The 72,089-nt window shown below is 36.1% G+C and overlaps 3 protein-coding genes across 3 annotated transcripts in view; 2 read left to right on the plus strand and 1 right to left on the minus strand.

Moving 5' to 3' along the window:
- Positions 1-5,198: 5,198 nt before the first annotated feature.
- Positions 5,199-42,814, plus strand: LOC142354225 (uncharacterized). The gene is made up of 6 exons (XM_075406477.1): positions 5,199-5,315; positions 31,521-31,698; positions 34,882-35,202; positions 36,325-36,580; positions 39,915-40,144; positions 42,429-42,814. Exons 2-6 carry the CDS (start codon positions 31,548-31,550, stop codon positions 42,812-42,814), a joined length of 1,344 nt encoding a protein of 447 aa, XP_075262592.1. The 5' UTR covers positions 5,199-5,315; positions 31,521-31,547.
- Positions 42,815-44,200: 1,386 nt separating this feature from the next.
- On the plus strand, positions 44,201-53,049 carry LOC142354297 (SITS-binding protein-like). Its single transcript, XM_075406560.1, has 3 exons — positions 44,201-44,693; positions 48,737-49,047; positions 52,874-53,049. Exons 1-3 carry the CDS (start codon positions 44,326-44,328, stop codon positions 53,014-53,016), a joined length of 822 nt encoding a protein of 273 aa, XP_075262675.1. The 5' UTR covers positions 44,201-44,325; the 3' UTR covers positions 53,017-53,049.
- Positions 53,050-60,613: 7,564 nt separating this feature from the next.
- The window catches only part of LOC142354009 (chymotrypsin-like protease CTRL-1), a 20,668-nt gene continuing 9,192 nt past the window's right edge, over positions 60,614-72,089 (minus strand). The window contains exons 3-4 of the mRNA XM_075406260.1: positions 64,579-64,856; positions 60,614-61,031 (exon numbers count right to left, since the gene is read on the minus strand). Of these exons, the coding sequence (XP_075262375.1) occupies positions 60,795-61,031; positions 64,579-64,856 (515 nt within the window). The 3' untranslated portion in view covers positions 60,614-60,794. The remainder of the gene's footprint in view (positions 61,032-64,578; positions 64,857-72,089) is intronic.

A 72,089-nucleotide genomic window follows, 5' to 3' on the forward strand; every position in this document is an offset into this window, starting at 1 on the left:
ATGCACCAAATGAGTTGAATAAAAAGTTATCGCAAAAATTGCCTTTCCAAACAGGGCAAACCACATTCGGTAGAAATTTGTTGTAGCAAAACAAAACCCGTGCAATTGTAGCAATTCAATAAACGGTTTCGAGAAACTGTCAGCGAGAAGCTCAATCCCTATAATTAATTAGAAAAATAATTCTAAAAACTATGCAAATATTGCTACTGCACACAAGCTTCATCTCAATGTAAGAATTGTTTTACATGGATACTTTTAAAAGCGTAGAGACGAATATTTTTCATGGGTTAAAAACAAATTGGTTGCGCACGAAATATTGAAAGGTTTTTTTTAAATGATAATCTCACTTGGCTTATATACGGTTTAACCTTAACCTAAGAGGAGAAAATGCAAAGTTTTTTATACTGGTGTTTTATAGTATATTTTTCTTTCGATATACAATTTTCGTCTTTAACCTGCATTCTCACCTTTGCCATATTTTTTGCGTTTCATTGTCTACGTTAGCTGTGAGAATTAGTATGTTTGGGATGTTTAGATTTTCATATTTTAGGAAACAGCCAATTATTGTGGCACTTTTGCATCATGATTTTAACAATGTGTTGAACAATTTTGAGATTTGCTTTTGTTGCCCAGGGAATTAATATTTCTATACAACGTGGCATGACCATTTTTTGATGCTTACTAAGATTCGTTGGAAAGTGTGTTGTACTAATAAATATTCTCAACACACTTCAAAAACTACTAACCTTCCTTTTTACCTACTGTTCTACAACTCTCACCCGTTGCAGTTGATAAAACTTAGCCACTCAAACACCTGAAAAATAATGGCACGGCGAAGAATTTCGGAAACGTACTCGACAAAACCTAATAACTCGATTTTTCTCCAGCCAAAAAAAAACATTTAAAGAACCGGACTCATTGCGTTAATGGCAGGCAGAAATGTTTACTCACAGTTAATCCAGAATGCGCCACGACCAAGATCACTTCTGAAAGAAGAAATAAAAAGATTTCATAACTCTCATAAAGTTCTTAAAACACCTCACTTCATAGAAACGTACTCCAATTCTTTTGCCTTAAAAAGCAAACGACGCAGCTATAACGCTAAGTTATAGAAAACGCAACACTCTGAGCCACGTTTTGGCAAAAAAGTGACTGGAAAAAATTTAATTGAACGTGCCGACAGCAAGTATAAAGTACAGAGTTGTGGATAAATTTCACACTGAATAGAAGTGACAGAACTATTTTGTAAACATACCCGGCAGATTGCCGGAAAATAGCCGCCGTTGATTCCCATAACTCTATTGGGATTGAAAGAAAGGAAAATATCAACAAAAATAAGTCTGAACAAATACGTCTGAAAGTTTCAGATTCAAATTTGTAGCCATAGTCAAAAACAAGAGAAATGAGGCTTCGAGATACAAGACAAACAGCAATAATTATTATTTTTCAAACTCCAAGTTTAACTGCGGGTTAGGAATTTATACACCTTGCCTTTTTTGATAAAATTCAGCTTCGGCCGATCTATCTAATGCGGAGAAATACAAATATGGTACCATTCAAAATCTTTGTAAAAATCTAACTTATTTCTGACGATTTGTATTTTTTCTTTGCGGTTTAAAAATTTCAAACTTTTTTCGATACTCAAGGATGATTTGTGGTTTGAAATTTTCAAAACTTTTCACATTACTTACTCTTGAACTTTCAGCGTACCTTTAAGTGACAATTGGGAAATCTTTTCGAAATTGATTTTTCCTCAGGAACTAAAGTTCTTTCAGAAAAGTTAAAACCTGTTCAATGGAAAAAACCGGGAAATTAACAAACTTTTAGTTTCAAAATGCAAAAAAATTAAGCGGATTATTTGGAGTTCAAGAGGTGGGGTCAAGCGCACCGAGAAACGGGTTGAACGAGGGACACCAAGTTGGCATGGAGGTTTGAAGGGGTTGATGTGGGGGGTTAAAAGGGGTTAAAAGAAGGTTAAAACGGGGTTAATCTTCAAGAGCCGCCTTCCACGCAATGAGATCTCTACAGAACAGTTTAATTGAAATGCATAAATAGAGTCCAGTAAGCTGAGAGGCTCTACGAACCCCTTATGCCATCCGAGAGTTACCTTTTTTATTCAGCTGTTGGGCACGAATAGTTAAAAGGGAAGGTGTAAAATTGCATTAAAGAAGACCGCATGGCTGAAATGAAGCGCCAGAGCAATTAAAAATCAGGTTTTAGCGAATTGTCATTACTTCCATGAAAAGTTTGCGGGAAAAGAGCCACCAGTAAATCCAAGATTTCCTATTGATAGCAAAAGAAGAACAGAACAAAGTTGATTCTTTTTCGATAAATGTCAATTGTGGGCACTTTATTAATTGGTTGCGAATATTCGCTGCTGACCCATTCTTTTTAGGAAATAGGTACAAGGGCTAATTCGATGCCAATAAGCGTTTTACATGCTAACTAAAAGTAATTAGAACAAGGTTCTACTGCATTTCAAGTCACAGTTTGGAATAGCGCTGCAGTCAGAGCGAGCCAAGAAAGAAATAAACACAGAGAAGTCAGATCAAAAGATTTCAGTTTAAACGAAAAAACGCGACAAAATAAAGTTCAAAAAACAAGTTTTTATTAACAGAATTTTGAAATGTCATTCAATAATTGGTGGAAAGAATTGTGAAATGCTGACAGGACTTTCAGTGGAAAGAAATAGTAGCACCCAGGTTGAAAAAAGTTAGTTGCAGAAATTTCGGGAAAATTGACAATTTCTTATTTTGTCGTGGAAACATCGGTGTTAAAGTTTTGACAACTAAAGTTTGCTACTAGCAACGATAGAAAACAAAACATGTGTCTAAAGAATATAACAGTCGAGCAAAAACCATCAAACTTTAGAAAAACTCCAAAACGATAAAACTTTAACTTAGCAAAAAACCGTTCGGAGAAAAATTTAACGAATTGTTCTGTTTATTTTTGTCTTCAAAATTATTGTTCTATGATGCTAAAACTTAGTGAGGACTTTAGGTACTACAAGAACAAGCTATTTTTTTACTCCAGAAGCAAAACAATTGACAGAATTAGAAGAAATGAAAAGAAAATAGAAAATTTGTTTCTAATTTATTTTATTCAAGTGAAATCTGTTTTTTAAAACAAAATTTTATTTCTTTTATCTGCAAAACAACTAGCTTGCATGGTTTAGGAAAGATGAATACACTTTTAGGAGGGACAATGAAGAAAAAGGGAACAATCTTAAAAAATTAACAAAAAGTTACAGAAATAGAAGAAGTTGCTGCTAATGTTATTTAAACCCGTTTTTTCAAGTATGTTATTTTGGTGCTGAAGTTATTTAGACATAGTTCTTACAAAATATTAATTGGTCACCAAATTTAGAAAGAATTTTTTGAATCAAGTATTTACTAATTTTACAAAAAGATTTTAGAGCACCAATACAACCCATATTCTCTTGATTGTAAAAAAAATGAGTACAGCAATTTCTTCATTGCTTATAAATTTTTCAAAAAGATTTTTTTATTTTCTTTTTGAGATACTGACCTTCAAAAAAAATTTAGGTAAAGAGATCTAAAAATGAGATCCTGTTTTTTTGTGGTTCCTCGATTCTAAAAGCAGAGCAATCAATTTGGGTGTCTAAAATTTGTGGTGGAATATCTTCAATCCTTGAATTCCGTTTCTTTAAGTTTCTTTTTATCAGACTTAGAATTCAATCTGCTAGCCCATGATTTCTGGGCAACCCAGGCCGAGGTCCCGGACCGAATGTCGACATGTCCAGACCCAGATGAACGCACGACGGGGGTGTCGTGCGTTCAAATTTACATAGTCTGGAAACAAGGAAAAACGCACGAAGGTCTGGACATGAAAGCATGAAAGGTCTGATGAACGCACGAAAGTCTGGACATGAACGCACGAAAGGTCTGATGAACGCACGAAAGTCTGGACATGAACGCACGAAAGGTCTGATGAACGCACGAAAGTCTGGACATGAACGCACGAATGTTTTTGCTTGACTGGACGTGTTTATCAAAACAATTTCTCAATTGATAACGGTAGATGTGCATTTTTTTGGAACACTTGCTGTGCCAAGCACACAGCTGGTACCAGCGAAACCCCCCCCCCCCCCCCCCTCGTTATGATTATACCACAGATTTCTCATAATCGAAAACACTGCATGACGTCAAAACTTGAAATGGTCACACCGGAACAATTTCAATTAATTTATTTACATTAATTATGTTTGAAATGAAATGCAATTTTACATTAAATAGTCAAAATGTCCTCCCGGTCTAGGTGCATACTCATGAAACGAGTTTAAAAGTCTATTGGTGGGGGGGGGGCAATATTGACTATAATTACACAGTCTAGCAAATTACCAATATTATGTTTCAGTATTTAAACTTGTGCCATTTTTGTTATACTTATTTGCTCAAGGTGGTTCACTTACTAGTTTGAAACAAACGTGTCAAAACAGGTAAACAATTGATCAATTAGAACCGCATTAAATATTAAGTGATTACAAATTTATCTTTACTTAGTAGTACAAATTTAATGAACTCTTATGTTACAATGATGTCAAAAGATTTCAACCAACTGAAATTATATTTCAAAAAATATCCGAATAAATTGCCAATTGTTATTTTAGGAAACTGTTTCTTCCTTAAGTGTAAAAATTGAGGTTTAAGGACGTTCCAAAACTGTTCAACTTTGTTTTTTCGGGGGCGTTTTATCCCTATAACCAAAGATTCATTCAACTTTCAGGAGGTGTTTTCAACTTTTCTTATCATCATTATTTTACTGAAATCTCAACTTATCTTTTTGCAGAGATTGTACAGTTTTAATTTAAGAGCTCTTTTCAAGCTTTTAGAAATAGCTTTTAGCGATCTTGCAAGTTGCGTAATATCAATATGCAGATATAGGGGGGGGGGGGGGGGGGGGGGGGGGGGTGTTATGTTATTATAATAGAGACTTTACATAAGGCTACCAGAGAGCTTGTGAATAAGGGAATATGGGGGAGAGAAGGGATTTTCCCCCGATTAGAAGGCTTATATAACCTACAAGAGTCCTTCAAAATGTTTGTATCTTTGTCGTATCTAATTTTCATAAAAGGGGGCTAATTTTTTTTTTTTTTTTTGGGGGGGGGGGGGGGTATAATGATAAAGCCAGGCCAGAAAAAAATGTGACGTAATTGAAGAAGAAGAAGAAACAGTTTGCAATTTTCAGTTCTGATTGAGTCCCTGGTTATAATAACAGCAACTATTGTTATTTACGAATTACAAGATGCTCAACAATTCAGAGAAGAGGCGGGCTCTGCAACTGTTACGCTTGATGTGAGTATGAAAAAATAATAGTCAAAAAAATTTTGGATCCTTTCCGCCTGTACCCCCCCCCCCCCAATTTTTTGGCAAAACGAAAAGTAAGAATAGATCAACATAGGGTAATTAAGAACATTGGTAATTCTTACGGAGTCAGGAAAAATAACCAATGCCAATATACCCATTGTGACAATATACCCAAATATAACCAATAATTTGTCCGAATGTTGAGACTAGCAGAATAGGTTGTAATTTTGCTCACAAAAAAATGCCAATTTGCTACTATTAATCAGAAAAATATCCCTGACACATAAAGTGAAATAGGTTTTTCTTCAACTTTTCCTGGATAAATCTTGCATTCTTTGATTTTTAATCTGATTATTTGGATGGAAAACAATTAGAAATTGTTGTAAATCAAGACATATTATACATTTATAAACATAGCCGAGAGAAAAATTCAGGTTTCAAAGTCAATTTTCATTTGATTTGGAATCATTTATTAACAAATAGGTATAATCATATATGCAAATATTTTTCGGGAAAACGATTTTGAAGAACGTGGAATTTTGGCAATATTATGAAAGATATGCGGTGACTGGCGTTGATGAATTTTGGTGTTTCTAATTTCCAAGAAAAGATCTTACATCTTCTAATTTGGAATTCTAAGCATATTTGTTGATCTCTACATAGCGTTGATCTCTTAAAGTTTTACGCTTTACAGTATGATTAAGCGTTGATATTATAGAATTTTAACAATAAAACATTTGCGTTGATCTTCATTATATAGCGTTCAATTAGCGTTGATCTTTCAAAAAGTCAGTACTTGATCAATTTGGATTAAAAGAATTTTTGATGTGCCATGGACAATTGTTGGGTTTAACTAAATTGAAACTCGAGTTTATTTTACGAAATTTTTAATCCCTTTTTTTTAAGTTTGTGTGATCAGTGCGAATTATGATTTAGCGAGATAATATTTGCTTACTTAACGCATCTTTCCAACCGTATAATTGATAAAAATTTCAAAATAATGAAATGGCAAAATTGAACATTTTTCTAAAATGGAATGATTTTTTTCTACTGGTTTTAGAGCTGTAAAACTAATTTTTTAAATGATAGATTTTGTTTCATTGATCCGAAGTCTTTTAAATAATAGAAAACAGTTCCAAGAAATTGTGTTCAGCAGATAGCACAAAAGATTAGAATCAGCCAGAACATTCGGTCTATTTTTGATAAATGGAGTCGAACTATATAATAAATAAACTATACTAGACTAATTTCTATGTTTAAAACATTATCTGCAAAACAAGCTTTGAACTTAAATAAAATGTACGCCAAAATTATGTAAGATCTAGTCTTAGAAACGCGAAAATATGCAAGTTCTACGCTTAAAATCAAGTTATACGCAACTTTTTTCTGTTCAAATTATGTCTTTTGAAATTTTTAGTTTTTCTGTGTTGACATATTGAACCAGTTTGCCAGGCAAATGTTTTTGCGAACGCATGAAATTGGGGACAATTTTTCCGCCTTTTCCCAATATTTGGTTCTTCAATATAACTTATGTCATCTGCATTCGGCGTTTTTTGAGGTTCGAATTGTTGCACGATTGATGACTAAATTTCTCAAATAAAAACATGAGTAGACAAAAGTTTTTTTTCGAAAGAAATTAAACTTTTGATTTATAAAAGTTTTTTCATGTTTTTAGTGATTTTTCATACTCAAATATTTGTTATTTTGACTAAGAAAAATAAAGGATCATTAACACTGTCCGTGTTTGTATCCCCGATACAAAGAAACATTACACCGCAGAGGTATGCCCAAATCGTCACGGGCAGACAGGCCCGATGCGTGTATTTCGTGTTCGTTTTCTCTATGTTAATACAATGAAAATGGAATAATTTTGCGGAAAATAGCTAATTTAGCAGAAAACGGCAAATTGGATGGGAAATTGTCAATCTGTGTTAGCAAAAGTGTCCTTATCCTAGCCGCGAAATACAAGTACAAACTCTATAACCTATTTTTTGCACGGCTTGTATCACACATCTGCTCAATTAATGTATCGATTTTTCGCACGCAATGTAGCTCGATTTCGCATATAATCCGCAATTAGGCCTAACTTAATTACTAATTATTTAATTAAGCCTAACTTATTATTACTGGTAGTACTTTATTACTACTTTATTACTACTTATAGTACTTTATTACTACTTATTAGTACTATTTATTACTATTAATAAAATCGGCCCGTCCAACATTGATATACAAAGCTTTTGATGTGCAAAAGATTATTCGGAAAATAATCAGTTTTTGTGGTTGCATGTATTTAAAGCATTTTAAAGCTTTGAAAGCTTCTATTAAATCTTTTTAAAAGTGCTTATTGTATGCTCAAAATGCGCACGAATAATAGATACCTAAATTGAGCGGAAACGTGCTACAAGACTTGTAACCTATTTTTTGATCCGAATGTTCTTTTATTTCGCAAAATTGGCGAAAACCCTTTTGCAAAAAGTAAGATACAAAGGATGTCTCCTAATTTCGTTCATTGTTTGTATCTAATTTTCAAGCCGATTATTCTAAGGCGGAATTTTTGGGGTATACCTCTGCGGTGTAATGGTAATACGACAAAAATTGTGAGGAAAAGTGAATAATTTTTATATTAACAAACATTAGTAGCGCATTAACATAGTCACGCATGGAGCTTAAAAAGATGACAGCGATAACCAGCTTTTAGACAACAATTTCTCTTCTTCACTCAGCAAGTATTTGTCCATTTTCATATTTATGACTAAAACAAATTTTACTGTCCACCAATCAATTAAAAATACTTGAAAATTAATAAATGTAGATTACTTTTTGTTAGATTCCAACAAAGATTCCATTAAAAATGGGTTAAGTTAAATCTACGTTTTTCTACATCAAAATTTTCCTACATCGTTTTTCTTAATGGGTTAAGTTAAATCTACGTTTTTCTAAATCATGCTTTATAAGTTTACTTAAACTCATTTGGTGTTTCTGTGTCTCAGAAAAGGCGCCTTCTGATTGGCTAACAGATTTCGGACTTCCGTGATTGATTGTTAGTCTTCTTCTGTGGGGGAAGCTTTTCTTGGTTTTTTATAGTCCACAAGAAGAGTTTGGAAACTTATATTCGTAAACTTTTGTTCGTGAAACACAATATTTTCTTTTAATGAGATGATGATTTTCTAATATCAGTAGTAGTGAAAATGCCTGGTTTGTAACGGGGGGGGGGGACTTGTCCCCCCCTGTTACAATACAGGCATGGTCTTTTTTAGGTATCCTCTTAGAATTTCTCTGACTTAGAGTGGAATAAAACTTAGCTGTTTCATTTAGTTCTTCGAACAGTTTCATGCTTTGACTTGAAATTTGTTTTCCCCTTTCTAACCGGGAAAGTTGGTTGGTGTTTGTATAAACAATTTCTGCTTTCTTGTCTCAGCTTATCAAAGATAAAAGTACAAGTGAATTTAATTAACTTCAAGGCGTTAGTCCAAACTTTAGCTTCTAATCAATAACCGTTAGGAATAAAGGAAATACGGGCTAATTTTGCCCGGCATATTATCAGCACACATACAAAACTTTTATTCCATAAATTTTACCAGTTCTGTTCACTAAATTACCAACATGCAAAAAAGTTAAAGCAAGTTTTTGATTGCTTTTAATTGGAGTCAGTACTAGATTCATATAAAATTGCACGCCGTGCACGCTTGTGAGGAACAACTGGGGTTTCCTCGTCGCTCTCTTCAGCTTCAAATAAAATGAATTCGTTATGACTGGGTGTGCGTGGTTCCTCGCTCACTTCACAGCTATTTACTTCCAACTCACTTTCATTGTACGTGCGTTGAAGGAAACCCCAATCTGTCTCCTTGAAACTGTTGTCTGACCTATCACCCAGCGTGCTTGAATTCAAACTTTGTATTTCCGGGCGTTCGTCGCCGTTACCAAGAGTAGTTTCTGCCCCTTCAGAATTGTTGGTGTTGTCCATATTTACGTCCCAGTTATCCAGAATTTCACGCATGAAAATGTCGTCTACAATTGTGTAGTGGCCAAAAGGTAAGCTTGTTATACCGTCGTCAAAAATAAAGCGTTTATCATCGTAGGCGGACAAACAAATTTTGATCGTGCGTACTGTAAAAATGTCATGTTTTTCTGACGCTATGCGGTAGTTCGGTGCACGTTCAGTTGATTGTTGCACCAGGACTTTTTTGAAAGACTGGTGATTGAATAAGCGTTGTGTGGATAGGGATATGCCCTTCATGCTCTTTTTCTGGGTATCTAAATGAGAAAAACAAACATTTTCGCCGTTTTTTACTGGAATTTTCTATGCCCTTTGGTTTTATATTAAAGAATTTTGAGTTGTTTGCTTGGATTAAACATATCTAGAAGTCTCAGAATTTTAAAGAACATAATTGCAAAGTTTTTTTTTGGATAAGTAAAACAACTGGAAAAACATACCTGCTGTGATTATGGAGTACATCTTGGATTTGATTCCAACAAATTCTGTCATTACTGATCCTGCCAGTTCATCTTTGAATTTGAGGACTTTCTTTTTATTGGTCGGGTTGTAGAGGCTTGATTCCTTTGGGTAGTTCGAAAAATCGAATTCTTTAGAGAGAGTGGGATTGTTTTTTAGGTCAGCGTAGAGGTCTTCTGTCATAATTGCATACGTCAGGGAGTCTGTATCACTGTACAAAAGTTTGCAAGCAAAGTTTTCTTTCATTATTTTATAATGAAACCTAAACATAAACATTTTGGAGAGATCCAGTATTGTGGCTCCAATGATCAACGGCTTTGACCAAGTGAACTCAGTGCGACGAAGAGTTACTGCAGCCAGGTTCGGGTTAAAGATTTTGAACGACTTAAAGTTAAACTTTGAACTTTGTTCTAGCAGCCCTTTCTCAGATCTTACTAGCATGACGTTGGTACGTTTTCTCGGATTTTCACACATTTTCCCGTACACACTATTTATCATTAATTTGAAGAAATTCTCGTCAAATTTGTTTGTAGCCTGCTCTCTCTTTCTGCTATGTAACTCTATATAGGGAGCTAACCAAAATCCTTGCAAGAATCTGAGCACTCGGTGAATTTTAGTCACTTTCAGACCGAGCTCCGAGTACAGCTGTAAAGTCAAATAGTGTAAGGTATAGTGGGGCTTGGCAAACATAGTTTGTTCTCCAAGTGGTGTCTTCGTTCACCAGTGGGGGTCCATAGAATAAGTGGAAAGCAGCCGTGTAGCAATACAGAAAGCAGTTTGGATCTTCGTAGTTCCTGATGTTCAGTAGCGATTGCTCTGATTGGTACTTCACTGGCAAAGCAATGTAGGAGCCAGCACGAATTGGGAGAACCTTGACAATTTTATCTCGAATGACAGAAGCTTTTCGAAGCGCCATCCGCTTCCATTTGTTGTTATTGTCGAGATACTGTTTATTATTTGTTCAACTTTATTCCAGAACATTTCATCTGTCAGATTCTCCCCTGGGTAGACGATGGTCATTTCTGAGTTTATGAAAAAATCGAAGTGTTCTGGTTCTTCTTGCTCAGATACGTCTTTCAACATTTTAATTTTTGCTGCAAATTGAATTTTTTTTCGGTCCCGCTTCAGTCTCACTTCTGACGATCTGTTGAATCTCATGTTTTTGATTCATGAGATATTCAAGCATGTCGTTTTCGTTGCCTGACGTGTGCAATTGAATCGACCGTAAGTTTCCACTTATTGATGACATCACGGGTAGGTCACCACTGTATCCATTGTTTCTCCACTGGGGCATTCCGTGATTTAGTTTCATATGATCTTCGAACACTGATTTCAGTAAGAAAGTTTTGCTGCAATAAACACAATGATGAATGGTTTCGGATCCATGCAGCTGCTTTGTGTGGTGGATCATTCCGACTAGCGATGGTGATTCGAAGTTGCACTCATTGCACTGAAGTGGCTTGTTCTGGGTTTTGATGTTGTGTATTGCCTTTCGATGTCTCCTTAAGCTGCGCAAACTTGAAAAAGTTTTCTGGCAGATATCACACTGGCAGCTCATTTCCGCAAATAGCTTTAAGCAAACAGTAGGCAAAGTTTGAGTTTGATCAACTTTTTGATAGCAAACAAATTTTGAAAATGAGTGTTTCGTATCCAAAAGAATGATTGAATAAAACCACTACGCCCAATCCTAACGTTGTTCTAGCTTGAGAAGAACTTACGTAGACTTCAGTCACACCCTCTTTTCTATAAACATTTTGTTCTTATCAGTTCTTTAAATTTAACCTTAACATTTGGCTATAATCTGTGTTCCTTTAGTTTTCGGAAACCTCTAGGACCTCACTCGAAGTTTTTACGATTGATTCGGTACCCAAAGGGAATGGAGCTCAGACACAACCTACTTAAAATCAATTTGAGTTGAATGGTCACCACTCCTTATTCCTAATTCAATTGTTAAACAATCTTTTGATCAGAAGTACCGCCAGTTTATGTTTTACGAGATCAAGCTCTGGGGTGCCAAGGTGCGGCCTACCGCTCGATTGATGTTCCACAGGATCAAAGCCAGCGGTAACAACTGGTTTTCTGTATCGAGTCTGGTTGGAACCCTTTTCGCTAGGAAATTTTATTTTTGTTTGGGGTTTGGTTATATGTGTTAAATATTGGTAGTAAATGTTTATTAGTAGCTGACAACCGGAAGACCACCTACCCTCATTTTCCAAATTTCCCATTTAAGTCACACTTTTCAGTCTCTTTAGTCTATTAACTCTCTTTAAAATTCTAATCGCAATTCCAAATTCTAAGTTAAAAATGGATTCTGAACAAAAATCTTTCTCGTGCCCCTATATCTTCCCCTACAGAAAACATATCATTAAAGAAATAACGGTCATATTCAATGAATCCACCCTCCACAAAAAAAATTATACAGGAATTCTTCTGAAAAATATTGAGGGGCTGGTAATGTTGCTCGACATTGGTGGAAATGAGCACTTCCGCCTGGTTGATCTTATAAAGTACCAAATATTCGTTACCCCTGAAGAAAAGAGGGACACAAGACTGGAAAAACTATTCCATCTTGTGTCAGCACCAATCCACCGCGAGTACTTCTTCGGTACTCGCTAAGTTCAATCCCCTCCCCTTATTTTAGTTTAGTTTTTTTTATTCTTCATTAAAAATGCTTCGCTTTCTTTTAACTTCGAAAAAAATGTGAGCTTTCTCTTACACTCTGATTAGAATATACACTAGAGATATATGGTGCTCAAGATTTAGGACCTCATTGAAAGAGGGGAAAACCCCCTTTTTAAGCTTTCTTTTTTGTTTTTACTTTTCTTACAGAGGAGTACAATGCGGTAGCCTATAGAGGAGAATTTGGGGGTCCAAAAATCTTTAAAAACATTAACAAAATACGTTAAAAACGGGTCGAAAACGGCGGCTGCGCCTTGTTTTCGAGGTCGCTGATTCCAAAAATCGTGTTTTCAGCTCTGTAGGACCTCGGCTTCACCTATTTCTTAAGGTTTCGGGTTTGTATCAACACTTATGCGTTTTTTTGAAATTGTCAAAAATTTAGTTTTGAGTGTTCATTTTCTGGCTCGTAACCCCGTAGGGTGGGTAGGTTGCAGATATAGGGTTGTTTTTTGATGGAATTTTTTCATTTTTGAAAAATTTTGAAAAATTTTCTGATTTTTTAAAAGTTGTTTTCTGTTGAACTGATGTTTTTTCAAAATGAAATGAAAAACATTGATTCCACTGGGTCATTATTCAGACGTTAATTGTTGCACTGCGTCTGTGGAACAACCTGGGGAACAAATTGTTCCTCAAAAAGGAAAATAACTTCGGAAATTTTGATTTGTTTACTGTGCAAAATTATCGAAATTTTTTTCATTTTATAAATTTTGTTCACATTTTGTTTAAAGAAATGTTGAATGTATTTCAACAATAGAGCAACAGTATATGCAGTATGTTTTACAGACACCCGCTCACTCAAGAGAAGATTTTCTGTTAAATTTTTTCTGAATTTTGCAAAGATTTTGTCATTTTCTCAACTGAGCACCTACTATGGTTTTGTGGTAAATGTTAAATTTGTTCGATTTCTTTGATCTTTCTCTTTTTTAATGTTTCCCATAAAAATTTACCAAGTGCTAGTCCCAGTAGTATCACCCTGTTGCTTTCCAAAACATTTATTGTAGTGTTTGTTCTCAAGAGTTAGCTGCAAAAAAAATTCAAAAGAATGTACAATTTCATTCGTTTTTATATTAGGTTAGAGAGTTAGTAAGATTGAATAAATTGAACATTATAGCAGTTTTTTCCCTTCAGTATAGTTTCATTCTGTTTATCAAGTTTTTCTCTAGATCCGATTTCTTCAATCTTTGTTAGAATTACTGACAAGTTTTCGTTTTTTGGGTGCGAGACATCGGCATGCGGGTGGAGTCACTTGACTGTCCGAGCAGTTGAGATCATCTACTGATCGAAACACTGGTGTAGTAGGTGTCTCTGGTGGGAAATTCAGATAGTTTTCACTGTCATTAAATTCACAGTCAGGGCTCTCAATATTGGGAATTTTCCAGAGAGCCTCGATTCTTTCGAGATCTCTCCAATATCCTTCTTGATTTTCGTATAAAGGTATTTCTTTCAAGTCGTAGTCGTAGAAGATCTTCCGAACATTTGCTTCAAGAACAGAGGTGTCAAATATAAACTCTCTGGTGTAATTTGTTACAAAATCCAATGTGTACTGGGAGCCTTTTAGTAATGCTTTTTCGAAACGAAATGACTGGATGAAATCTAACATAACTACCGGAAGAGACATGTGATTTGATGTAACCCAGGTATCGTTTGTCCATCCTTGTTCAATAATAACGATTGTTTCTTTCCTGTATGTTTCGTAAGCTATTGTTCTTTTCTCTAAGCTTTTCTCGCTTTTCAGAATAATAACTACTGGAGACATTTTGTTTCTTATTTCAAGAACTGCAACGAAAATTTAACTGTTGAAAACGACAAAGTGCTCAAGGAATATAAATAAGGAATATGTTCACTTTTCAACACTTGCGTATTGTGGTTGAGAACTATATGTCGTAAAGTTTTATTTGTTTATACAAAGTTTTGCACTAAGTGAAATTCAGAACAGGCGTAAACCCAGACTGATAAGCGTTTGCTTTTGGCAAACAACTTAACATAGTGTATTTTATTATCTTAAAGTTTTGACATGGACCCCAGAGATAAGGTGTATTCTGTTCAATATGTTGGATAAAATGCATAAGGTTTTTATGGTATTTGGTCTTGGTATTATCACTCCGGGATCAAAGTTCAATTTCTAACATTTGCTTTTATTTTATTGTAATTGGGTGTCTTGAAAGCTATGTACTGTAGTCTATAGTTAAAAGACGCTAGAGTTTCTTTGCAATAATGCTTTTATATTAATATGATTTAGGTTTTGAGGAATTATTATCGACCAATCACATTATTATAGTGCTCAAAGTCTAGCAGCTCTGTGAGTATGTGTTTTGTAGTACTTCAATTTTATTTCCTTTTCCAACCATTCATTTGATTTTATTCCTTTCTAATAAACAGTATATCACCTGAGTGCATTAAAATGGAAAAATCTGAAACCCTCAAGAAAGACATAGAATTCTGCGATCAGTTTATTGATATCTCAGAAACTGCAAAAAGAATTGTAAGGGTCTCAACTAAAACCTATGAAACTTCTGGTACCTATGCTGCAATAAAGCTGTTCAGAAGGAACAACCAAAGTGATGATGATTACAAATTCTCCCAAAGAGTAAACCTTTCTCTTTCAGAATTTGATAGACTAGTCGAACATATCCACAGAATCAGAGATCTGATCGATTCAAAGGACACAGAGGTTCCTTTAACAGTACAAACTGAGCCTCCAAAAGTTACATCGAAGGCAATTAAAAGAAAAGAAGGCGAGAACGATAAATTTTCACAACATATTCGTTCAACCAACGATACGAATTCGGAAGACGAGAGTCAACCCCTATCGAAAGTCAAGAAAAATCTAGCACACAAAAAGAACTTAGCCTACAAGATAGAAAAATACAATGGCTGAAGCAATGTACGAACGTTCTCCAGATTATTTTCGACAATTTCAAAAATCATTTCGCTTTCTTCTTTTCTTTTGTAAACCAAACTTGGACAAAGATAAAATTGCTAATTTTGCGTTTGCATACCACCGAAAAAGTTCATTTTGTCACAACTCTTCTGTTCATTACCATGTTCTAATTTCATCTGAAAATCTATCAAGCTTAGAAGGAACAGACAGCTCAAAAGCTTATGCAATACCTTGTTTATTTACCTGCTTTAAATGTCTCATTTATGATTTGGACGGGTTCGTTGTTCACGGGCCAATTTTGGAAAAACTTATTGACGCAGTTGACTACTGTCTACAACAACAGAATCTGCACAGAAACTTCTTTTCTATGAAGAAACTACCCAGCATTTGCCATGCTGTAAAGCAAAATGTTCAAACTCAAACTGACTTTGTACCACTTTTGACTAATCAACGCTTTGTGGAGATATATTACAATGAACACTACGCTGAATTTTCAAAAATTATTGATATTATACTTAGTGGCTATGGTTCGCTTAATTTTGACAGTGAAACGTTGTTTGTAAAATTTGTATTTGAACAAAAATACAAAAATTAAATTTTCTTTGAGATCGTTTTTTTAACTGAAAACAGAGGAGTAAAAAAATGAATTATAGCATATGCTTTGAAAATCGTAGTAGGTCATCATCATTCATGTACATTGTGTAAGGGTATTTATTGCTAAAAATAACATGAGCAATATAAATACAAAACAGACCACATAGTTTTGAGTTAGTTTTTTGAATTGGCATCAATGTACACAGTTGAATTACTTCTCCATAGAAACTGTTTAGCCGTCTGTAAACTGCAAAGTAGAATTCCAGCGAATTTCCCAATGGATCAGCAAAATAAATTTTGTCGTTTTTTTTACAGATGAGTAGCCAATGAGTTCCTATAGTTCTAGCTTTCGATGCATTGACCAAAATAAAAGAGTCTGCAAATAGCTTAGGAAAACTATCAGCTGGGAATACTCCGCAAAACAGAAATTTTAAATGAACACATTTGTTGATCAATTTGGCAATTTTAACATTATCAATATTATCCATTAGTCACTGGGTATGTAATAAGAGTGTTTTTTGTGACTTTTCTCTCAGATGACACGTAAAATGTTGAACTTCGTTCTCCCAAAAACAAAATTTCAATGTTATCTGTCAGTGCTCTCGAAAACGTTAGCTCAACTGAAATTGAACAGTTTGTCAATTCAGGGTGAATAAAATCATGTGATGCTTCCTGTGTTGAAGTTAGGTCAAAGGCCATAATAAAATGGTTGGGATAATCTGATAGAGATATACCAGGACCACCCTTTTCAAGAAAATCCAAAGCCTCAAGCGTATTAAAAAAAAGCCTTTGATTAGAGGCGGTTGAAATGGGCGTGCCAACTATTGGAAGTCCGTTACGATAAATAACAATTTGACTCAAATCAAACTTCTGATAATGAAAAGGTGTTGTTCGATTTGTTCCAAGGTACGCGCGGTTTGTTGTCATTGCGATAATCATTCTTCGAATTGGTTCCTTTGAGAAGACATCTTCTTGTCTCCAACTTTGAAAACCAGTTGTAGCTAAAAATGTTCTTGGTAAAACCTCTGTATAGCGATACACTGCAGGTGTTTTTAGTAGAGTCTTCTCAATTGCCGTCAAAACATGATCCGATACTGTCATTTTTCTAACATACAGATTTGCTTCAATTATTTTTACTTTGTAATGTTTGTTTGACTCGGAAATAACAGCAAAATCATTTGTTGATCTTCTGAATGAAATTCTTAGAGTAATACCACTAAGCAGGTGTTTATCACACGTTAGAATGTCACTTGATGGTTTTCCAATAAAATAGTTTTCATTGGAGTTGGCTACGAGGGCTTTTCTTGCTGTAACATCCTCGGCGCGACCGTCGGTGCCATCAATTTTAGCTGGCTCATCCTCGTAATAATATCCTTGACAAACTAGCCATGTGTTTTTTGCAGTTTTTCCTGACGAAAATTCTGTTTCAATGAATGCTTTGTGTGCATAATTTCCGTTTGTGTTGGAAATTTTAACACCGTTAGCAGATACAGTGCATTCCGAAAATAAAGAATGCAGTGCGTTGTTGCTTAAGTATGGCGAGTCTGTATTTGTAGCATCAGTTCCTGTCCTTAAATCACCGTCATTGTTTCGGGAGATTTTGCATTTAATTTCAAGGAGAAGTTTTTGCAAATCTATGAAATTGTTCCTGTCTCCCATAACTTCAAACTCAAGCATTGGACCATCCGGGGAATAGGAAGGTCCAACTTTTTGAGTAAAAGCATTATCAAAAGTAACTAGCAGAGGTTGTTTTTCAAATAAATCAAGTGTGGTGTGTGTTGCCTCTGCGGGCAGTAAATTAGTAAACATTTTGAACTTTAGAGAAGAATTGAGACGACTTCTCGACAGGGGTTGTTTTCTGTGAATGGTCTTTGAACGGCTTTTTGTCTGTTTTTTTCTTGATGTTCTTCTTTTTGACCAATGATCCTCCAACTTGTTTTCTTACAGTCTTTTGCACAGTCGATTTTATTGCTTGTTTTGGAGACTTTTTCTTTGTAACAACCTCTACCAACTAAGGAGCTGCTTGAACAATTAATTCACGTCCAATCTTTTTGGCTACAGGCCAAAGAAACTTTCTTGCAATCGGTAATGCGGCTCTGCCAATACCTGCTGCTAAAGCCCCAAAACCACTTCCTCGTTGGCGATAGTGTCCTGAAAAGTATGGTGATACCGATTGTTGATGATAGTAGGCTTCCATTTAATCGAATTTTTTAAAATTTAATGTCAAAATAACTTTTCCCGTTCCAGCGAATGGAACTAATTGTCCGGTTTCTGTCCGCAATTGAATTTCAATTGACTGAAAATTTTTTGATAATAACTTTTTGTATTCCAAGTTGCTGAAGACAATTCTGTGTGTTGGCTCTATTTCACAGGGGCTACCGTTTTTCAGGCGTTGTTTTGAATCAATGACTCGAATAAGAGGAGCTTTAGTATCACCTACGTATTAATACTCAATTATGTTAACATAAATAAAAATCAGTTGCTTCCCTGCAGACAAATCAAAAGGATAATCACCAACAAACGTTTTTTCTTCGTCTTCTGTCATGGTCAGATTTTCAAAAGTGTCCAACATCTTGTATCCAATATGATAACCAGACCCATCATGAATACCGTTGAAACCTAGGATGCTTGGAATTTCGTTATCCGGAAAAGTAATTCCTTCGTTTTTATCAAAAAAGAGAAACAAAACTCCATTGATTTTGTTAAATTGAAAGTCAAAATGAGGCAATCCGGTAGCTGTTTTTAAGGATCTCAAAAGATGATCACGGTTTTCATAGGAACCAGTTCCAATGATAGCTCGTTCTCCTCCGTATGGTCTGGAGACAGCATCAAATGGAATATTTTTCTCATAAAACTTGAGGCCTTCAGAGGAAAAAATCTTTAAATCACTCTTGTTCACTTGATTTATTTTTGCAGGGAAGATAATTTCACTTAGAGCAACTCGCCAATCCCCTTCCAAATTAATTTCTTCATTGAAATAGTTTTTGAAAGAAGACAAGGTGTTTTGAGGAAAAATATTCATAGAGGCTGATGAAACTAAGTGAACGGTAAATTCATTCATGTTTTGTTATTTCACTACTGTTGTCTCTAACTTTGACCAACTCTAATTCATAAAATTTTCCTTTTACTGGCTCCTGGGATGCGTCAATGAGACTATAAGTAGGGGGATTTGTTGTAGGTATATCGTAAATCTCAAAAACGTCGTTGGTAAATGTTTGCTTGTATCCTTTTCTAAAAGGAAGATCCGCTTTTGATATTCGCACAAAGTCACCAACGTAAAACTTTGGTCGGCGAACTAGTTTTGATGAATCATTAAAAATTAATGATATCAAGTAAGGAACGTCTTTTTTTGTTACTTTATTCGGCGCCAATTTCGTTACTCTGTTGACTCTAGAGTTAATGGTTTGTACAAAGCTCTGCAATTGATTAATATACGAATATGTCCATTTGTCTTCTAAATACTTGTATATTAAATTCTTGAGCGAACGTATATTTCTTTCCGCAAATGCTGATTTTTTCTCGCTGAAAGTTTTATAAACTTCAATATCATTTTTCCGACAAAGAGTGCTGAATGAGCCCTTAAATTCTGTACCAGCATCTACCCACACTTTTTTAGGTTGCTTGTTCTTTATCATTTTCTTAAACGCATCTGCTGTAGTTGTGGCGTACTTCGATTTTAAGGGTTCAACTCGTAGATAACGTGAGAGACAGTCCACCGCAACCAACAAATATTTTACATCTTTGTTCTCTTTTGCTAATTTATCCACATAAGCCAAGTCTAGCGACCAAATCTCGTTTATGTCATAAGCAATAACTTTCAGTGTTGGAAATCTTTTTCTATATTTCTTATGCTTTGTGTGGGCATTTTTACCCTCTAGAAACAATTTCACTTTACTTGGTTTCAACTTTGTGCTTTTTTGTAGATTTTTTAAGCTTCCGTATGCTGTGGGGCCTTTCGTATATTTTAGCTCAAGCAATTTTTTCTCATTCGTCGAAAGACTCCCAGTCCTTCTCCTCTTGCTGAGTTCTGTCTTCCTTTGAGGTTTCGAAACCACTTCCGGCTTCTGAGGATTCCTCTGTAAGTAATTGGCTGGTTTCTTTGTGCTTGATTCTTTTTGGCGCAAAAGTTTTCTTTTTCTCTTTTTGTTTGGTAACTCTCTGAGTTCTTTTCCGGATCGCAATTTTAGCATTACTGTTGATCACCAAGTCTTCTTTTATGTTTAAAGCCTCTAAAATCTTGAAATAATCTGGATTATTTATTTTTTTAGTTGGTTGCTGCAAATCATAGAGAAAAATAGGGACATTTATTCCTGTCTCGGCTCCGTCAACAATGAAATTTTCTTTTTCGTCTATAACAACTTTTTTTGATTCTTTAATGAGGTTAATTATTTTTTCCGTCCTGGTAAGTTTTGCTGGCGCTAGCATGTTGAGATTTTAAAGAATTTTGTCTGCATGTACTTTTGACAACTCAGTAGGATCAGTTGTTTCCCTTGTATCCAAAATTTCTTGGTTCTCTTTGTCAGTGTTCTCATTTGGTCGCATGCGGTTCAAAAACGAAAATTGAGCACCTCTATGCTGAACTCTGGGATCATTTAGAATTTGTGAGGAATATGGTTGCTCCTTCATAAACTGATTTTTGGGAATCAAAATAAACTCTTCAGCAGTTGACATTGCTTAACTCAAATGGATGAAACAAAATTTAATAATGAGTTGAATGAGTTCGAAACCGGCTTTTGTTAGTACTAGTGCTCGCCGTTTATCCATTGATGACTTTTTCTTGAGAACACCTTCAAATATGTGTCTGTAATTTTCTAAGTCTCTTACTTTCACTCTAACATGGCCCAGTAAAACATTGTGAAGACATTCACACAAAACCAGTATAGCATCACTATCACAACTACGCAAATATTTCCTTAACTGTTTTGGCTGCAAAAGCACCATTTGCTTCAGTATAGATAATTTTTTCTCTTTCACTGTTTAGTGGAGTTGTTTCTGCTTTATCAGATGGAAGATAGAAAATTGATGGACCTGGCTCCGTAATATTTGAACAGTATCGTAAACAATCAGAAGTTTTTGGATCAAGATCGATAAGCAAATGCCCAAACGGTTCTTTCGTTGCCAATTGATAGCAGTATTTTAAAAATTTAACGAGGTTCAATTGTTTACCTAAAAATTCGACTTGTTGAATATCACGGGCTGATTTGAACAAAATGATGTGTGTCGTGTTCAAGTCTATTGTACGAGACCACTTGCTCTGTTGGTAAAGGTTGTGCTTGATATAAATAACATTAATGTTTTTGTGACGCCCTGCAGTGGCCAATTTAACAAATTCTTTGTCATTGTAAATTTCTTCGCACGAGTCGTCTATTATCAGAAGACAGTTTGCAAGACTATTCAAAAATTATAAATTGGCGTACTTTTTAAACGTAACAGCAATTGTTTTCTCCATTTTGATGTATATTTGTTGCATTTCTCGGTATAAAAAAATAATGTTGTTAAATTTTTGGGTAAAATGTGTTTCCAATCAACATTTTGAAAATTAACTCTGTTTTGCCACAACCTGAAGGCCCTACAACGGCCATGAAGACCCTATCTTGCGTAGATATAATTTTATTCATAGTCTTGGATTTGGTAAAATGTATCCAACTAAACTTGACAATATTGATATCCAAACTGAAGTTTCTTCACAATTTGGTTTTAAAATGGTTAATTTAACAATACAAAGTGATATCAGCAGTAAAATAACAAACATTTGAACAAAAAATACAACTTCTGACCGTGGCAACGTTGTTTGATTACAAAATTTCCATGAAGATTTGCTGCTACTTTCTTTTTCAAAGAAACTTTCTTCAACAACAGCGTCAACTTGATCAACTGTTACCTCCTCCATCTCGAGACAAAAATAATTTTTTTTAAAAAATGTATTGAGAAAAAGTCACTCTACATAAAACAATTCATAGCAATTGAACTCAGTTAGAAAGTCTTTCATATGAACCATAAAGCACTCCGGGAGTCTCTCAGTTTTGTCATAATGAACAATTTTGTGTACTCTTTCTTCCCTCACCAAGTGTTGAATCTCCTTCGGCAGTGAAGGATCGTTCTTGTCTACTTCTTCACCAACCGGGTGTTTCGACATCAGTAAGAGTCTCGGAGGACAGACTCTGGGTTGAGTTTTTGACATTTTGCTTTCTCCACTGAAGAAAAGGTTCAATATAATATACTAAATGAGTAAATGAGCGAATTTCGTCCTCAGTCAGCAACAATTTAACTTTTCTCTGTAAAAACTGGTTTCCGGTTTTTATGGTTTCGTCTTTGGAAATTGAAAGACTCAGATTCCCGTCCCCCGTAATCAAGGCGCAAATTGTTGAACTCGGTGACAAGGGTGCTTCCACTTTCGTCAATTCCTCTCTCATTTGTTAACCAGTTGAAATAGAAAATGGCTTTTTCTTTTGCACAATGTTTGTTGAAAATGTTTTTGCCCTTTGAATGATTTTGACAGTTTTGGGTAAAATAGTTCACAGATATTGAAGGACACGCGAGTGAATTCAGATCAATAATAGAGCACTCAAGCAAATCTGACAAAAATTTTACTTTTTCCTCTCCCTTAGCGTAGAATATTGAACCCGGATTCCTCAAACGAACGCTTTGAATTATTTGTGTGAGATAAATATAGGGATAGTTTCCTGTTTCCCACTCAATGCCGTGCAAATTTCTAGTCAACCAACTGAAAGATTGCTTTTGTTGAGTTGTTAACTCACTATAACTTGTTGGAGGTAAAAATGACACGCAGTCGAGATAGTCCTCGGTGCAAACACCAAGTTCTTTAACAATAAATTTTTCTTTTCTGTGACGGAACCCTTCAACGTCTAACACAACTGTTTTGCTGCTCAGCATTCCAATAAATGAAAAATTGACGGATGAAAAATCTTTATATATAGGCAAAACAATATTCCCGACAAATGACCACTAAAACAGTTGCTGCTTTTCCACGGAAGCATATAAGAGTATCCAGGTCCTTGTTTGTATCTTTCGTATATAAAACCCCCAGCGTCGTGCAAAACTGCATGTAACCGAAGGACTTTAAAACTTTTAAGTTGATGATCTAAAGACGAGTTGTCAATTCCAATAAGACCACCGTACGGTCTAAGTTTAAGCGCAATATCGTGATCAAAATTTTCTTGATCGTTAAAGAACTCACATGCTGATAAAAAGTAATTTAGGCGAATTGAGTTTTGTGGGAATTTTTGCGCTACTGTTAAATAGTTTTTGTGAATAATGGGTATATCTTTGCTAGCAACAGTTGGGTGGTTAAAATGCATTTAACAAAAAAATTTGAGTCAACTGATTAGAAAATGAGAAACTCAAAAACTGTTTAGAGTTTGAAACTGTTTGATGTAGGTTTGTTTTTGTTTCTTTTTTGGTACCTTGTATTGGTTATTAACTTCAATGTTTCTAGTTTTGCCAGTTTTCGTTTTTTTTTATTGAACGAGTAATGTTAATTCATAAGAGAAAGCTCATTTGTTTCATAGTTATTACCTTATTTCTACATTTTATTATGGATTACTTTCTCGACCCCGTCTTCAATGTTCCGGATGTACCAGGTTAGTTACATTATAAATTTATATCAAAAAATTTTATCTTAAATTTGATTTCTCTAAATTTTTGCTGAGACAAGAAAGTAGAAATTGTTTATACAAACACCAACCAACTTTCCCGGTTAGAAAGGGGAAAACAAATTTCAAGTCAAAGCTTGAAACTGTTCGAAGAACTAAATGAAACAGCTAAGTTTTATTCCACTCTAAGTCAGAGAAATTCTAAGAGGATACCTAAAAAAGACCATGCCTGTATTGTAACGGGGGGGGGGACAGGTCCCCCCCCCCCGTTACAAACCAGGCATTTTCACTACTACTAATATCGTTGGCGATATTGTCATTGAGAATTAATATTGAGCTTGTCAGCTTAGTTCATTCAGTTTTTATTTCTCTCAAATTGAACAGTTCTTTTAGTACAGGTAGAAGTTCACGTTTTAATGTTACTTGAACGGAAAATGGCACCATAGTTTGAGGTAGAATATACCTTTTTCACACCCTTACGCGGATACTTTTTTAGTAGTTTAGGAGTACTTAATATGAGTGCGTTAGAGATGTAGACTTTGATTTAGTGTCGGAAATTGGTACTTTTCTGTCTTTGATGACAGGCAGCGATTTCTTCCTGGTGTAGAATTTTTTTCTTATATTCTCCTTTATTTGAGAAACCCTTATTCAAACTGCTGCTGTTTTGCACACTCGTTTTCTGTATTAATATGATGAAGTTCTTTTAAATGTTTTAAATTTCAAAGCTTGTTTATAAAAGTTATTATAAATAAATATGTCCCGAAAATACTGAAACAAAACGTTCAACACATTGGGCATAATGAATTCTACTCTTATTTGAAGAATATACATCTTCAATTAATACAGACAATCATTATCCAAGTCTAGATAATTGCATCTCTTCCCGCAAATTCCCCAAAAACCATAAAAAATCCAGCCAGAACAGTTGTGGTACCGGTGACAATGTCGATGCCTCTTGGGGGAGTCGTTTGGTTCTCGGTTGGGGGGCGTCGACTTGCCTTCTTTCTAAGCTTTCTGATCTGTTCTTTGACGTTCTCAAAACCCTAGTCCTCAAAATTACCTTAATTCCATTGTTGCCACGTGCCCTTTTTTGGTTTCAAATTCTTGTGTTATGAATCAATATCTTTTAGTTTACAACGAGTATGACAATTTTGCGGTAAATATTTAGCGCCAATGAAAGAAGATTATCGATGTCGGTAACATTCTCGGGGCCTGCCTAACCTAACCTGATTGGATCGGTTTCGGGAAAACATGTGCTAATCTCAAAGCTGGGCGGGTAAGAAGACCTGGAGCGGTTTTTACTTCACAAGATCTAGCAGTATGGTCGGGGCCGGTGAACGTCCTTGTCACGCGTCCTAAGGGCCAGATTCCTCTCGGAGTCCACTTTTCCAGTACCCATAAAACATCGTTGACTTCAGGCTTTGATTCTGGGTTGGTCCACTTCCTTCAGGTGTTCAGGGTAGGCAAGTCTTCTCGGACCAGCCTCTTCCATATTGCTTCCAGTCGTTGTCTGATCTGCGTCCAACTTTTCGTCTTCAGTGAAGGGTTCTCGTTGAATACACAGACTGGTATGTTAGGGAATGCTCGACCAATAAGGAAATGATTTGGCGTTAGGGGATCTTCGTCTTCGTTATCGCTTCTGACGTGCGTCAAGGGGTGTGCATTAACTAAGCATTCTGCTTCTGCGACAATGGTTGTGAAGACGTCCCAAGTCAATCTGGCAGAACCCAAATTCAAAAGAAGAGCTCGTTTTACTATCTGTACGAGCCTTTCCCACACGCCTCCAAAGTGAGGAGCAGAAGGGGATTGAGGCGCCATTCAACTGACTGGGTCCGGAAGTTGTTCTTGATAAAGTCATGGTCCAACTGCAGATTTTGTTTTCTGATTTGTTTTCTGGCTCCCAGGAAGTTGCTTCCGTTATCACTGAGTAAGAGCCGTGGTTGTCCACGTCGAGCAATGAATCTGCAAATGGCTGTCATACAAGCTGATGTTGTTAGATCTTCTGTCACTTCCAAGTGTGCTGCTCGAGTCACTAAGCAGTTTAAAAGACAGATATAGGCCTTCTCTTCTTTGCCCCTTTGAATAACGGTGACGGGCCCAATATAATCAAGTCCTACATTCGTGAAGGTAACGGGTGATTCGTTTTCTGGAAATCGGGCATCAGGCAGATCTGCCATAGGTGGCTGAAGACCTTGTCCTTTAAAGCGTCGACATTCAAAGCACTTGTATGAAATGCTGCGTAAGGAGTCTCTTAGGCCAAAAACATAGTAACTTTGCTGTACAAAGTTTTTGACATACTCAGTTCCAAAGTGCATGCAGATTTCATGGCACTTCTCCAAGAATAGTCGGGTAATTGATTCCTTTGCGTTAACAACAATTGGATGCTTTGTGTTATATCCCAATGTACTTCTCTTTGTCCTGCCACCAACTCTTAAAATATTATCCTTCAGAAAGGGTGAGAGCGGCAGAAGTTTGCCTCTGGATGACAAATTCTTGTTTTTGTTCAAAAAAGCAATTGAGGGACCAAACGAATTCTGCTGTGATACTTTGATAAGGTGGTTCCTGGCATTTTTGATGTCGTTGATGTTGAGTGCTCTTTTGGATTTAGTTCGCAAGATTTCGATGAACCGAAACACTTGAGCTGTTGTTTTTAACAACTTCGTCCAATTTGCGAATTTTTTGGCTAAGACCACTGGTTGAATTGTTTGTCGCACCATTGTGGTGTTTGCCTTCTCGGTGTTGAGAAAAGTGCTCCAGTTTTCTTTTGTTTCGAACAAAAATGCTGGTGGGCTTAGCCAATGCCCTTTAATGTCAGCAGGAAGAATAACTCGAGAAACGTGATCGGCTGGATTGCTTTTCCCACTGATATGTCTCCAGCTGCTGGTTTGCGATTGACTTTGAATTTCGTTTACTCGGTTGCCCACAAAAACTTTGAGTTTTTGATCCAAGCCAGGACAGCCATGCTGTCACACCAAAATGTGGTGTCCTTGAACTCTATAGTATGGTGTTTCTTGATGAAGTGAGCTACACGGGTTCCAAGGACGGCGGCTTGAAGCTCGAGTTTTGGGATACTTAGCTGCTTGATTGGAGCAACTTTGGCTTTGCTCATCAGGAAACAACAAGATACGCCGTGTTCAGAGATAATTCGGGCATAAGCAACGATACCATTGTCTAGTTGAGAAGCATCCGTAAAAACGTGTAGTTCAAAGGTTTTGCTGGTCGCTACATCTAGTGTGGGACAGCAAGGGACTTCGATTGGGGGAGAGCACATGTAATTGTCTATCCAAGTTTGAATTGATTTACGCTTCTCCTGTGGCAGGTGGTGATCCCATGCTAGACCCTCTTTCCATGTCTCTTGTAGTATAATCTTCAGAGTGATGATTACGGGCGCTATAATCCCTAGTGGGTCAAAAAGGCATGCAATTAGAGAGAGTAGTTTTCGAACAGTGTAATTATCTGCGTTGGTATCGAACTTTGGTGGTTTCTGATGGAAAATTTTGTCAGTTGATTTATTCCATTGAACACCAAGTACGCGGTGACAGTCCTTGCTGTTTTCATCAACATCGTTGACATTGTCTATTGCTGTTTGCTCATTGGAGACAAATTTTGTCAAGTTAAAGTCGGCTCTCATGAGGGTTTTCTTCAGCGACACTGCGGCTTCTTGTGCAATCTCCACCGTTTTGAAGGAATGTACGAAATCGTCCATGTAAAAAATCAGATTTTCAATCATTTGGTACGGCGCAAAATCTGCTGCCGTTTTTTGGAGGACCGTTTCAGAAATCTCATTGAAGGTTGGTCTTTCTCAATTATACCTACTTGCATAAACACTGCCTCAATATCGGCGCTGATTGCAACTGGATTTTCTCTGAAGCAAAGCAGGAGACCAACCATATCGTTGTTCAGGTCGGGGCCTGTCAAAAGGTTACTGTTCAGAGAATTCCTTTTAAAAACGGATGCAGCATTTGAAACTCGCCGTACCTTTCCAGGCTTATTGGGGTTGGTGACTGGGTGATGTGGTAAGTACCATACGCGGCTAGGGGCGATGCTAGAGAAAATAACTGGTTTGACATACCCCTTCTCGATGTCTGTATCAAGTGTCTTCTGATACATCTCTTTAAGGAGCTGATCTTTGCTTAGTTTCTTTTCGAGGCTTTGAATTTGTGACTTGGCTACAGGGTAGTTGTTCTCCAATATTACTTTTTCTTTCCAGAAGAGACCAATTTCGTACCTCTCGCCTTTGTGCCGCACTGTATCATTCAGTATTTCAGGTGCTCTGGTGTCATCTTTTGATAGAGGCGTTTCATTTTCATTTTCCGTTCCCGATGAATCTATCTTCCAGAAGCTGGTTATATAATCTGCAAGAGGATCTTCTTCATTTGTTGTGAGCGTCATTTCTCTGTCGAATGATTTATAGCTAAGAGAAAGGAAGTTGGTTCTTTGTTGTTCCTCTTGGCCGAATTTGATTGGACCAGTTATAGTCCCGCCTAACAGATTTCTAATTGCAAATGGCTTGTTTTTGGGTCCCTGTAAAAACTCTCTTTCCAGGATGTACTGTGTTGCGTCAATTCCAAGTAATACTTGGATGCGATTGTTTTCCAGTTGGGAAAACTGATGTGTTGCAAATGGGGATGTTTGCTGCAAACATCATTCAGTTCTGAAACGGGAGCATCATCAAAATGCCAATTCTTATTTGAATAAACGTAATTCAAGCGAAACAGTGGTTTGTTACTGTTAAAGGGTCCAGAGTCAAGTTGTACGAGTTTGGTTTCCATTGAAGAATCACCAAAGGCTGTCGAAACGATCAGAGTTGATTCTAGGCTGGTTCGTGCTGCATTGAGTTTGGTTAGCATGGGATCGAAAACATAAGATATCGTGCTGCAGCTGTCAAGTAATGCATAACATTCGCAGGTTTCGTTGGGACCGTAAAGTTTAATGGTTACCATAGGAAGCTGATTTCTAATTTTTCGAGGGAAAACAGGCGTGTAGATTGGTGATTTTGTTTCGTTGCTGATCTCATCAAAGGACTCGCATAGTGGTAATTGGTGTTGAGTAGCGTTTGTTTTTTGCTGTAAGACATAATTGTTGTCATGTAGCATTGAGTGGTGTTTCCGTGAACAATGTCTGCAAGAGACTTTAGATGGACACGTTTTTGCGTTATGAGTTGAGCTAAGACAATTGTAGCAAAGAGAATTCTTTTTGATTTCCGCATTACGTTCAGACGGTGACATTTGCTGAAATTTTGGACACTTCCCTATGTAATGTTATCCTTTATCAACCGGACAAATTGTACTTCTGTTTTGCTGAGACTGTTGTTTCTTTGGATTGAATGGTTTGTGAACAAAACTCCTGTTGTTGCTTTCCAATGTTTTAACTCTATTAGCGTTGTTGTGATGATGTTCGTTTGCGTTCTTATTGTTATTGTTCGGGTTGTGGTTGTGGTGGTTCTTATTATGGCCGGATTGACTAAATTTTTTGTTTCCGTTTCTTTCTTTGTGCCTGAAATTAGATTTATGGTTAAATTTATCTCTATTGCGGTCGTTCTTGTGATTTCCGTCGTTCGTGTCGTTGCTGGAAAAGCCGTTGTCTTGTAGATGTTCACAGGCTCTAGCCTGTTTATCCATCCATATCGAGAGGTCTTCCAATCCGTGAAATGAACTTCCATTGTCGACTAGGTGTTCACTCCATTTCATTTTCAATGATCATGGTAGCTTATCCCGGGCAATCCGCACTAAATAGATAGAGTTCAAGTCTGCGTAAAAACCATGTGCATTAACTGTCCGGACTAGTTTTCTCAGGAAAGAAGCGTAGCTTATCAGTGTTGAGTGGTCGTTTTCTTGTGGTCTGTGCCACAGTTCAAGTTCTTTGGTGAGGGCGGCAACAACGTATTGAGGATTTCCAAAGCGTCTTTCAAGTTCCCATAAGGCATCATGATAGAATCCGGGGTTACAGAGATATCCCGAAATGGCTTCTCTTGCTGGTCCAACGACCAATGTTTGCAGGTAGCTCATTCTTTCGTTGTCAGTGATGTCACGGTTTTGATGAATAGCTGAGGAAAACATGCAGGACCATTCATTCCACTTCAGTGGGTCTCCGTCAAATTTTTGTATTCGTATGTCTGGCAGCTTGAGTGAGCGATAGTTTTTTCGAAAGAACGGCTGATGATGATAGCTGTCGGAATATTGGGGATCCGCGGTTTGCTGATTAGGATTATTTCCATTGTGAAATGGTTATTGGAGATCATTTACACTTTCCAAAGAAAATTGTTGAGGGTTTGTACAGATATTAGTTTGAACATATTGTTCTCGTGTCGATGGCAGTTGCTGATGGAGGCCTGCTGGATGTAGCGTCTGCTGAGCAAAATTACTGCTCTGGCAGTAATTTTGTTTGATTGAAGCCTTTTGTTGATTTTGATCAAAAATTTCAGGCAGATTATTTGCGACACCAAGTGAGTTGAGCGATTCCTCTTCCTTCCAGTTTATGAGATGCTGACTGCTGTGACTCGGTTGCTGTGGCCAAATGACAATATCGATGCTTCTTGGGGGAGTCGTTTGGTTCTCGGTTGGGGGCGTCGACTTGCCTTCTTTCTAAGCTTTCTGATCTGTTCTTTGACGTTTCTCAAAACATTAGTCCTCAAAATTACCTTAATTCCATTGTTGCTACGTGCCCTTTTTTGGTTTCAAATTCTGGTGTTATGAATCAATATCTTTTAGTGTACAACGATTATGACAATTTTGCGGTAAATATTTAGCGCCAATGAAAGAAGATTATCGATGTCGATAACAACCGGAGAGATTTATGATTTGCTCTTAATTCCGTCACAAACTTGGGGATTTGAAAGTTATTCAGTTTTATCTAACAGAAAACGAAGAAACTTAGTCTCTCAGAAAACCTGACGGGAAATTGAGAAAAAAAATATTAGTGGTGAGTACAAACCCACAAATTGGGCATAATTGACCGATTTGTGCTCGTGGATTTCACCACAATCTTATTGCATTAGTTCTGTGGAACACACTTATGTTCGCCAATTTGACTGGGGTTGAAATATATCGAGGGGATTGAGTCGGTCGTATTCATAAACGCGTTTTGGTGAAAACACTGACTTTTTAGTGTAATTGTTCTTTTCAAAGGCAAATTTAATTAGATTTGAAGATTTGAGTAATTAGATTTCGCGATTTGCGTAAATCAGAATTAATCACCCTTGATTATGTAAATTAATATAAATTATGGTAGAGGGATATTTGTGCATTTAATAGTCTATTAAACATTTAAATGAAATATAAAAAGAATTAGAATTAAAGAATGTAACATTGTTCCTTTTTGCTTGTAAAATCAAACGACAAACTTCTGTCAACCTAGGGATTTTTCTATTGTCAGTCTTGCCAACGAAATGGCTCTAAAGGCTCTTTGTGGACAACAGTGACGGATAAGTGTAAGTGTAGCTCATGTTTCCGTAATTGAAATCCACTGGTATGAAATAAGGGAGAATTTGAACTAAATTAGGGGTCTGTTTCGACGAGTATTGAATACTCTTCCTGTTTTCCCTGTGAGGAATTTTTTGTCCAGGAAACTAGGACAAGTTGGATTGTATTGCCATATTTCTGGCATCGCAATCCAGCAGGCCTTCTCTTACAATCTCCGGTAAAAATCCTTGTAAAATTCTCTCGGCTTCCTATTGTGTTCACAGATTATTTTAGGTAAAACGCGCTCTCTAATAAGGTTCGCGGGTTTCGATGACTTGGGTGGGCAGACTTTAAAAGGGGTCAAGTTCGTGAACTCGAAACAATATGCCCCCCCCCTCTGTTCTCAACCGTTTGCTGGTACTTACATTATCATGAACCAGAACCTCCGAGTACGTATTGGAATTTTTCTGTGTATCAAGACAAAATACCCAATGAGATAAAATACCGGAAGTTACCCAACAAATTACCCTATATTGAAAATTATCAACCCTCGTTCTGATTTTTTTCCAGACGCTTCAAGTTTCCATTTCGAGTCTGATGAAATCGGGCGGATCAGAAAGTGGTTCATCTAATTTGGAATTGAGAGTGGGGGAGGGGACTCCGAATGAGGGAACAAACAACTGTTGGCAAACGAGACGAGGAATCGAACACGTATGCATGTCTTGGGACAGTTACGCAAGATTACTAAGTAAGGCGTGATTATTACATAAGACGTGAGAATGACATAATCTTAGTTTGATCAAGGAGAAGCTATTAATGAAATTACATAAGTAACGTGCCATATGTAGAGCTCGATTAAGGCCAAAAATTGTGAGAAACCAACTGAAAAAATAATCTTAGTACAGTAAGAGAATTTTTCGGATCAGTGTTAAAATCTTTACGAATGGGTTAACAGATCTCTGTCAGTTTTTGAATTTCGAAATCTCTGTTTTTGAATTTTGTATTTTCCAGTAATTACACGACTTTGTCAAATCAACTTCGAAAAATCAGCTTGGATCTAATTAGCACAGACTAAAGATTTCGCTAAGCACTTCACACAAAGGAACTTATAGCTAGTTGTTTTTACAGGAACAGGAACCCATTATTGCCGCTAGGTGAACCATTAATCGTTTTCAGTATATCTTCTTACATAAAGAACTTAGGGCTGTATAGAAATCAATAACATCACGGTAGATCTTTGTAGCCCACAACATTAGCTAAATGCCGTTTTTTCAAAAAAGAATTGAATATTGATTTTCAACCAAATAATCAAGTTGGTTTCAAAATACAAAATTTTGAATAAAAAAAACAAATCGGTTTCCACGAAGAAATTTGTGCGTGCAGGCATTATTCGAACTCGCCGTGTCCAAAAAAATGTCGGTTGAGAACAAAAGAACCACTTATACTTTGTTGTTTGGATCTCCAAAAAGAGCGCTTTATCAGGTAATTAAAAGTTATCTAATTAATCGTTGAGATACGTTAAGCTTAACGGCTTAAAATCAGTTTTTCAGAACCTATAAAATGGAGTCAACAGGAATCAATTAAAAGACCTCTCTTTTTCCTGTTGTTAAAAACGATTTCCCCCATTATAACAAGCACAGTTGCTGTTTGCTGACGATTCAATCGTTAATGCAGATAAAAATTTGTCCGAAAAGAACTTTGTTGACGACATAAATGCATCTTTGACTTGGCCTAAAACATACAAATTAACCAATAAAATCCGCGAATGCATCTTCGTAAAATATGACAAAACTGATGTTTATTTACAAATTGAGGACAACGTCATTCCGAGCACAAGCTCATGTAACAAATTAAAAAAAAATAGTTAATTAACTGATAGAAAACGGTTTTAAAGATCTTCCCTTGTCGGTGATTACAAAAATAAACAAATTTTGGGTATCGTATATTCATTAAGAAACTTTTTCTTAAGAAACAACTATTTTGTTTATATTGCACGCGCCAATATAACAATTGAAAACGCTTCTATTGTTTAGGGAAGAGCAAGCAAAGCAGATCTTGACAACGTTTACAACTTACGAAGCAGAATTATTCGTTTAATTTGTTATAGAAAATTTACTTAAAATCTTTTTGTGTAGAATGATTTTTGTGTACGGGATAGTTTTCTATGCCCTTTGAAGGGAACTTCTACAGCTTAGAAACCCGGAAACCCGTTAGCTTTTTTTGAAATGCGCCCTATAACCATAGCCCAAAATGATGTAATTTTAACGCGACAGCAAGCAAGGGATGTAATTTACAACGCGTCATCAGTCATTAATAGAATTAATTTTGGACAAAATTATATTTTTTAAATATATTGCTTGATCAAGGAAACTTGCCGCGCGTATTCACACGAGAACAAACAAGTAGTTGGCAGAATTTTTGGCGTGAATAAGAAAGTTATAGACAAAATTAGATGGGTGGGGCAAAAAACGAAAAAGATCCAAAGACCTCTCTTGTTTCACCACTTAAGAAATCGGCAAGTAGGATCAGCGATGTTGCCTAATTTTGCCTAAATATGTTCAAACAAAATCACTGGCCGTTCAAAAACAAAAACATAGCAGGACAACTCCTGACGTACAATTCATGTCCAATTCAAAGAATTTTCATTAACTAAACAAAAAACTAGACCTAGAAAGGACTATGAATGAATTGGGAAAACCATTTAGAAAAAAAAATCCGATCCAAAAAATTCGAAAGAACAGAAAAAATCAAAGCGAAATTGCCGCATGTGAACAAAAAACCACTAGCGAGAAAGCGAATTTTTGTTCAAACACCGTTTTCTCACTCTGCTTTAAATTTAGAGCGAAAAAATTTCACGCCGCAGAACCACTCGCTTTTTCGCTCCACTTCCTGTTTCGGCGTGACCAATCTCACTACTCCAATTTGACTTCAAAAATCATGAAAATGTGTGAACAGATCTTAAAAAGAAGACAGCGCCTCAATACAATTCAAATTCTTTGAACTGTAATAAAAAGGAGTCTTAACGGAGAAAGTTTGTTGACAACATCCGGGAAAATCGAGATCACATGAACAATTTTTTCAGGATTTCAAGATATATAGCAATTTCAAACTTCCCGATCCGTTAAAAGTATTAATTTTTGCATATTTGGAAAGCTAACTACATTTCAGAAGAAATGAATTTGGCATTTGGCATGGCACGTAAAGTATGATACGAAAGATCAGACGCAAAGAAAAAGTTTATGGAGACGTTTCAATTTATTGATGTATAATCGATATAGTGTTTCTTTCTTGCTTAAGTCAAGACGCAGTCGTCTGATGTCACATAGAGAATCGGATCTTTTCCGTTAGTGCCCTCCCCCCAGTACGTTATGCATCCACCAGTTACAGAGCACTTGTCATCACATAGTAAATCATTATGTAGAAATGTGGCACCTGCGTCTGGGGGGTGCAAATATTGTGCGCCCACTAAGCTGGGGGGGGGCACAAACGGAAAAGATCCAAAAAATCATTGAAAAGAACGCAGGTTCTCTTAGATTATGTGTCACTAGATAAATCCGCATCGTACATCATTTTTCGTGCAAAAACACCCGAAATCTTCAGGTTTTGTAAGTTTTCATGCAGTTTACATGATTTTCGCTTGAAATCACGCCATTTGAAATCACGCGAATTTTTTGTCAAATTTGAGGCAAATTTTTTGTCAAATTTTGCACGAAAAGTCATGCGCTTTGAATGGCTGAAAAGTCATGCGCAGGCCAAACTCATGTTTTTCGGTGAAAATTTCAGTGATGATAAATAATTTAAACGTATCCCCACACAAGTATGTTTTAGAGTGTGGTGCAATACAAAAAACAGAAATACTTTAGCAAGTACGCCGGTCATTAACGGAAACAAAATTTGCGCTTTTCCGCAAATTAAATTAGTCTTGTTTCAGTTGAGTACACAAACCCTCACGAAGATCTTCAATGTTACAAATTTAACTGGGACTTCAGCAGTGAAAATGCGCACATTAAAGACTGCTTCCTCAAAAAATCGTTCAATCATTTCGTGTCAAGTTTGTTCACAAACCCTGGACAACACTGGGCTATTTCTGATGTAATTTTTAACGAAACAATGCCGGCGAGTGGGTATGAAGTTGAACAAGGCTATGATGGGAGCTACGAAGTTCAATTCACCTCAAATCTAAATGAAAGAGTTTTATTTGTGAGTACAGATGGAGCATTTGTAGTGACCACTAGCATACAAAGTCCAGTGGGTAAGTTGAAAATTGGCCTAAAAATTAGTTTAAATTGTCAGAAAAAAGAGTTCCAATAGTTTAGTTTCGCTTCTGTTTGTCGGCCCCGCACGCCCCACCCCAGCTTACCCAGACTGAGGTGTGCGCTCCAAAATGTCCTGATAAGATCCGATCGTACCAGACCGAAAGTGCTTCTGATCAAACTCAACCGCGCTCGAGAGTTTCTGTGCACTAAAAAAACTGATCAGACCCAGTTGCGCTCGAACCGTTTATGATCATTCCTAGATGTGCTTGAAACAGTTATGATCAGAATCAAGTGCCCTCGAATCCGCCTCTGATTTACACTCAAGAGCGCTCGCGCGCTCAAAATTGTCCTGTAATTTAGAGCGCAAAATGGTCAAGCGTTCACTCGAAATGGTCTGATCAGGACAATTTCGAGCGCACACCTCAGCCTTAGCAGTGAGTGCCAGATTTTTGTATAAGGATTTACTATGCATTGACTGGTGATCTATAACTGGGAGATATAACTTTCTGGGGGGAGGGGCACAAACAGAAAAGATCATTTTTTTTATTTCGAGCTAAAGAATCAATTTGGTTTTTTGAGGCTCTGTATTATAACATATCCAGCAATGGAATTTTTGCATTACTTTTTGTTGTGGAGTTTTAAATTTTGCTCGAAACGTTTATTTTACGTATCAGAGCATATGTCTACATTACACAGCAGGCGCATACCCAAAATGACTTTGGCTGAATTTGCCCTCGCAGAATTCCATTACCAGTTTTCCTTCAAAAAAGCTGAGCCTCATGAGACGTTTTTTCGGCTATTTTTGACGTTTTTTTCAATTGTCAATCTAAAATCAGACTTGGATTTAGACTTGCCAAGTCTAAAATCAGACTTGGATTTAGACTGCCAAGTGTAAAAAGTGACATGATCATGGTTCTGAATCAGTAATGAAATAAGACTTGGATTTAGACTTGCCCAGTACTGAAATTGACTTGGCGTTAGGTCCGGGCATATTAACACAGCAAAGCGAAGGTCTTCGGACTTCAGGAGTAGGGTGGAATTATTATCTTCTTTGATTTTTGATTTGTTTCGGAAATAGTTGCGTACACGTGTATCCGTTAGGGTTCTGTATGTTTCAGCAATAACCTCTGACAACGATCGGTTTTGTTTCGACTACAATCGAGCAAAAGACAAGCACTCTTATTCGATCGCCAACTTAGCCGAATTTCGTTACTCAGTCTGTACTTCAACCAACCCCCACCTGACTGTGAAATTGACCAAAGAACATTATTTGAAAACAGAGGTCGGTCAAGCGAGTTCTGATTTGAACGTTAATTCTTATCTCAGTGCAACCGTTGACACTTTATTTTGGAAGTTTCACCCCTTCTCTGAAACGTGAGTCCAAATGAATTTCAATTTGATGATGTACATATTTTTTTGTATCCGTTAACTGCGTAAAAATATGTGATGTTTTTGAATAGCTGATTGAACCCTGGGTACCCTGGTCGAGACCGGATGTTAATCTTGCAAGATATTGCAAGATTCTTGCAAAAGGATATTAATCTTGCAAGATCTTGCAAGACGGATCCCGGGTCGAGGTTTGGCGGTGAACTTTCGTAAGAAATGCGGTGAAATGCGGTGAAAAAAAATTTTTCACCGCGTATTTTTTACATCTTATTGCGGTGAATCGCGGTGAATTATTTATTTTCACCGCGTTCTCAGTATTGTTACAAAAAAGAATCGTCCCCACACGCGTTCGAACAATGCCACAAAAGTCGATGCGGTGAACTTTTGTAAGAAATGAGGTGAAATTTCCGTGCGGTGAATTTTTGTAAGAAATGCGGTGAAATGCGGTGAAATATTTATTTTCACCGCATTCACCGCAATCACCGCATTTCTTACAAAAATTCACCGCATTCACCGCATTTCTTACAAAAATTTACCCAAAAACCTCGACCCGGGATATTAATCTTGCAATATTCTGATAACATCCGATTCCGACTCGGGTACACTTAACCGGCAATCTTACAAGGATTATTCATGAATTGATTTATAAATTATATCTTATAGCATGATTTCGAAGAAAAAATGACAAAAAATGTTCATCCGAAGAAACGAGGTAAATTTATTGATATTACAAAACAATGATCGGGGTTAAATTGGAGGGAGAAACAGCGCACTCCGAACAAATAGAGCGTGCATCCGTAACTAACTTTCAGAGTAACTCAGTACTGAATCAGGAAGTTTTTCAGAAACAATTCAGTACTGATTCAAAGCCTGTTCATGTCAAATTGGGCTCTGAAATTCTCTGATGCAGACTCTGAATCAGACTCTGAATTATTCTGAGTCAGAGGAATTCAGAGGACATAGATTCTGAATTTTGCTCTGATTCAGAGAGGTTTCAAAATCAATACAGAAACTGTTCTGAAAACGTTCAGAATTAGTACTGAAAGTTAATATTACTCTGAATATGTTCTGATTCAGTTCTGATGCCGACTCGGTTGGAAGTCAGCTTTATTCAGAACAGAGAAGATTCGCCTAAATGAAATTTCATGTACAACGATCAACAATCAACTTTATTACAGCAGCAGCTTGAAGAGTTTTTTTGAGTTTGGGTTTGAATTTGGGACATTGGTTCTAAACTGTACACTGTTTCTGGGGTACGAAGCCATTTTAAACACCGTGGAGGGTTTTTACTGGCTTTTCTTGGTTGAGATTACTTGTCGTTGATTACTTCTCGCTAGCCGTGTTTGCGGTTGTTATTGAAGATTGTTGGGCATAAAGGTAAGTTTTGTCAGGGATAGGGAAGAAAGAAAGAATAAGTAGGTAAAAGAGGAAAGAAAAAAAAGAGATTGAATTAAACTGAAACTAGAAGAAGGGCTGAGAAATAATCAGTTTTGTTTGTTTGCTCGAGACAGCTGCGGCGTGTTGGGGGAGCGAACTCCCGCTGTGTTTTTCATTTAGTATACTTTTGTGTTGCGCCAATATACACACGTCTCTGCTTGAGAATTGTCTTTATTCAGTTATCGTGGCTGATGAGTTTCTCTCGATTTTTGAATTGAATTCGTTATACATAATTGAGATACTTTAGAATCATTGGTCCAAAGTTTGCCGGTTTCGAATTGTTTCGTATGTTTTACAAATGCTGAGCATTCAAGCTTGAGGGGATTAACAAAATGTCTGTACGCACTACTCCCGAGAGTCTTCCTCCAGAGGAGAAGTTTCCTCACGGCATGGTTCGGGTGATTCCTCTCGAAAGCTTCGGCGACGGAGCCAGTGATCCCCGGCATATTGCCCAAGAGAAGCTTCCTCTGTTTGAGGGGCTGTTACCGGATGGACTGTTGGAGGCTTATAGAGCTTGGAAGCGACAGAAGCGCATTTTAAAGCCTAGGAAACGGCGGGCAACTTCTGATTCTGATTCAACAGAAAAGAGCTTTATACAGAACATAAAACCTACCCCTTATAGCTTTATATAGAATGATATCGATGATCATACAAATGCCGAATTATCTCCGTGAATATTCAAATTGCTAATAACATGAACATTCTAGAACCGTGTAACCCCTAATTCATTACAATTGATGAATGCTGTATGAAATCAATGAAATGATATACATCCTTGGAATTGAATTGTGTAAAATATGCGATCTGTTTGTTGATTTTGGTTACTTGAGACCGGTTAAAACGTTTTTGGAATGAAGTATGATTACCAAGAAACCATAAAAAACCTATGAACTTGTATGATTACCCCAAGTCTTAAGTGACCTCTTATTTTTCTATCAATTTTCCATTTCTACAAAATGTGATGGGCTTACACCTCACTTTGCGTTTTTTAGTTTCTCGGTTGGAAGATTTTTGTACACTAATTATTTTGATCAGACCAATTTGGGTCGCACATTGAACCCAATTTATTGTTCTGAAAATGTATGGTCGAAAAGAGCTAACTTCAGGCTGCATTCTTTAAAATTGTCTGATGATAGTCATGATCAGACGTTATGGTCTAGAAATTGATCTTATCAGAAAAATTTTAGTACCACCAAAGATGCACAACCCTCTCTGAGAAATTTTTAATTTTTAAACATAAGAAAAAGTCGACGGAATTTCTCATCATTTTTCCGAATCTTCTAAAACTGAACATACCGAATCTCTCTTGAATCCAAAAAAACCATACCGAATCTTCCTTACGTTCGAAACCAACGATACCGAACAAACCGAACATACCAAAGCTTTCTTACATTCGAAACCGAAAATAACAAAGACTTCTTACAAATTTTTTGTCGTTTTTTTTCGTTCTTCTCAACTAGAGAAACCTTCCCTCGTGCGGTCTGACCAGAGGCTGAAATCTTGTTGACAATTCTATCAGGTGGGGAAATCTGTGTGATAGAAAAAATAAATGACAGTTTTTGAGACATGGTCTAATCAGTGGGCGTCTCTGTCTGGTATAGTCTGATCAAAATACGAATTTCTGAAAACGTGCAACTTAGCTAAAACTGCACACGAAGTAAAATCAACTTTGACTAGAACCTTGGACCGGGTATTCGTTGCCAATGTTTTTTTGAAGGCTCCAACTAGACATTTTACAATCTCATTTAAATATTTCCACAATTAAGGCGAATAACCACCCCCCCCCCCCCCTCAAAGTTCTTCAATCGGCTTCCAACTATTTTTTTTAAAACTCATTGCATGATTATCAGGATTTTTGTATGACGATAAATTTTGGTCGTTTCAGGTCAGCCGAAGATCTAGACACAGTTTTCAACTTCACATGGACGAATGAAAACAAATTAAGAGTGCCACAACACGTAATAATACTTCAAGGTCATTTTCCCGATGAAGTAGAACTGCTGTCTGAAGATATTGTGAACAAACTAGTTGGAGAAGTGAACAGAAGAAGTGACGTCAGAGTCTATTTCGAAGTGTCGCCTTATTTTGCAGTTACGAACAAAAATTTCATTACTGGTAAAATTTTTTTTATTTGGAACACATACAGTTTCTGTCGAGCCTAATTTCATGACATCAAGCAGTTCCCGGGTCGAGGTTTTAGGGTATTTTTTGTAAGAAATGCGGTGAATGCGGTGAATTTTTGTAAGAAATGCGGTGATTGCGGTGAATTTTTGTAAGAAATGCTGTGATTGCGGTGAATGCGGTGAAAATAAAAATTTCACCGCATTTCACCGCATTCCTTACAAAAATTCACCGCATAACTCACCGCCTTTCTTGCAAAAATTCACCGCATCAACTTTTGTGGCAAAATAATGTTAGAAATGCGGTGAAAGCGGTGAATGCGGTGAAAAAAAATAATTCACCACATTTCACCGCATTTCTTACAAAAATTCACCGCATATGTTTTCCAAAGTTTACTCTATCTGATTTAAATTCACAAGAAATTTCGAAGATGTTATTTAAAGCTGGCGCAGTGGACTAAGCACTGGAAGGCATGCAGGAGGTCAGAGGTTGGAACCCGTGTGGGGACGATTCTTTTTTGTAAGAATACTGAGAACGCGGTGAAAATAAATAATTCACCGCATTTCACCGCATTTCTTACAAAAATTCACCGCCAAACCTCGACCCGGGTTTGTTTAATTGTCAACAATTTCTCTGTAGATTTTTAAACCAATTTTCCATAAGTCGACCTCTGAGCTAGGTTTGCGTCTAAGATCTTAGACTAAAATCCGCATTTAAATCAGTACTAGCCTTTCAGCGCCATTTTTAACTAATTTTAATGCTAAATGAGGTATCCAATGACTGAAAGTGGCACTGCCTTCTGATAAAAAAATTCAGAATGCTCAAGCCAAGTCCTTCAAGAAAAACTACAAAACGGTACAAAAACGAGAAACAATAAAAAAGAAACAAAATTTTTTTGTAGTCAAAATGTTTTTTATTTACAAAATGCACCAAAAAAATGCTGAAAGCTGCTTCCCGATAATTATTTTGGACATATTTAAACATTTTTTTGCTCAATTAGTGGCCCGCCCAGTGACTGTCAGTGACCTTAACCACCAAAAAATAAGCAAACAACGGGAAACTTGAAAAATTTGCAATTAAATTTTAATTATTATCATATAAACATCATACAAATTGCACTGTATATCTTTGAAGTGTCAACCTAACCTTTTAGTAAGAAAACCTTTTAAAATAGTTCGCGACTAACTAGTAAACAAAAAAGCGTTAAGTAGTTCAAATAACAAGAAATACGCGAACTTTCATTAAAACCGGAGAAAATTAGCCAGAAGTTGACCAAAATTACTCCACTGCTCTTTAAAAAACACAACTCTAAATTAGTTTTAACCAAGTCAAAAGACCACCAAGCACCCGAAAACGACCTGCCTCACCCAAAGAGAGACCTCCATTGTAATGAAAAATTGAAGAATATAATTTAAAAAAGCTGGCAACAATAGCTCAAAATCGAAACAATAGCTCAAAATATTAAAATGAAGACTAATAATTGCTTCAATTGATCAAAATGTTTTTAAACGTACAATTTCATTTTCAGCCAGAAAACAGGCAGACAGGTTTGATTGAAAACAAATAGTTAAAATAAAAAAAACAGGCTTGAAAAAACCGCACTTATTTTAAAAAATATTGCTCGCTGAGCAACTTTGTTCACACTTACTGTTCTCTTTCTCTCTTAGAATACTGCAAGAGCAAATATCACTCAATTTTTCGCCGTGCTTTTGAATTTTGCTCAACAGAATGACCTAAACACTTGTTTTCACGTGCGGCATTTAACTTTGCATCATGTAGAAAAAGAGGCCAACGATCTAAAAAAAGATCGCAATAACTCCTCTCCAAAAAATGAGCCCAATCTGTGCTGAAAACTTAAAAAATCATTTCTAATCAGTTTTTTTGCACTCGACGAGGGGAAAGCGCGAGGAGTTGCTAACATTTTATTCTGCTGATTCCCAGTTATTTTCCTATCAAATTCTGCTCGAATTTTGCAAGGGCGTTTAAGCAGGCTCAACTACTGAGAAAATTGACCAGCACTGGATTCGAACCAGTATCTCTTAGTTGCAAACCTAGTCCGACGAAGTCGTTTCAAACTCGCGCAATTCGGACACTTCTTACCACCAATTTACTTGCCTTATCTTGTTCCTCGAGGCTTCATCTCTCTAACCAAGTATACATTGAACAAGTAGAGCTTCTTGTGAAGCTATGTTAGGCTTATAAGATGCAAATTTTTTGTTGAGTTTTTTGTCTCTCAGCCTTCTTACTTTTAACACAACAAATTCCGCCCTTTTCTTAGGAACCAACAATGGCTACTGGCTTCAAGATTACAATGAAAACGCGCCGGCTCTTAGCGTACTTGAAAACGTGAAAACATTCCTGGATCCTACAAATTCCGAAGCTCTCGACTGGTACCAAAATCTTCTTTCAGGCAGTATGGCAAAACTTAAAGCAGCCGGAGCTGTCATCGGCACGGATACAGTTTCAAAGTTACCCAATGAATTCAAAAGCAAAACCGAAATTGGCTATCCCTATCAAGTGATTGAAAAATTCATTACAGAAGTTTCTGCTATGTTGGAAACGAACAATTCATCTTCTAATTTTACACTTTTAACTTCTGTACAGGAATCAAAAACTGGGAATGCGTGTATTGTTCTGGATAATTTGCAGTTTACATGGGAATGATTGAATTGTTTGATGCCCCAAATCCAGTCTTTGGCAATTAGAGGTCAAAAGTGCTTTTTGCCTCCTGCAATTGATTTTTCATCGAAATTGCCTGGAGTTGGCGCTGAACTCTTCAAAAGGTAAGATTTAAAATCATCTCGTTAAGTTTTGATAGAAAAACTTAAAAATTTGCAATTAAATTTTATTTATTATCGTATAAACATCATACAAATTGCACTGTATATCTTTGAAGTGTCAACCTAACCTTTCAGTAAGAAAACCTTTTAAAATAGTTCGCGACTAACTAGTAAACAAAAAAGCATTAAGTAGTTCAAATAACAAGAAATACGCAAACTTTCATTAAAAACGGAGGAAATTAGCCAGAAGTTGACCAAAATTACTCCACTGCTCTTTAAAAAACACAACTCTAAATTAGTTTTAACCAAGTCAAAAGACCACCAAGCACCTGAAAACGACCTGCCTCACCCAAAGTGAGACCTCCAATGTAATGAAAAATTGAAGAATATAATTTAAAAAAGCTGGCAACAATAGCTCAAAATTGGAACAATAGCTCAAAATATTAAAATGAAGACTAATAATTGCTTCAATTGATCAAAATTTTTTTAAACGTACAATTTCATTTTCAGCCAAAAAACAGGCAGACACTTTTGATTGAAAAAAATAGTTAAAATAAAAAAACAGGCTTGAAAAAACCGCACTTATTTTAAAAACTATTGCTCGCTGAGCAACTTTGTTCACACTTACTGTTCTCTTTCTCTCTTAGAATACTGCAAGAGCAAATATCACTCAATTTTTCGCCGTGCTTTTGAATTTTGCTCAACAGAATGACCTAAACACTTGTTTTCACGTGCGGCATTTAACTTTGCATCATGTAGAAAAAGAGGCCACCGATCTAAAAAAAGATCGCAATAACTCCTCTCCAAAAAATGAGCCCAATCTGTGCTGAAAACTTAAAAAATCATTTCTAATCAGTTTTTTTGCACTCGACGAGGGGAAAGCGCGAGGAGTTGCTAACATTTTATTCTGCTGATTCCCAGTTATTTTCCTATCAAATTCTGCTCGAATTTTGCAAGGGCGTTTAAGCAGGCTCAACTACTGAGAAAATTGACCAGCACTGGATTCGAACCAGTATCTCTTAGTTGCAAACCTAGTCCGACGAAGTCGTTTCAAACTCGCGCAATTCGGACACTTCTTACCACCAATTTACTTGCCTTATCTTGTTCCTCGAGGCTTCATCTCTCTAACCAAGTATACATTGAACAAGTAGAGCTTCTTGTGAAGCTATGTTAGGCTTATAAGATGCAAATTTTTTGTTGAGTTTTTTGTCTCTCAGCCTTCTTACTTTTAACACAACAAATTCCGCCCTTTTCTTAGGAACCAACAATGGCTACTGGCTTCAAGATTACAATGAAAACGCGCCGGCTCTTAGCGTACTTGAAAACGTGAAAACATTCCTGGATCCTACAAATTCCGAAGCTCTCGACTGGTACCAAAATCTTCTTTCAGGCAGTATGGCAAAACTTAAAGCAGCCGGAGCTGTCATCAGCACGGATACAGTTTCAAAGTTACCCAATGAATTCAAAAGTAAAACCGAAATCGGCTATCCCTACCAAGTGATTGAAAAATTCAGTACAGAAGTTTTGGCTATGTTGGAAACGAACAATTCATCTTCTAATTTTACACTTTTAACTTCTGTACCGGAATCAAAAACTGGGAATGCGTGTATTGTTCTGGATAATCTGCAGTTTACATGGGAAGGATTGAACAGTTTGATGCCCCAAATCCAGTCTTTGGCAATTAGAGGTCAAAAGTGCTTTTTGCCTCCTGCAATTGATTTTTCATCGAAATCGCCTGGAGTTGGAACTGAACTCTTCAAAAGGTAAGATTTATAATCAACTCGCTAATTTTTGATAGAAAAGACTTATTTGATAGAATAGCTTCTTTCAAGAATCGGAAAAATTTTAGCTTGGCCCTCCCCAGTCAAATATAATATTGTTTTGGTGTTCATGAAATTCGTTTGGGGTATTTTTACCAGCGCACCCCACCATAACTTCAGCCGCAAAAATTCATTTTACTGTTTATCAAAACGTCCGAAATGTTCATTGGTCTGTACACGTTCGTTATGTTTGATTATGGAATATAATCGAAAGCAACCATAAGTCATCAAAAACAAGAAGGCGCGTTAATGTCCGTTCGCAAATGATGTTCCGACCCGAGCTCATCCGCATTTTTGACTTAATTGTCAACCAAATGAAGAGATAATCAAAAATAGATGTTTGAGTTTAAAAAATTGCTACACAACCAAACTACTAATTAAATTACATATTGTACTATTTCATCTTAATTGTACTGAAAGACCAAAAAGTTCACTGGCGCCTGATTTAAAAATCATAGGGTTCTGTTATTAAGCGAATGTGCTAAAAGAAGAGAAAAAGAAACACAAATCTTTACCACTCACAAAAATTATGAGAACGCATATTGTCTGACAAACAAAACATCAGCGCGACATAATAACAATAGACACTATAATTTATGAATTACAAGGAATTGAATGGGACCTCTCAATGATGAGAATAAGATACAAGTTGACAAAAACAACAAAAACTGAAGAGTTCAAAAAATTTTGAAAACAATCAATATCTTAAACTTTAAGACTAATCGCTATAATCTGAACTTATTGAGCACAATCATTCATTCAAACCCTAAATAGAATCATAGGAGACCTCTCAGCATTTTATGACTACATGAAAAATTAAAAAAACAAGCAAAAATCCCAAAGTCGAAAAAATAATTGAGAAGTGTCGACGAAAATTTTCTAAAAAACTGAAAATAAACTTTTCAGTTTAAGTTTTCAATTTTTAAATAATTATTTTAACATCATTGGGATAAAGCTTTTTAAAAATCTGACTTCAAAAAACCAGAATATATGAACAAATGTCCTAAAACCACGAAACGTTTGAGAAAACAAGTAGTATCATTGCCATGAATTTCAATGGCTTTCAACTGGAGCCAATAACTGGGCCATATCTTGACCGATGGGAGGACAATGTCGTTTTTCAATTATATGTCATCAATAACACATAACACTAAGTCTTATGATTATGCAAAACAACAACAAACACTGGCAAAGACCAAAAATTCTATAGCAAAGTGCAAAAAAAAATTGTCGAAGCCTTTTAAACCATAAACTTTTCTCTGAAGATTTTTTTATATGATCCATTGAACGTTTTTTCTTAGCCAACTGAAACATTGAGATTTGGGATAAAGTTATTTATGAAAAAAATATCTAAAAAGTAAATGGAATTTATGAAAACTTGTGGCATCGAAGTCATAGAATGAATGGTTAGAAATTAAAACCGCTAACCAGATTAAATGTGTTTGCAAGATAGAGTCAAAAGTCCTGTCATTAATAAGTCTGACTAATTGTTCACAAAAATAAATTTAGGATTGGTTAATGTTCAAAAAATAAGTTCAAAAAACTAGTTTCAATCTCTTAACAGCTATTAGCTGTCCAATCAAAGCCCTCGATAGGTTCATTTAGTGCTCATTGAATAGCTTAATGTACATTTAGCCAACACGTGTATGCCATAGGAGTACCAAAGTTTAGTAAAATCTCAAAAAGAAAAACAGAACTTCAAGGAAAATTACGAAAATTTTTTGTTCATTGCGTATTATTTGACCGTAAATGAAGTTTGACATTAACGGGATCTTGATATTAAAGTTAACTAGTCTCTAAGTGACCTAAGGAACCAATAGAACTTCAAAAATTTTTCTAAAAAATCAGTTGTCAAATTGATATCTTTTTTATAATAAAGATTCCTATGAGACAAAAACTAACATTTTTATCGCCTTTTGTCTATTAGAAAAACTAAAAGTGATTCATTTTGTAGCCCGAAAGGTATTTTTGGATTAATATTTTTATAGAAAATATTTAATATGAACAAAAAATACGCTAAAGTCAGCAAAATCATGCCAAATATCTCATGTTCACACAAAATTTTAAATCTCGATGACTTCTCGAAAGAAGTCCCAAAAATCTTTTTATTTTCGAATTCTACGCTGGACTAATTTTTTAATGAAACCACTCACTTTCTCTGCGATGAATATATCGATCGGCCAAAATTAACCGAACCGATGAAAATCCCAATTGACTATATAGTTCCTCACTCCCATAAGTGGGGTCGAAACAGTAAATAAATTAAAAACAAAGTATTAGCCATGCTTTTAGGAGTTAAGAACAGGCGTACAAATTTGTTGATTCTGCCCTAGTCGAGAAATAATCGGTTTTTAAACAGAAGAATTTGAATATCTTAGGGGTTTTAAAAGCAGTTTAGTCCAGCAGTTGGATCAAAAACCCGCCAGCAAGTTCGGTTTAAAACGTAACTAACCGTCCAAAACTTTGATTTTAACGACAAGAAAGTATGCCAAAACTCAGTCGATGTAAATTTATCAGTAAAATTCTCATCAATTTTCATGAAGTGTGTTAAGTTTTTGAATTAAGAGAAAAACAAGAAACTGATTGTTCAATTAGTTTCGTAACGAGCTGAAGAAAAATTTTCACTGATTTTGCCCAATTTTTCGCAATTTTTCTTTAAGAAAAACGTTTGAAAATTCGGCTAAAATGCTATCAAAACGAATCACTACACTACAAACATCAAATCTAAATTTCCTACGGAAAAAACAGACAATTTTGTTTGTCTAAAACCAAACACCGACGATCTCTTACGTTCAAAAACTGATCATACCGAATCTTCCAAAACAGAACAAACAGAATCTCTCTTGCTTCCAAAACTTACGATACCAATCTCTCACGTTCGAAACCGACAATACCAGACAAATCGAACGTATCGAGGCTTTCTTACTTTTGAAACCGAACATACCGAAGATTTCTTCCAAATTTTTGTCATTTTTGTTGGGTCTTCTCAACAAGGGTGTTGTTTATAATAATAAAAATGTTGAAAAAACCAATCTTAGAAAAGCGTGTCGGTGGAAAATCAAATTAAAGTTTATGAGACATTTCTTGAAATAATTTTTGAAATCTCGTTCGTCAGGCAGTTCGGGATCCAAAATCGGAAAGTCATTCCAGATCACTGTTTCACTATAAGATATGGATATTTGGCTAAACTTCGATTCGATTCTCGTCTTCAACAGGTGAGGTCCGAGTGTACTTCTCATTGCAGGAGATTGTTTAAATCGATGAAATTATCGGTTTATAATCGATTTTATTGTTAACTAGGAAAAAATTTACAAAAGAGAACTCTGAGACAAAAAACGCCAATTTGAAATAATTTCAATCAATTTTTTTTTCAAAATTAAATCCATTAACAATTTCTTCTGTCTTCAGTGTATATTTTTAGTCCAAAAGTGTTGTAACGATTCACTTCGCGTGACATAACGATTTATGTCAATATCATTTCTGATCTGTCGCTGTTCAAACTTGATAGCATCCCAGTTTCCGGACTTGCTAGATTAAATTGTGCTGGTTTGCTAGCACTGGATTTCAGCTTCACCATTCTTAATTTTAGTTAAACATTACAGACATGAAAATTAGTATCTGGTAAGTAAGTTACTAACTCTATCTTTTCTATCGTTTCTGCCGTAGATGATTAAATTAATCTTTTTCATTTCTGTATACTGAGAAAACTGCCCATAATTGTACCGCAAAAATCGGATCTATTCTGTTTCGCCAAGCCCCCCCCCCCCCCACCCAGTGTTTTTACGCCCCCCAGTTACAAACTAAGCTGGGGGGGGCAAAGGGCAAAACAGAATATATCCCAAAAATCTTTTCAACAAAATTGAGTGAAAATATTTTTTGGAGTTTGAAACGTTTAATTTTAGCTTTTTGTTTCTTTTAAAAAGGACACAGATTTTTTTTTCTGCAAACACAGAAATTTTGTGCTACCAACTTCTAATAAATTTCAGGTGGATGCAAGTTCTAGTACACTTCGAGACCTTAGTCATGGACTCAAAGCTACTCTCAAATCTGAACTCCAATCAAATTGAATCTCTTCTCAGTCTAATCGAGTACAGAAACAAATTCGTGGTGTCTGAGCTCAAATTCGCCAACTCCCAAACGTCGCCTTATGATTCGATAATTCGACCTCTTTGGTTTGACTACCCGGATGATGAGAAGGCTATAATGATCAGCGATGAAATTCTGATTGGTTCGCATTTTCTTCTGGCACCAATTTTGGAGCCAGGAGTCTTGGAGAGAGATGTTTATTTGCCCAGAGGTAAGGGAATGCTGTTTCCAGTTAACATTCTGTCCAAAAAAAACACAATTGAGCCTCATTAAGTTGCAAAAGTTACATTTTTATTTTTTCAGACTATTTTGGCTTTTCGTGGACAAAACAGTGACAATATATACATTTCCACATATTTTCATTTAACATCACCCCAGATTGCGATTGCTCACCTTAGACGAAACTTTGAAAACTTACTAAGACTTAAACGCTGCCGTAGAAAACTTACAAAACTTTGTACGGCTCCGTATAAGGCCGTAATAAATTTTCTATGGCACTGTAACCAATTGATGTAATTACCGATTTCTAAAGTCGGGCAACATGGGCATTGTTATCCACAATGAAAAAGCTCTATGTTAACCTAACCGTGGTGAAATCAGACGGAAAAATCTTAAATGCAGTCACTTGTATTGGTCGATAACATACAATTGAGCACGATTTCGAGCATTTAATTAGCCTGAAGCTTCATTGTTTGAATGTTATCATTAGTTACTTGCGACCTAATTTAAAGACTATATTAATCTTGGGGAACGTGATGTGGTTAATCGTGAAATAGCTAATTGTCTTTTTAGTTAACTATTAATATTTCAAGGAATATTTTTGTCGTCAATCACCGATTGAGTTTTCTTTCATTTCGCTAGAATTGACATTATTTTAGTTATTACGGTGTTCCAATTCTTTTTAAACTCTGGATAATGTTAGCTTAACCCTAATCATTTCAGCCCGATTATATCACTCCCGATTTACATCACTATCGATTCACCCCCCCCCCCCCCCCCCCCGTATTTTTGGTACTATTAACATTTTCTCTGGAATCATTAAGTCATTTCTTAGAGGCCAGTGGAATATGATATCAAATTATCACAAACGAACCTGGGATTAATTTATCCGCTTAAGTATGAGAGAACATGCTGGTTATGCCGACTGCTATTTTTAGGAGGAAATATTTGGTTGAGGTAAAAATTTAACAATAAATCCAAGCAGGAACAATTTTTGCATGTTTTTTCATTCTGAGAATCAATAAGCAAAGCTAGATAAAAAGATCTGCCAAAGTTTTTGGTATTTTTTTGCGGATAAATTGTTTCAACAAAATGAACCTAGTTTTGTTTCACATGTCAATACCAAAAGTTTGTTCTTTTAAAAATTATAAAAATTTATGAAAATGATGCTTTTTTGTATAAGCAACCTATATCACTTAAAAAGTTTTAATTTCAATTTGTTTGAGTTTCAGAATCTTCAAACGAAGAACAGAATGCGTTCTGAGTGTTGCTATAATTTGCTCTGGCAATTTAAGTTTTCACCGTCCAGTGGATATTTTTTAGAGATATCAGAGAAATTCTAACAAATATATTTTTGTAGTTTTTCATTTTTTGGAGTTGTTCTCTTTAATTTTCTCAAAAAATTTTGTTTTTAACTTTTAAAAGGCCCCTAAGTATTAAAATAGCTTCAGAATTTAACAACTAACTGGTCGTTGATTTCCATTTCATGGGGTCAAATATAATACTCAGGGGCTTAACTTTGCTTTGTTTCTTTCCTCAGTAGCTCACCAGCTAAAATATCAACAAAGTGCGGCTGAAATTCAATTAATAGCACTTTTTATATCAGGACTAATAATAATTCACCGTTTTTCTTTTTAATAACTGTACATCTTAGTTTCTTGAGCAAATACAAACTCAATTTGACTTTAGATATGTATTTTCAAAGAAAACTGAACAAACAAATAATACCTTTAATAAAATTGACGGCTAACATAATCGTTTTCTAGGGCACAAGTTTTGTTTCGTTTGCTAATCTGGTAAAACTTTTCTTGACCACTATGGAAGACAGTTGAAACCTGCAATAATAGCCCAGATTTGCCAAGACTGGCCAAAAGACCTCATCTTTCCCGGGAACTCATTATTTTTTGTTCAAACATGGAAATTAATAATGTAGCCGAAAGTTTAAAGTTTACATGCCTTCACAATAATCAGGAATATTTATTGAAATAATCAAAATTATACATTAATCTTCTGGTTATTAATTGATGTTAACCATTAAGCTGTTCGTTCCACTATATATATAAATAAGACATGAATGATCCTAACTGTCTATCTATTGGAAAATTTTCATGCTGACGTTGCAAAAATATTTAAAGTTTTTTTGTTTCGTAAGAGTTTTGTTCTCCGTCGCTCTTTTTTTAAAGGGTAACCTATTCCATCTTTGTATGCTCTTCAAAAATCTTTTACTCGGCTGAGTATACTTTTGCGTTCTTATTATCAGCTGTTTTGTCCGTTTATTCTTTTTTAACTGTAGTCGGTTTGCACATTTTTTAATTGTATCTGATACTAACCTCTGATTCAAGTCTGTGTGGAGTTTCAATACACTAAAATTTGAAATAATCGATTCAGCTGGTAGGATATGCAATTTGAGAAGGATATCACAACAATGATCGAATTATCGCACATATAACACACTTTTTTGCCCCAAAAAATATGTCGATTTATACGCTGTATGTTTTTGGCTCACAATGTTTGTAAATAAACTCCACTGACTGACAAATGAGACAGCACTAAAGATTTGAAAACTTGCAGCCTTACTTCCAAAGGTATGTGGTTTCTTACCAGATATAGTGAGCGAATGGTGGCCAACATTTTTTTTATTAAAACTACATTTAGATGTGATTTAAATGTCAATTATGAGTCAAGGCGTATTCCTAGATTTTTAATAGCCACCCTCATCTTCTCGGCTATCTCCTCATCTATTATAGCGCTCCTATTTTTTTACGGCTATCTCCTCATCTATTATAGCGCTCCTATTAGTTCAAAGAATTTGAATTGTAATGGGGCGCTGTCTTTTTTTTAAGATCTGTTCACACATTTTCATGATTTTTGAAGTCAAATTGGAGTGGTGATTTCGGTCACGCCGAAACAGGAAGTGGAGCGAAAAAGCGAGTGGTTTTGCGGCGTGAAACTTTTTCACTCTAAATTTAAAGTAGAGTGGGAAATTGGCGTTTGAACAAAAATTGGCTTCCTCGCTAGTGGTTTTTTCTGATTGGGTCTGATTTTTTTCTGATTTTCGGATCGGATTTTTTTTCTAAATGGTTTTCCCAATCCATTCATAGTCCTTTCTAGGTCTAGTTTTCTGTTTAGTCAATGAAAATTCTTTGAATTGTACTTCAGGACTTGACCTGCTATGTTTTTTTACTTAATCGAATAAAAAATGTTTCGCTTTACCTCATTTTGCCGCTTTTTCAGAATTTTGCGTGATATCTTTATGATTTTTGTAGGCTAGTTTCTCTCTTCTCTCATTCTGCTAAAAGTGAATTTGAACATCAGTTGCTCAGCAAATCAATTCAAAATGAACAGAGTCCAACCCATAAAGCCCAATTTTAGATGCTTGCTATTTGAACGTCGTTCCTATAAGTATTAGTTACATCTCTAATGCTTATTGGTATTGATAGTAGCCCCTGTAGCCTCTCTCTAAGAAACAGAAGTACGTTATGTTCAACTACGAAATGCCATCAGAATAAATCGGACTTAAAAAATGTTTTTGTACAAAAATCTCTTTTTTTTTCAATATCTTCTATTCTTTCAACCCCAATCATGCTTATTGGAATCAACGGCCGCTTTTTTCCGGCAATCTGGTATGTTTTTAATGTTGTTAATTTTCAGTTAAAAGTATTTTAACGGGTATGTTTTTAATTTTCAGTTAAAAGTAACTTTTGGTTCTAATTCGTCCCTGGTAGAAAAATAAAGTAGTTCTGTTTTGTCAGCATTCAAAGTGAGTTGATTTTCGCTGGCAGAAATGGTTTTAGAAATGTTGTAAATATTTTGTTTAGGTAGTAACTGGAAATATTGTCCCAATGGAGTTTGTACAGCCATTGTATATGAAGGAGGAAGCACCAATCAGATCAAGACTGGGTCTGATGACGTCATCATCTTATTCGAAGTGTGCAAATATTGTGCTGTTAATAACTTATAAGAAACACATAACAAAAAAGTTTGTATCACATAATTTCTTTTATAATAAAACAAATTGTTAATAAAGTTTCTAATAGAGATTTGTCAATGTCAAATAAAAAGAAAATGGCAAAAAGAAAAAAAATGACTGACTAATGGGACGAACTGCTCTCGATCCACAGGCAGTGACTTATTATAGTTTGATTCAGTTTTGGGGAGAGAAGCGGCCGCAGTTTGTTTTTTTTGGCGGTAGTGGGGGGGGGGGGGTGGGGTTAAATTCACAACGTGACTTCCAATGACGATTTTATAGATTATTACAGGCTTAAAAATTAAAACAATAATGTTGCAATTTTGTTAGTAATGGAACGATTTGTAATCCGCAACAGAATGTGAAAGAAGTAAAGATTATTGACATTAATCAAAATTGACAATAATCAGGAAGTTTTGGTAGCATTTCGAACCTTTTCATCAGTAACTAGATGTAACCTCTTCATAAGGCCAACTAGATTTTTTTCAACTGTTACGCGAATTTAGCACATTGAGTGATATTTTGCCCATTGCATTGTTCTCTGCATTTACTCTCAAGCCTATCGCTGCAGTCAGTTTTGAGTTTTTCAATGAGAATTGAGGAGATAGTTAGAAAAGTTGTAGAAAAGTTGTAGAAAAGTTGTATCTTATCAATTTTTTGAAGCCTTTTTTTAAGATTCAGTTGTAATTTTTTCGGCTAAATTGTTTTTTTTTTTCAATTACATTAAACAACAATTGTACCTTTCGAAATATTTTTGACCGTTTGGAGCAAATTAAACTTGAAGTAAACCGTAGCTATCTACTGAGGAAGGTTCGATAGTGGTTTTTAGAGCAATTCGTTCGTGGTTATTCGGTTATGTTTAATAGTTTCCCACAATAATTAATATACTTTAAAAAATTTAATGGTCTCTTAACTAATGGAAGAAACTTGAAGTTTTGCTGGGGCAGACATTGTCGTTTTTTTTGTTTTGTCTTTTGAGTTTAAAAATGCTAAATAGTGTGTATCTTTGAAATCCTTCGAGAATCAAGGGTTTGAGAACAACACAGGAATATATCGTTTCAGAGAAATACGTTCCAACGTTTTGAAATAATTTTCTGCAGCCTCATGACTAAATATTTTTGATTTTGAGGTTTGTTCTCACTTTAGGTGGTCGTTTGCTGAATAAAATCTAACCATTGCACTACCTTTTGTGAAGTGCTATTTTAATGACGACGGCACAAATGGAAAAGTTTTAAAAAAATTTAATCAGGTTTTCAAATTTCCTTCCCCGTCTTCTGTTTCAAAACTAGAAACTATAAGGGTAGTTTAGAGATATTTTTTGTTAAAGTGTAGTTGGCTTGTGCTTAAGTTAATTTCTGCTTTGAATCAACTCCAAAATATTCAGGCACGGTTTTCTATTATGTGTTTGCCCAATGTTGAGACTTTGAGCTTCCAAAATAGGATAAATGGTTGAAGCACAGTGGAGTTAAACTGCATTAGAGTCTAGAGTCCCTTAGCAGACCTCTCTAGCATAGCTTATTCATACATAGCTTATTCTTATCTTATTCATTTTATTTAGAAGGCCTAAATATGAGTCCAACTTTTTGGTAGTCTTGAACACGAAATTCGCAACTTTTTAAGTCATTTTTCTTCAGGCTCTTGCTAAATGGTTGTTCAATTGATTCACTGGGGTCTTGCTCAAGCACATGAAAATACCCTCTAACATCAAAAACATATACGTATGTATTGTGCATTGCTGATGCAAAATGAGGACTGTGCGTGGGTTATTGTGTCATTTTTAGCAGAACTACTTTAACTGGCAACATGACTCTAATTCCAAGATTTTTAGCAAATTGATTTATTTTAACATCATTAATTAACAGATTATCAATTAGTTTTTACATTTTTCAAATCATCTGCTTTTGTCGTGATGTTGTCTTTTAAACTCAAGTTGACAAAAAGTTTATTCTGATCTTTCATATATTTGTTTGTAGATTTATTCCTTACACTATGGATTTTGAAGAGAAAACACCAAACACGCTTGATGAATCTTTGGTAACTTTTGTTGATTTCAAATATTTTGACGTTGTCTTTTAAACTCAAGTTGACAAAAAATTTATTCTGATCTTTCAAATATTTGTTTGTAAATTTATTCCTTACACTATTGATTTTGAAGACAAAACACCAAACACGCTTGATGAATCTTTGGTAACTTTTGTTGATTTCAAATATTTGATGTTGTTCTTGCTTTTCCTTGTCTCTGCCAGTCTGTAAAATTTGAAGCAAAGTTTCTCTGCCAATTTTTTCTGTTTTTTTAACTTGCGTTTTTGATAGGCAGTTTGTGTATTTGTTATCTCAACACAAACATCCTAAAATTTAACAAATTGAATGCTTTCTTTTTTATTCGTCGAAAAAAATTCAATTTTATATTTGGCTTGCAATTTTCATTTATTCTGTTGATTGTTATTCTTTCCTTCAGTTCTTTGTATTATAGTTCAGGACTAGTCCTGATATGCTTCTTTGTACGATGTGTTCACACATTTTTTCAGGACTTTGTGTTCTCAAAACGGGATAAACAAGTAAAACTCAACGCTCAACGTGTGTTAAGTCTCCTTACAAGTTTTCAGCTGGCTTTAGAATCTATTAAGGTGCTGAATTTCTGGCACGTCCTAGTTTTGATTTGAAAATGTTTGTTTTCGAGCAACTAAATGTGCAACTTTTTGTTTTTCTGTGTATTTGGGAATTTTTCTGAGATTGGTCCTATATTGATATTGGGCATAGATCACCAATTTTCCCTGCTTCAATGTTTCTCTCAATGTTTCCCTGCTTCAATGTTTCCCTGCTTCAATGAGCTATAATTTTGGTAATGGCAATGTAAACAAAAACATTATTCTCAATTATGCTTTTTTTGTTTGTCTTTGTGATTAGAAATTTTGCCTTTTTTCAGTTGTTTTTGAATTTAAGGGGTCAACCACGCGTCATTCAAGTTGGTGCGTGTGATTATGCGTATAACTTAGTCCAATTAATTTCACTGGGTTTAGAAATTGCAGCCAATTTCAAGTAATTTTCAAAAATTTTCCAAAATTTTTTCTTATGTCTGTCTACAATTATAACTAAATTTTTGCCGACCTGAATTTAAGTTTATGTTGTATTTTGGACAGGAGAAATTAACTGAGGGACAGATCTGTGAAAAATTGAGAAAAATTTGAGAGACATTTTTCACTTTTGCCAACGTTTCTGCATTTTTATTGTTAGTTTCATATTTTGCGTGCTAAAGTGGTGAAAAATTCAAATCATTGTGTTAGTTTGGTGTCTTAGTTTTAGTATTATAGTTCAGCTGTGGAACAAATTGATTTTGTTGATTTTCGAATAATTTTTCTATTTCCAAGTTTTTTATTTTGCTTTTAAAATGATTTACCTGCCCTTCTTACCTCTTAAAAGTTAACCATTTCTTTCTTTTCTTCGACGTCAAATTGTAAGCTGTTTTAAACTTACATAATCTTTTGAAGAACTACGGTGTTGGCGACACTGACACCAAGATTTCGTCATTCAATTTAGATGCTACGATTTCCATAATCTCCGAATTTGAGGGAATCCTTTGCCTCCCCGGGTCGAGACCGAATGGTTAACTTGTAAGAACTTGCAACTTTCTTGCAAAAGATGGTTAACTTGTAAGAACTTGCAAGTAGAATGGTTAGCTTGTGAAAACTTGCAAGGTGAATGGCTAACATGTAAGAACCTGCAAGGCGAATGGCTATTTTGTAAGTTTCTTGCAAGTTCGTTTCGGTCGAGCAGAACTCTTATTGGTTAATTCAATTTAACATTCAGTCATTTAACGTAGAGAGCGCGCGGGAATTAGTTGCTCTGTTTGGATAACATAATGCAATTAGACCTAAGTAGACAAAATTGTTACTTTTTCAATTGTATCAATTCAAGAGAGTTCCTTTTGCATTTCCATTAAAAAACTGTAGAACTCAGTTATCTTCTTCACGATCGCCTTTTTATAAATGTTCCCAAAATATTGACTTTGATTGAATTTTCAAGTTCATATGTCAGTATTTTCTCAAAATAATTTAGTGGCCCTTCATTTTTATACCTTTTTACACTTCAATATAATTTTTTCCGGATTTTATTTTTTCCAAACATTTGTTTACATTCAAGTCTTGCAAAGTTTTATTTACGGTTTAGTGCGTATCTGTGTGTATGTGTGTGTGAGAGAGTATGTGTGTGTACGTGCGTGTGTTTGTGTGCGTGTATGTGTGTGTGCGCAGGTGTGTGTGCGTGCGTGTATGTCCGTGTGTAAGTGTGCGTGGATGTGTGTGCGCGTGTGTGTGCGCGTGCGTGGTGTGTGTGTGTCGTGTATGGTGTGCGTGCGAATGGTTAACTTGTAACTTGTAAGTCGAATGGTTAACGTTTAAGCGCCTTGCAAGTCGAATGGTTAACATGTAAGAACTTGCAAATTTTTGGAATAAAAACTTCCAAGGCGATGCATCGCCTGGTAAGTTTTTGCCAGAAACTTGCAAGTTTTTAAAAGATAATCATTCGGCCTCGAACCGGGTCCTCTTATTTTCAGTTGGTCTGCTGGTCAAGTCAAATTTGTATTTCATTGCAACTGAAAAAAATGTCTCCGTATGTCAGATTTTGACAAACTCGTTCCAAATACTGAATAACGATATATGTACGATATATCTAATTATCTCAAGGAAAATTGGTGAGCAATATAGACAATTATCTTACAGCAGTCGGAACAATACTATTTAGCACATCTATGATTTGAGTCTTCTCTTCAAAAGAGTTGGTTCATCATTGAGTTTTTAAGCAAAAAACTGCACTAAATTTAGGCCTCATTTTGGGTTTCTTCCTTTTATGAGTTCTTCCTATTTGTGATTCGTTGTGATTAGTTTAGCTTCAATTAATTTACTAAATTAATTTTACTATATTATTTAAAAAAGTGTGTTAAAAAGACGCATGATAACCAAAACCTATACGCCCGCTGAGCTAGAACAAGTGATTGAAATTTGACCACTATGCACCTAAGTGCTTGGCTTGGAGGTACAAGAAGGCATGCATATGTTCGTATTGTTTGCTTAACAGCTAGAATAATTAAAAAAGTATCTATTAAAATTTAATTGCAATGAAATGATAACTTGACTAGTTTTAGACTCCGTATTTAGTTCTGGAGACATTTGTTTAAAGTCCAGAGTAAGTTTTTTAAATGTTCAATGTTTTTTAATTTTTTTTTCAACAGATTATTGATAATTTAGATCTTTTCCGTTTGTGCCCCCAGCTTAGCGCATATTATTTGCACCCACCCCCCCCCCCCCCGACGCATGTGCCAAATTTTTACATAATGATTTACTATGTAATGGCATGTGCTCTGTATCTGGGGGGGGGGGGGGGTGCGAAACTTGCTGGGGGGGGGGGGGGGGGGGCACAAACGGAAAAGATCCGATAATTCAAATCAGATTGGTTATGAAATCAGAGTCCCACAGATAAACAACAAAGAGTTCATTAGCGGACACTTAGAGTTTTTAAACAGTTTAATGACTTTTGAGATGGCCCAGTGCTGTTGTATATTGACGTTACACGCGATTGATCTCTTTCCTAATTTGCATCCGTTTTTATTGTACTTCAATCTTCAATTATTTTTACTCCCCGCTCAACGGATCGGAAAATATACCAATATATAACCACCATATTGTCATGTGAAATTAGGACCGGAACTTTTTTCATGCTGAAATAGAAGCACATGGATTCAAAACATTGAGAAAATTGAAAATCCCTAACCTTATAGAAATACGGAGTTGATTCAAAGCTTCTTGGTAAAAACTAACTAAGTAAATTTTAATAACACATGGTCGTGACAAATATACTGGACTGGACAAGAGAACGAAAAATCAGAAAATTTTTTCCCGACACATCACTTAGGAGACAAACACTTTCGCAAGTGAAAGAACAACAAAATCTTTAAATTTTCTGTTTAATTTTCCTCTTTTTCTTTTCACAATAATTCCTCAGTTTCATTTAAAGCTCTTACGAAAAACTCATATTGTGTTAGAAAGACCAAACAAAAATTTGAAGCACAATTTAGTCCAGATGAAAACCATTAAAATCTTGGAAAGAAACCAAAAAATTTTTTTTTCGTAATAATGATAAGACGGACGACTGACGTCATCAAACTGATCTCAGATGAATCGCGAGCGCTTGGCTCCGCTTAATTTACTTAAACCGAAACAGGGACAAAACGAGTGAAAACGTTGAAATATTAATTGATGGGAAGGTATTTGAAGTGTTGGGGTCTGAAAAGCGGATGACCGTTGGGGATTAGGGCTTTGGGGAATGAGGAATGAGAATGGGGGGCTTCCCAACAAATTGTCAACGAGAAAAATTTGAATCTATCTGATCAGAATTTGTTGTCTCATTATCTTGTTTTTTGGGTTAGCCTATTGAGTTAGTCTTTTTTTTATAAATTTTACCAGCTTTCCAATAATTTTGCAAAAAAGAAAAAATAAACTTAACTACGACAAGTTGAGGTTTTTGAAACCTAACAAAAATACCGCAAGGAACAATGTAATACGTATTCATTCTGATATTTTTGATAAATTTCAGTAAATTTTAGTACATTAATTTTTATTAGTTGTATTTTTCCTTTGAAAAATGATTTGTAAAGCTAGTAAAAACTCAAATTAGTTGAGCAAATCCAAAAATAATTATCTAACAAAACCACAAACTTTTATACTTTTGAACTAAATGCGTAAAAGATGGATGCTTGAAAAAATACCTGATGATCCGTCTTTATTAAAGCGTAGCCTGGTCGCAACTGAAAATGTTTGTCTTACCGAGTCGTTGCAGAATTAATCATCTTGAGATCTCTCCGTCACAGGACGAATTGTTATTTTGCAGCATAGACCACGGTTAATAATCATGCAAGAATGTCGATTTCTTAAAACTCAGTCAATTTTTTAAATCTAAGAGCCTTGAACAATGTTATTTAAGCCATTTTAATTAATTTTTTTGCAGAGGAGAATTTGCAGACAAAGACAAGAATGCATCATTTATGATGCTAAACTTATCTACCCATATTTTATCTGTCCTATTTTGAACTAAATACTTTTACAGTAATTCAATAACTGATGTTACCATTTTTTGCTTACCTGCGGTATGTTGTTTTCAATAATTTCTTGAATCAAGTCAATAAATTAGGGTAAATAGGGTAAATAGGGTAAATTACGTTGCCTTCTTCTATCATTCTTGCGTTTATCTTTGTCAAGCTGGGCAGAACAGGTCGGGTGTCTGGATTTCAAATTATATCTAAATTGCAGCTTATAATTGAAACGTATAATTGGGTCACTTATTCAGTTCATCGTGTAGAATGTTTCATAAGACTCTGAATTGTTTTTTTTTGGTTTTCGATCTTAATTTTTACCCCTGAGGTTAATTTACCTGCACGTTTTTATTAGTGTATGTAATTTTTAAACCCAAACACCTCCGCAAACTAATCTTTGCAAAACCTACGCCAAAGACATTCACCTAATTGTCTAGCAGTTTCTTTCCCTAATAAACTCGTCACCTCTAAAAAAATATGCACACTTCTTCAGAAATTTTTTGTCGATCAGTGAAAAAACTTAATTTTGTTCATAATTTCTACTGGTCAGATCTTATTTTTACTCTTTGTTGCAAAATTTTCAGCATAGTTTTGTTCATACAAAGTAGACAGTCACGAAACAATTATTTAATCTTGGGATAATCTTGGGGTAGAGACACTTTTATTAGAGTGATATGACAATTTCACTCTAACTCATATTATTTTTAATCCAATCACTGTAATAGGACACCCTCGTGTACACACCCCAACCTTTGCATTTTTGAGATCCAAAACTGATAACACCATACAGGCAAATGGGTTTGTTGTTACCCCCTGAGAGGGGGTAGGCGGGTCCTCCAGAATCGCCGGCGCAGCTGTCTTTCCTGTTTCCGACCAGACATATCTGGCTAGTGTTGGAGGCTTTGTATTTCGCACAGTCAGTTTCCTGTGAAAAAATTATAAAATCTGCAGTCATTTAGAAAAGAATGAAGTCAAATAATAAGTAGGTAGCTCCAAAATCAAAAGAATTTAAAAAAAATTGAAAATTGCAATTGTTTCTTCATATTGGAAATACATACGGAATCGAAAATTTTATTTGAATCAAATTATGCATATTAAAGTGCAAACATAACAATAGGAAAGACATTACAAGCTCACAAACCTCTAAAGTTTGGAAGAAAAAACAAAAAAATTGCAAGAAAACAATTACAAAATCAATTACACGTTCCTCCTATTATTTTTCAATTTTCTCATCAAAACAATTTTTTGCCAACAAAATGTATTCAATTAGTATCTTAAATCACCATCACTTCACAAAGAACGCAAGCAAACAATATAAAGGCCAAATAATTGCCAAAAAGGTCAAAAAATCCACAAGTAGCTGAGAAAATGTCCAAATTGCAAAATACTCGACAATTTTCCCAAAAAATACAAACATTATCAAGAGAAGGCGGAAACTGCAACTATAGTGTATACCGACATCTTAATAGGAAAAAAAATCCATAAAAACTGCTTGAAAAATCCGTTTTTGAAAAATCCGAGCAAAATATATTTCATCTACAGAAACTTCTTCTCACACCAAATTTTTATGTCTCAAAAACAGCGTTATAAACATAAAATCATTCTCTTTTCGCTCCACTCTCCAATTCCATTCAGCAGTCTAACCGCTGTAATTTTTTTCACGCGTTTATTGTTCTGCATCAAGTACACTCCAATAGATACGATAAAGACCGAGGCGGCAGAATTTCGGAAAAGACTCAAAGAATGACTCTAAATGACTCATATGATAGATGTGAATCCAAAAACAAAAACTTTTCTTTAATCAAATTGATATTAAAAACATGATCGCGGTTTTATATTTCCCAATTTTCTGTCAATTTTTGTTAACAAAAAAGCTGTTTCATAACATCAAAATTGCCATAATTGGATACGTAAACATTCAACCGGGCATTAGGTGTGCAATCACTGATGAATGATGTTTTATAGCTTTTTTGACGCGTTTCATTTCTCGCCTCATTTTAACCCAATAAAACTGGTTTAAAAAATACTTCTCCAACACTCCTCTTCAGGTCGTATAAAGACCCTTCTTCAATTTTCCTCTTTAAGTTGACGAAACGGAAAACTATAAGGTTCTTTGATTTGTACAAATAAAAATCGCGAAACATATTGAATACAATGCCTTTATTGTCGTATAAGTCAAGAGATGGCCAAAAATACTGACTCTGTTCATTTTGAATTGCTTTGCCGAGCAACCGTTGTCTAAAATCACTTTAAGCAAAATGAGAGAAGAGTGAGACAGTTTAGAGAAGTCAAAAAGATTTCACGCAAAGTGTTCAACAAGCTGTGAACTGAGGTAAAGCAAAAAATTTTTTATTAGACGAAAAAAAACGTAGCAGGACAAGTCCTGACGTACAATTGAAAGAATTTTCAGTGACTAAAAAAACTGGACCTAGAACTGACTATGAATGAACTGGGAAAACCTTTTGGAAAAAAAATCAGATAAAAAAATCGAAAAAAGTGCGAATCATTGTCAAAAGGTCGCATGTGAACAAAAACCACTAGCGAGAAAGCAAATTTTTGTCTAAACACGAGTTTTTTAATCTACACTAAAAGTTGTGTCAAACAATTTTACGCCACAAAATCACTCGGTTTCTCTCTCCACCTCCTGTTTCGGCGTGACCAAAATTACGACTCCAATTTATCCTTAAAAATCAAGAAAATATGTACATAGATCTTCAAAAACGTAGCAGGACAAGTTTTGACATACAAATCAAAGAATTTTAATTGTCTAAACAAAAAACTAGACCTCGATTGGACTATGGGTGATAAGGAAAACCATTTCCAAAAAAATCAGATCAAAAATTTAACAATATAAGAGAAAATCAAATTCAAAAGACCGTATGTGAACAAAAAAACCAATAGCAAGAAAGGGAAATTTAGCTCAAACAAAAAACCAGGCCTAGAATGAACTATTAATGGATTGGGAAATCACTTTTGAAAAAAATTGATAAAAAAAATTGAAAAACAATAAAAATCAATGTGAAATTAAATTGCCGCATGTGAACAAAAAAACACCAGCGAGAATCGAATTTCTGTTCAAACGCCGATTTTTCACTCTACTTCAATATTCGAGTGAAAAATTTCACGCCTCAAAATCACTCGCTTTTTTGCTCAACTTCCTGTTTCGGCGTGACCAAATTCACTACTCCAATTTAACTTCAAAAATCATGAAAATGTGTGAACAGATCTTTGAAAAAAGACAGCGCCCCAATACAATTCAAATTCTTTGAATTGTAAAAAACCACGATGTCTCCAATAATCCAATAATAGTCGCTATCGCTTCGCGGCTATTAAAAATCAATAAAAACAATTAAAACAATTTGTTACGTAATTACGCATCATCGGCCACCAATATTTATAATGTCTCAAAAAACATAGCCGGCAGGTTGCCGGAATAGCTGCGTAAGAATAGACTTGCGTGCAGTATAAGAGATAGAAACAGACACAGATCAAAATTGGAAAAAAATGACGGGGATCAAAATTTAAGTAAAAAACATTCAGTGATAAATTAAAAGAGCTTGTTAAAATTAATCACGCAGAAGCCTTTTATTAGGGACCTTTACTGCACATATGAGTTCCTTTGAGTTTAAACTAGTTCAAATTAAATTCAAGTTTTAAAGTGCAAGTCATTTTATTGAGCGAGTTAAGTCACGTATGATCAATCACGCAAATGACTTAAAAACTTTAAAAAAATTAAAAACTTAATAACTATATTTATTTCTTCTAACATCCGTGGCCTCGTATATTGTTAGCAAAACAGACATTGAAAGTTTGGGTCATTCCCTTTACAACCCCCCCCCCCCCCCGCATAGTGGTCATTTAACCTTTATCTGCCGACCAAATCATTGTATTTATACCACAAGGGGGCTTTAATTTCGTGGCAGCTAAAATATAAAAGACACAAAATTTCAAAATTTATCTTGTCTAAATTTATATACAGTCAGCGATCTTTTTTGACCCTCACCCCAAGGGGGGGGGGTTGCAGTGCTATTCACGCTATCCATGACTCTCTCAAATAATGTGTGAGCTGTCATAGCATAGCAAAAGTTTTACCCAAGCTGAGGATCCAGACCGAAATCAAAGATGTCCAGACCATCCCCAAGACTGCATTCATGTTCCTGTGCGCTTACTATTTTTCCAGACTATTTATTTTTGAACACACTATACACCCCTCTCGTGCGTTCATCTTTGGTCTGGACGTGCTTGATTTTGTCTGGGTCCTAAGCTAGTAAAAGCTAAAGGGGGAAGGTATAAAAAGGTCTCTCCTTTTAATGTAGACCCTCTAGCCTAGTTGGGTTTTCTACAGCCGTCCCACCTGTTACCCAAAAACGGAGGGTAATAATAATCGGAGGGTAATAATTTCGGAGGGTTTATAATAATTTTGTGGAAGCTGTAATGAAGCAGGGGCCAAAAAAGAGCAATTTATACATTACCTGCAACTTGACCTCTTGCAAATTTTCGGCAACTATTTCCTGTCCTCCAATTGTACTTCCCATTCCACAGACAGCTATTAAGTGATCCCTGTAACTCTTGCTGCATAGTGGGATGACATTTATAGATGGAACCGGTTGAGACAGCCTGATGATGGCGATGTCATTCTTTCCCGTATCCTTGTCAAAATCCTTGTGAGATACGATGGATCCTACGACTCCTCGTCTTCTGCCAGTTGATGATGTGAAGTCACCATAGATGACCTCAATTGTACTCATATCTGTAGAAAAAAATAGGGTCTTTCCCATTATAGCCCCCCATTATGGTATAATTACCATGATTGGGGGGTGGAGCAATAGGTCATCTGAACACAAAGCTGGAGGGGGGGGGGTGGGGGAGTGGGGGGGCTATAATGGAAAAGACCATTAAACATCAACTAATAACACTATAACATTTTATGGTAAAATGGTACCATATTTGGTTCTTATATGGTTCTTATATGGTTCCTTGGGTCTTTCCCATTATAGCCCCCCCATGAAATTATAGCCCCCCATTATGGTATAATTACCATGATTGGGTGGGGGGGGCTATAGGTTACATGCCCACTAAGCTGGGGGGGGGGGGCTATAATGGGAAAGACCCGGTTCCTTTATTGTTCTTACAAGACTATACACGTGTCTTTTAAGACCCTCTTAGAAATCACGAGAAGCAATTGCGATTGGGGGACTGAGAGTCTTGGTGGTCTTTACCCGCATTATGACCCAATCCCCCCAACTTAGTTGGCATACCGAATTAAACCCTCCCCATTATCCTATAAATATCAGTCGGGCTGGAAATTTGGGGTCTTCCCATTATTGCCCCCCATGAAATTATAGCCCCCATTATGGTATATTTACCATGATGGGGGGATAGGTTATCTGACCACCAAGGTGGGGGGCTATAATGGGAAAGACCCGAAATTTGTGCGGTTCTATAATTGGAAAAACCCGTACCAAAAAGCAAAAATCGGCACAATTTAGCAATATATTTTTCAGTTTTGTTTTTGTAGAGACTAAATGTAACGTGCGATAAAAACCTGGAAATCATTTGCGCAATTTATGTTTCCCTTATTTACTTTTTTCTTTTGTTTTTCTGATCATAGGTTTTCTCTCTCTCGTTTTTCGAAGTTGTTCAATATCTGAATGGGATACGTACAGTAGATACAAAATTATCACTGCTAATCTATGATATTGAAATTTAAGATCTTTTTCTGTAAGCTTGAGATATTCTTGGCAAAAAAATGAGGTTTGTTGCATAAAAAACTATTCCAGGTCAACTATTGACTTGCGATATCCGCACACAATGGTGTTTGCGTCCTCCAGACCTTAAAAATTTTTTTGTAAAGGCTGACATCCAGGTTTGCAATATACACAGCGATTTGATGTTGATTAGAGTTGATGCCGTTAGAGATAATTCTAAACGAAAACCAACACTTTTTCGGTGCTTCTAAACCTCGACTTTTCAAAAATTTTAGTGAATACAACTTTTACGCAGGCGAATAAGTAGGCAAAAAAGTCCTGAAAAAAGTCTTAAACTGAAGCATACCTTTTCGCATCAAAAGAACACGGCAGTATACAAAAACACGTATAGTATCAATATTTTCATACAGCAACAGGTTATATTACCTTTGGCCTTATCCTATACTGAAACACGGCTTAAAATAGCTATTATTGTGAGTGCAACTCAATAGATGACTGATACTATCAAATATTTACAAAGAATCAGAAGAACTGAAGTTTTTTTTTTTTGGGGGGGGGGGGGAGTGGTTGAACATTTTCAGAGAAAAGGAGAAGACGAAAAGATGTGCAACAAAATTTGGGCTTAGCTTTAAAATGGATGGAAGGAAAAAACATTAAAAATAAGGTTTTCGAGGTTATCTATATTAAACGAAAGACAAACGTGGCTATGTTTTTTACGGCATTTCGATGTAATCTTGAACAAACTACAACGAAACACAAAAATAGCAGTATTTTTGGTTGTCGTCTTCTGAATTTCTGCTAGGCTCAACAGTGAGGGGACTCTGTCGCCCAGAAGATCGACCAAATAAAATAAACCAAAGGTTTTGAATTGGTGAAGCAAGCGTTACTTTGTTACTCTGCGATTTCCCCTCTTCCACTCTTGTAAGCTGTTGCAAATTAGATTGCCTTGAAATAAGTTAATTCACAATGGGGCTCGTAATATCAATTTTAGTTATATGGATAACGAATGTAAGACAATTGCTTGTACATCAATGGAAAAGACAAATTCAAGACAATTTATAATAGTAATTAAAGTAATATTAACAATATCCGTGGTTCACTTCCCAAATGAACTAAATCAAAACGCTCACAGTATCCCAACTGGTCTTGCAATTACAAATCTTTCAAAGTTTAGTCTCAGTCTAAATCTCTTCCCTGCTTTTCAAACTATCTCTAAAAGTTTAGTCCCACTAAACCAACTACTTTCTCTCGCTTGTGCGAATCCAAACTTCTGAAGTTCTCCCAGAATCTCCAAAGTCTGCCTCTCTCTCTGTGCCAAAATTTCTCTGTGTCACTTCAATTTATACTCAACCAATACGCTCTTATCTTAAGCAAACAAACTTTAATCTCTTAAGTAAACAATGCAACTTACACTTAAATTTGTCACATTCTGTGGGAGGGCTTTGTTTGCTATGCAAACAACCAATATCAAACTATGCTCTGTCATTCAACTGCTACCAACCATTGTTGAACATTCTCCTTATCTTAAGTACACGACCTTTGGACTCTTATGTAAACAAATCCACTCCACTTTATCTCATCTTAATTAAATACACTCTTGGAACTTAAGTAAACACCGAAAGTCATTCTGACAGATTGATACATCCGCAGGAGGAGTTCCCTTTACTGAACAAACAGATTAACGTCAAAGTCCGCGGTCCTTATCGCTCTTATTTGCGCACACAAATTTGGCGCCAAGTCAATTTTGTCGCTTTTGTGATTCAGAGACTATTGGTCTCCATGGGTAAATATATCGCTAATTCATGCTTGCTAAAGCTAAGATAATGGATTGGTATGCTTTTCCCAGCATTCCGTGCAATTCCCCGTACAAAAAATAGTCAGAAACCAAAATTTCCGAAAAACCCAAAAATTTGAACTCCAGAGGTCAATTAGAGGTCAATAGTCGAAGATGAAGGGTCAACTTGGTAAAAATAACTATTGGCGCGGAAAGTCCTTCCATAGTTACACCTACCCACCAATTTTTATGACCTAACTCCTAATAGAACACGAGCAGTGACCGCGCACACTTTTCATCGACCTCCCGGATGACCCCAAATTTCCAAACTTAATAACTTGCGAAGTAGTGGTCAAAACGTCTTCGGGTAAAGTTTTATAGTAACTATAGGGTGCCACCAACTTGCCTGCCAAGTTTCATGACCAACGGATCAGCCGTTGCGAGTCGTTTGCAATTTAAAAATTTTTAACGAGTCGTGGGTGCCGAAACCCGAAAAATCGGAGTTCGTCAAAATTGACCGGGGTGGTTATTTTTTGTCACTAACTGTCTCAGTTTATCATATTAAAACTATTTCAAAGTCATTCGGCCGCTCAAAAAGGCCAATTTCCGGTTTTCGGCACTCGGGTCGTCCCGAAGCACCGACTTCCGGTCGGAATCTGGGATTGAAAATATCACCAATCGAAAGCCCTTGAAAAGTTACACTAACCCTCCAAAAATCATAGGGCTACTACCAATACTCCACGAGCAATTCAAATTTTACGTTCCGCAGCACGGGCGTGCGCTAGTTCCGTGCAGGTTGGTGTAGGGTCAAAGCTGACCTCAAAATCGGATTCACCGTACCCAAATTAGTCTATCCCCCAATTTTCAGGTCAATCCGACTTCAACTTTTCGAGAAAATACTATTTCAGTTTAGGTGCTAACTACATTCCTGTGATAATTACCAATATACTTGAAAATGGCCATTTTATATCCTAAACCCTTCCCAAGATCATGCAAAAACATTAATTCATACGTGCAGGACATTAAAACTGATTAATCGCCTTATTTCTGACTGAAACATTCATATTTCACAGTAAAATACCTAAAAACCTTCAAATCACACTACTTCCGGTGTTAATAGCTGGAGGGTGGGTGGTCGGATTCGCCTGAAAATTATTCTCGCAATATAGGACCACTAGGGGTACCTTCCCATCATTGACCGTTTATTACCCCATAACTCCTTCCCATCCTGGGAGGGGTCGGACAACTTTTTATCGGTGGGTATTTGGAAAACTGATAAATTGCCTTTTTATTTACTTTAAGTCAACAAAACTCTAATAAATTTCTTCCACAACTTTCTAAGCCATTCCCATGATTATCCAATATCTTACTGCACCAGTACATGTTAGTACGCCTGGTTTCTACCGTTATTTCATCCATAAACAATCGAAATTTCTACTTAAAATATCAAAAGAAACTTCGAATAACAACTATTCCCGTGCTAATAACTTAGATCAAAAAAAGTATAACCGGCCGCGCATCCCTATTATATATGCACAATCATTAGGGGAACATCCCCACAAAATTTCAGATTCCAATGACGATTATAATTTAAGGAGTTGAGTGTACCAAGTTTGGAGTTGCCAATTATTTTGTAAATTTGAAATCACACTTTAATTTGGTTCAAATTGAAACTCCAATTCTGTTCAAAGTATCTAGTTCACTTTTAATCTTCGCTCTCTAGTTCTTTTCTAAATTCAAGTCACTCATTTCGACTTTGGCCTGATGCAGAAATTCAACTTTGCTAATTAATCAAAATAGATTGACAACTCAATATGCTTTTGTTCATCAATTTGTTTGTTTAAGATATATCACTCAACTCCCCTCTCTGGCGCCTTCGAAACAATAACCCTTCAAGAAAGAACGCTTATTTCAAACACCTTAACTTGTCAAAGTTGACCTAAATTATTTAACTTAATTAGCGCTATCTGGTTATGAAATTTCTATTCTTATTCTTATGCTTTCTACACTCCTCCCTCCTAGATTATTATTCTCCCGAATAATTGCAAAACCTTATCCTGTGAGACCATTAATATACTCCTACGTACTTTAGTAATAGTCGACCTAGTGAAGTGAACCACTTAGCTTTAGCTCCGGGTTATTATCAACTAACTGCACTAAAATTTGAATAGCGGTTGACTAAATCAGATTCGGAAACACTTTCGTATTTTCACATTTTAACATATTCTACCTAATTCATCAAAATTGATTTTTGATCAAACTCTATTGCTTCTGACAAACATCCTTCCCGGGAACCCCAAAATCACTAAAGTATCAAATCTAAAAATAGATCTACCAAATCAACACATTTCCCTATATCATCTTTTTTTTTAAAAAAAATTCTCCACGGCTATAGTGCTTGATCAAATTATCCTAATAAATTAGATTAAAACAATGTAGGCAACAATTGGGATAAAAAAACTTGAATAACTTAGCTGTCAACGTCCCTCTAATCATACACACGTGCATCTGTTCATGAAAACCTTCTTCCTCTGATGCTTGAATGGATGTCCAACTCTTCTTCCACTGTAGCTGCAATTTCTCCTGTGATCCTGCCATGACTGCGGTCCTGATGCTTCCAAACGGCTCCACCTCTCTTTCCGGCTTAACGAGCGATTCACCAGCAACAGTTTTGCAATCTCCGGAAACCGCGATGCAATCCTCTCCACTTTTTGATCAACTTCCATCGAGAACCCTCTAGAGTCCTCCCTCCTAGGCTGTTGATCATCATGAACCCAATCGCTCAACCCTGTAGCCATTGACTTCTGATAGTATTGCCCTGTTCTGTCAGCTCCAGCACTGTCCCCTTGATGCTCATCCATTGGTTTGACCGAAACACTACTATTAAGCTGAATTTCATTCAATTGCGATTGCACCCATTCCTCCAGCTCTTTTCCCAACTGTGCAAAATCACTCCGGTCTTCAGCTGCCTTATCGTTTTGAACCTTCTGCCTTACCGTTTCATATACCAACTGCCCATCAGTTCCTCCAGAACTTGTCCAATTCTCCAAAGTGTCCACAGTGCACTCAGTTGTACACATCTGTGTCTCATTCTCCCCGTTTGTTACATTGCAGAACTTCTGGTGTGACCCTCCTGTCTTTAGCTCCATCAAGGCCCAGGCTCCTAACATATCGTTTCCGCTAGCTTTGACACCACCGCCAAAACAGCTTTCTATTGTATTTACATTATCGCATGCTACTAAGTCCAAACTCGCAGCAAAACTTGTCTCACTTCTCGCTTCGTTGTCATCAAATTCCTCGACATCCGAAAAATCTGTATCCGAAGCATCTTCAGACAAATAGTCATCATCCGACTGTTCATAGCTCAGCTCCTCAGACTCTGGTGACAGTACATAGCTCTTTTCCATAGCATGATGCTCATCTGGTCCACAAGATTCAACTCTCCGCTCAATGACTTTTTCTTCTGTCGGAAGTTCTCCGTTGCCACTGTTTTCATATTCTCTCACCGCTGCTCTACTAGTTTCCTGGTTTACTTGACCACAAATTTCCTCCGTAATCTCGACCTCAGTTCCATTTTGCACTTCAACGCCGCAATCTGGAATTCTTATTCCACTACCACTCTCAACAAATCTCGTATCTTCAACTTCTCCGAACAAATCTTCACTAAAGGCTTCTTTTCTTGAGACACCACAGCTGGACCCAATGCCAAACCCTTCAGAACTTTTGCCGGGCGGCCGAAATGCATCCATTAAAGGAATGTCAACTCTGCTTCTCGTATCAATCACCTGCCTTTGAGAGCAGTGCTGTCGAGTTCTCTGATCTGCAGTATCACTGGTTTCAATGAATTCTGCCCTATTTCCCGCTTTCCCTCTAACGAACATATTATAGCTTCGCTCATAAAAAAGTGGATTGTCGGACAATCGTATGTCAAACTGATACAACGTCTCTGTCAGTGTCCATGCTTGCTTCCCTGGAGTCGACCGCCAATAAACTCTGGGTAAATCACTTACTGCATTCAAGGCCCACCCACACAATTTTGTAGGCAACCACTTCATCATATCTTCCTCTGTCCATCCCAGCTTCATGCCAGTGCTCAAATAATGTTCACGCCAATCTTCCCAAATTTCGTAGCCTGGTGAAGGAAAACGCTTCACCAACTGATAACAAAACATAATCAAACTTTTAGTAACCCAAGTACAAAATGAAAGTCAGCCTTCGGTCTGCTCTCAGCAGTTTCTCCGACGAGAAATATTAAACGCTCTCCAACTAATTGGAAATTAAATCACAGCAAAAGGTAACAAAGAATCGAAGCCCACCCAGGAGCGCCACTGTCGTCTTCTGAATTTCTGCTAGGCTCAACAGTGAGGGGACTCTGTCGCCCAGAAGATCGATCAAATAAAATAAACCAAAGGTTTTGAATTGGTGAAGCAAGCGTTACTTTGTTACTCTGCGATTTCCCCTCTTCCACTCTTGTAAGCTGTTGCAAATTAGATTGCCTTGA

The sequence above is a fragment of the Convolutriloba macropyga genome, chromosome 15 (genome assembly GCF_964194025.1).
Source record: "Convolutriloba macropyga chromosome 15, txConMacr16.3, whole genome shotgun sequence".
NCBI classification, from domain to species: domain Eukaryota; kingdom Metazoa; phylum Xenacoelomorpha; order Acoela; family Convolutidae; genus Convolutriloba; species Convolutriloba macropyga.

What these genes read in the sequence shown, in the direction of transcription:
- LOC142354225 (XM_075406477.1), top strand. Translation starts at nt 31,548, where the DNA reads ATGAAATCGGGCGGATCAGAAAGTGGTTCATCTAATTTGGAATTGAGA. An exon ending in TAGCATACAAAGTCCAGTGG is followed by an intron (nt 35,203 to 36,324) that starts GTAAGTTGAAAA and finishes TGTATGTTTCAG; the next exon opens with CAATAACCTCTGACAACGAT. An exon ending in GAACAAAAATTTCATTACTG is followed by an intron (nt 40,145 to 42,428) that starts GTAAAATTTTTT and finishes CCCTTTTCTTAG; the next exon opens with GAACCAACAATGGCTACTGG.
- LOC142354297 (XM_075406560.1), top strand. Translation starts at nt 44,326, where the DNA reads ATGGCAAAACTTAAAGCAGCCGGAGCTGTCATCAGCACGGATACAGTT. An exon ending in GGAACTGAACTCTTCAAAAG is followed by an intron (nt 44,694 to 48,736) that starts GTAAGATTTATA and finishes AATAAATTTCAG; the next exon opens with GTGGATGCAAGTTCTAGTAC. An exon ending in AGATGTTTATTTGCCCAGAG is followed by an intron (nt 49,048 to 52,873) that starts GTAAGGGAATGC and finishes TATTTTGTTTAG; the next exon opens with GTAGTAACTGGAAATATTGT.